The following is a 72089-nucleotide window of genomic DNA, read 5'->3' as shown; positions in this document are numbered from 1 at the left end:
ACGGAATTTTATGAAGTTTTGGTATCCAATACAAACAAGGTAAGTCCTCCGATTTGGTCTTCAATGTAATGTTTATTGAAGCCATGAAGGACTTATGATTTGCTAAAATCTCATCCTTGTCAAATGATATGTCTTTGTATGTGGGATTACCTGAGTGCTCCGTTATACCCAATTCTTTTACAAGACATTCGTAGTAATACGATTTACATACAAAGACAATATTATTTGAAGCTTTGTCCGCAGGAACAACAACATACTTATCATGAAGAGTTGATAGACATTTCATGGCCTTTTTGTCTCTGAAAACGGACTTTGGTCGATCGTTCACACAGTTTTTCAACTTGTGAATGCGACGTTTTATCAGATACCTGATAGTTTTAACATCATGCTATCATAGCCTAACATTACAAAATTCCAACTGTACGTCTTGTAGTTTCGAGTGAGCATATTGTATGGTAAGCCCATCGTGACATTATACTGATAAACCATCGTGATATCTTAGCTTAACATCATGTACTTTCAACGTTGAAGCGTGTTGTTTTAATTCAACACATTGTTGTATAGTGGGCCTCTCGTTTCAATATAGTGGTGAAGCATTGTTTTATCTTAACCTAACATTATGTACTTTCAACTGTACATCATGGTGTTTTAAATCAACAGATTGTATGATAGACCTATCGCAATATCACAATGAGATAACATCGTACTATTTCAGCTAAACATTTATCAATAACAAGTCAGCCCCATACATTGTAGCTGTTCAATTTATTTGTTATAATAGCAATCGAAGTGGATGACTGAGCATTATCCATCTGCAAGCTAACATCATGCAACGTCAACTTCACATCATTTACTTTAAACTCAACGTAACGTGTGTTCGGCATATCATCACAACATCGTGACTTATCATTATACTATCACGACTACAGCACTTGTCCATGCAAGTCAACATTGCGCAGATTCAACTTAGCATATTGTAATTCACAGTTAGCATTTTGATGACTCAATTCAACATCACGCTGTCTTAACTTTACATTTTAAGCTTCAGCATAACGTGTTGTAAATCTGTAATATATGACAGCTGAGGCTTTCCATAGTAAATAACATTACACAATTATGGCCCGTTGAAAAGGTGAATATCCATAATTGTCAACACGAGAAGGTTATTTCAATGAGGGCATAGCCCGAAGTGAAATAACTTTTAAGGGTTGACAATTTTGAATAGTCATCGATTCTAAGGGGCCACAATTGTTTTATTATACCGAACTAACAGTGGAAGGGCCTTTTGAACACTTATCATATTTTTTACATAACAAACAGAAGCTGAAATTTGAAACTAGCTCAAGAAAATACATTTGTCATGTTTGTGTTCAAGAATTTCTCGGATGTTCAACAAGGCTAGAATCTTTTTATAAAATATCTATGGCCCTGAAAATGAATCATCGTCTGCTGGTACTCTATTCATTTCAAAGCCTTATTTCCTCATCTCTCGATGGGCTGTCAGTGTAACGTGAACGCTGCCATCTTGTTTATTTACGTCTGTGACGTCTTTTTCCTTGTTATATGGCATTATGTTGGATACAATCATGTGCAACGTTTTTGAATATGAAGTCGTTCATCGAGTTGTTGTTGTCCTATATACATGTTTGTCTCTCAGATGACTAACACCCTTTGAAAACTTATAAATAGTGAGACATAGCTTATTTTGAATACTGGAATTGACAGCTGTGACACATCAGTCTTTAGTTACAGCGTTGCCTTTAACATCATTCGAAAAATTATCCATTGACAAACAAAAGTTACTGTACTGCAATTCCGCTAAGAGAGGTTACGGAGGACCGTAATGCCGACATTCGTGTGCACATTATGATATATACTATTCAACAAAAGAAACGATATAGAGCAATGTATTTCCATTTCGAAGGAAATTGGATACACTGTACCATGAAAAATAGCCCAATTGGTCTAATATTTACATAGTGTTATTTTTTTTATCAAAACCATTAATTGTCATTGGAAATTTCGTTACTTTTTTTTAACAAAAACTCTAAAATCGATATTAAACTTCATGTTTTTAACTTAAACCTGGTCTGCTTGAAATTTAGTTAACAGACTAGAACATACATATATCATAAATTATTTGTACATAAATCATTGATGTTGTCATTATTGTATGATTGTTGATTATATACCTTAGATCCAGTCAATAGATATTATGCATAGACCATGTATCTGGCCAGTTGATGTTTATTATAGATCATTTATTTGGCTGTGACCATGGTTTTGATCAATAACTGTTATTTATAGACCATGCATTTGGTCAATATCAATGTTTTATAGATCCTGTATATAATTATAGACTATGTATTTATTCGAAACCATGGTTTTGGTCAATAGCTGTTGTTTATAGACCATGTAGTTGGTCCATACACATTGATTATAGATCATGTAAATGGTCAAATGATTTTCATTATAGGCCATGCATTTGGTAATAGTATCTTGTATATTAAGAGGATGCATCCTTAAAGAAAACTCAGTGAGGGACAAACTAAAAGAAAGAAATGGATCAAAACAGTCAAGAGAATGCTATGACGGAAAACGGTATGGAGAACTTAAAAGACAATCGTATTTTGCCGCAAACTCGTGAGACCAGCACTTTCCCTGTTGATGTCAACCATGTACATAATGAAGGATATTCGTCAATGCCTAATAGTTTGACACAATGGCACAAACTTCTAGCTACAATTCGGAACAAAACGTGCCAAGTTTTGGCACTCAAAATACACAATAAATCGTTAACATTCCTACACAAAGCTTGCTTGTGGGTTCTAATCAGGTTAACCATGGTATAGCAATATATAAAACAAAATGTAGACCTTTGTTGACAAAAATAAATTATAAACTTCGAGAAAAAATAAAAAGATAAGGAATAATTTATATGTAAAACATTCTAGTTGACAACCTTTCTGCTAAACTAAATTTAAATTTAGCTGTTAAACAAATAGGATGGGACTGACGTCTAAAAAACAAGGAGGCATGAAAGAAAATTGGGTAGATTTATTTAGCATTTTTCTTTCGTAGTCAGGAAAGTAAACCCCACTCACACTACTTTACCACTTTTTTTCTTCAATTGATGTTGATCAAATTGTTGATACTAGGTCCCTGAACAGATTATACCCAAAGTAAACAATCAAAATCCAATGAAAAGGACCCACGCATACAATAATGCAAAGCACTTTTAAAACAATGTTTCTCGTAGAACATGCCACAAATGTAATGAAGTGCGATTTTGGGAAGGAACTTATGGATACTCCTTTATCTCTTCTGCTGTACATGTTTCAAAGATCATTCTACGTCGCAATGCTATAGGAATAAGACAACAAACAATGGACCATCCCGACAAAAAAAATTGAAACTCCAGCTCATATACCATGTATATGTTACAGTAAATAGGTGAAATTAGGAATTACACGTAATTACTAAACATTTCAGTAAATACCTGTAATTACTAGCCAATTTAGTAATTACATGTATTTACTAGTTGTTTCAGTGATTACTGGTAATTACTGATTTTTTCTGTCATTTTTACAGCTATTTACTAACTTTTTGTTTTCAAATTAAAAACATAATTCAAGATACCAAATAAGAAAGTTTAGGGGTAGGGGTTTTAAGGGAGCTTACTTAAGGATGTAGGAATATAAGGCACATCAAAAGTGCTCACTCTTTAGTGTTTGTGAATTGAAACAGGAAAATGGTTGTTTGATAGGTTTTAAAACTCTGTAAATATATGCATGCAAGACAATGATATCAATCCGAAATTGATTTTCATAATTTTGTTAAACTAAAATCTCAATCATGCACTGTGTTTTAAAACTTTAAAATAACTTTCTCCAAATATCATTGATTTCTTCCAAACTTGGACAGAAGCTAAATGTTTACGATCATAAAATAATATCCGAAAGTAAAGTTTGTAAAAAGAATCCTTTTTATCCTATATTACTTATAAACAGGATAAATGGACTAGTTTTTTTTTCCCCAGTTAACATTACATACACTCTGCAGTTAAAGTTTTTAAAACATTATACTTTATAAACCATCCTGGATTTTTACCCAATTTTGACAGAAGCTTCTTATAGTACTAGTACAAAATAGTATCAAGAGGAAAATTTTATAATATTTTTTCCTCATTTTTGTTGAGCCTGCAATTAACAGAAAAAGTAGGCGAGACGATTTGTTCTGTAAAACCCTTACAATTTTAATAGCTTAATACATCGATAACCGATCTCTAGCTAGGGGTTGAATTGAAGGTCACATGAATACTTATTCAACGAGGTCCAAATATTCACTCGCAAGTGCACAACCTATCAACCTTGTTTCTCAGCTAATTTAACAAAATAGAACCAGATTGGCTGCTAACAGTGAATTATAATTGTACTATATCATATTTATGATTTAGCAAAAAAAAAAAATATATTTATTTATTTTTATATCTCGAAGCTAATACACATAACAGTTCATTCCATTTCCCAACCTACATAACGTTATCTTATCTTTATAATGTAATAAGTCTAAATATTCTTCAAACAGTTTTTTCAAAGTTAAAACATAATGCTTTGGGAGAATTTTCCATTTTTGATGTCTGCTGAAATTGCTAAAAAATATATGTATAATGCTCAACTTTAACCAATTTCGATTAAAACTTAAGTAACTCTGATTTGACCATATATTTAAAAGTCCATATTTATTCAAGATATTTTTAATACAAATCAACCATTCAATATTTTAAGAGTACTAACTGATCTTCTAGTTAGTATTACTATAACTTTTGATCATCTGACCATAATACAACATTGCTTTAGCAGTCAGTAAATAGGTGTAAAAATTCATTTTAAAATTAGTAATTACTGGTAATAACTGGGCCGTTTCAGGAATACTTGTATTAACTAAGTGCATCGGGAAGTACCTGTAATTCCTAAATTTTAGTAATTACATGTAATTCCTAATTTCACCTATTTACTGTAACATATACATCGACCGACAATTGATGCCATCAAACCTTAACAAATATAATTTCCCAACTCCCAACCCAAACATCATTTTATTTTTCAACTGGTTTTAAATATTGTTATCAATTATAATTTAATGGACAAAGATCACAGTTTGATAACTCCTATACCAAATAAGATAATAACAATACAGTAATAGCAGGAGAAAAAAAAAAACAAAGACGTTAATTGTCAAAGAGTAATGGGACCCTATTCAGACAAACTTTTTTAAAAATAATTTGAGGGTTTCATCGTATGGTCTAGTACCTAAATAGGCTAAAACATCTGTCGGTTTATTCATTATTTGTCGTACTCATTTAACAAGTCTATCCAATTATTTAATGCTGGTATTTCTGACGACTCTGCTGCAGTACATTATGCAGGTAAATATGAAGCTATACATTAAATTAAAACAATTGAGTAACCTCAAATATATAGTTTATCTATCCAATCATATATCAGATCGGCATTAGGATCCTTCTAGTTTGTCAGACAGATTATAAATTACTAAGTTTTAAATGGAATGATAAGTTCTACTATGATTGCTGCATCCAAATGGAATGTCGGTTTAGTTAAAAGAAAATACTGCTTTAGAATAAATAGCGTTGACGATTTTTTGGTATTGCTTCAATGGTGCATAGTTTGGATGATTTTCTGATCATTGAGAAAAAATGAAAGAGGATCCAAAGGTAGTCAGCAGGTTTTAAGAACATCAGTTGTTTGACCTGTTAGTCAAATGCGTTTTGTTTAAATATACTTTTTCACTTTTTTGGTCCTTTGGAAAATGTTGTTTGTAATGTATTTAGACCCTTCTACAACGAAATTTGTTTTACATGCATACGTATAAAAAATAGGTTTTTATCCAACGCAATCATAGGTTTGAACGTAGTTTTCAATTTGAGTCGTTTTTTTTCTTCGTTTGGGACTGTATCATATTTTCCCTCCGGTTTATATGATCCGTTCATCCTATATTGACTCTTAAAATTCAAGAGTCGATCTGAAATTGAGGGTAAGTTATATATACTTCCAAATACCGTTTCGATCCCTAACATCATTGAAAAGACATATATTGTCGAAATCTAAAACTGGTGTACAAAATAATTATTGACACCTTGTGTTTGTGGCATGACATCTTGGTCACAAGTTTATCGTGTTCTGTTTAGTATTAAATTTATATTAAGATCATTTGTTACATCTCGTGATCAATTTTATTTGGCAATCTCCAATGGCAGTCAGCAGGGTTTAAGAACATCAGTTGTTCGACCTATTAGTCAAATGCTTTTTGTTTAAATATACTTTTTCACTTTTTTGGTCTTTTGGAACATATTGTTTGTGCTGTATTTAGACTCTTCTACAACGAAATTTGTTTTACATGCACACTTATAAAAATTGCGTTTTTTATCCAACGCAATTATAGGTTTGAACGTAGTTTTCAAATTAGACTCGTATATATCTATATGAATATATATAATTCGTCTAAACATCAGCCCATCAATGTTAGATCTGTTAATTTGCTGGTGATCCGATTGATACAATCTGTTGTAGAGTCGTCACCGGTTCAGATGTTCATTGATAAAAAAAAAATTATAAGTAACCTTGTCCTAACATATCTTCTAAACATAAATACACTATGTATTGACTGGACAGCATTCATATGATGGTTTCGGTTAAACAGTAACATTGATATACTGGAAACCACTCTTGGTGGTTTTTTTTCCTTTTTAAGGCTGCAAGTAACTATCTTGAAGATCTCCAGTGTAAGTGGACAGTTTCTTTTGAACTCTTTATTGGTAAACTTCCATGAAAATCTGGAAATGTTGCTTCCCCTGAAAGTGGATTCTTTGTTTTTACACAATGCCTGCACCTCTCTTGAAATATTATTCTTGACAGTATTAACGAGTTTTTGCATCATTTATCGTTAAAGTGCAGTTGTGTCCTGCTTTTCAACGATGGAAAAGCATGCCAATTTTTTCAAGTCTGTTTTTCTTGAACTTCCCTTTAACTGTAAATACACCTGAAATTGAAACCCAAAAGTTATTTTTGATTCATATAAAAAATGTACAACACATTAATCAGAGACATGCACAATGATATATACATCATCTAATCTGTATGCATATATGTAAAGTAAACACATATTATTTGCTAACAAAAATAATATCATATATCAATTATCACTTCCAATCATGAATGGGACATATGAACAAAATTTACATATACAAAAATGTAATTTTGAAATCAATAATTGTATTATTTACTTATATGCATGTGCAATTGTTGAAGCTAGCCTACGTAGTGAATTCAATATAAAATGTACACTCATGTTTTGTTAGTCTGTGTATTTTGTGCATTCCATGCAATTGCCTCAAAATCATTCTTTCAAAAGGGAATATTACAGGCATACAGTATACTGTTCATTTTCATTTTAAACAACACTTTTTAACACACACATGTGCATGATTTGTACAGAACTAGTATATACAAGTGTGTAACCCTGGAGTAACACTGTTATTTTATTCAGAAATATATTAAAGTGATGGAGTCTTACCTTAACTTAAGGACCAGCATATTCTTCTTTGGAGTCCTTGATCATGATTTTCATTTTGCTTTTGGTGTAAAACCAGAATTCGATAATGTGAACATATTTCGTTGCATTTTCCTTGCTGTTGAGCCTAAACATGCTAAAGCTGAGTTCAGTGTTGATAAGTTGATAAAAAATGTTCTACGGCAATAATTTTGTCCGCACTATGTGCAAAGGGAAGCTGGTTAGCTGAGGTCTACTTGAAAAAAAAATCCAAGGTGTTGTTCGGCTTAGTCTTTTTTTAAAAGTAGATCCAAAGTTGGGGTCTGACACCCTATCCAATCCTTACATATAAGCTCATAAAAGAGTTTCTACGTCAATGATCTTGTCTGCACTAGGTGCAAAGGGAAGCTGGGTAGCCGAGGTCTACTTGAAAAAAATATCCAAGGCGTTAATGTAGCGATCGACAGTTAGTAGGAATATAACGAATAGATAAGTCGGGTTAGGTTTCTATACAATTTTATTTTAAATAAGGGAGGTAATTTGTTACCTGAGATCCAAAAACGTCACTTCAGGTATTATTTGATTATTTATTTGACACTGTTTTCAAATATACATTGTAATGCATACTTTTACATGCAGTAAGTACAAAAAATAGTAACTTACGGTGTACACATAGTCACTTTCGGTTTGCGTTTTCAAGGTCACATTACTTGTTACCTTATGCACAAAAACTTTTGTGTAAACATAGGCAATTAAAGCAAAGGTTTAAAATCTAAAACGTCTTAGTTATCTTTGCCCATGATTTCAATTTCAAATACATAAACTAAGGACTTCAAATTAAAAGACCCGAGGTCTTTAAATTATTTGGTTAATGAGTTATATAAAACTATACGCATTGTTCTAAATATAAGAAGGGCGAAAATCCCATTTAATGTCTACGCACCCTTTCAACTAAAATTCACGAGTTACGACGTGTCGAAAATGACAATTTTATAAAAATATGTTGTCGATATCTTGTACGATTTATGAAAACAAGTGAGAATAAGCCAAAATTCAAATTTAGAATTTGATCTTTCACCTTTGACCTTTGACCTGTTTAGACCCAATAACCTCATATATAAAGACCCTTGTTCTCTACCATTTATGGATTACCAGTTAGAAATGCGTATCACTTATATCAAATGCATAAAGGGAAATAAATCTCATATGAAGTCTCCTGAAGACTTTGGTCAAAACCTAACTCAACATCCTGAAAAAGTTGCGAGCAATTTGGTAAAACAAATATGTCGATTTCTTTTACGGTTCCGAAGGAGTAGTGGCCACAAGAAAAACAGTGTTAGGGGACATAATTATAACTCCTACTGAAAAAAATAATCAGTTAAACAGCGTCAGTTTCAAAAGCGTATAAACTTTTCGATATTATATACCAAATATCAAAGCGACATCTTGTAAATAATATTACTGCACAAGATGCAAAAAATTAGGATTAAGAAAAAAATAATTATAATTAGCACACAAGTAATAGGTCTTTTCACGGAAGAGTTGAAATAACTTATTAATGTATGGCCTCCTCTATAATGTATGACCTCCTCTATAATGCATTTGCAAATATTTGGGGATATTTAGTTTAGGATCTACTATGTCTTTTAACTTTATACAATACTAATTTATCAAAAGGTATGAATTGTAATAACTGGGCGAACAATGCAGAGTTGCTGGTATTTTCCAAGTAAGAAGAGTGCTACATCAAATGTAGGCAAGTCAAGTATCTGTTGTTGAACACTTTGTTCGTTTTCCAAAAAAAATTCAAACATCATATCAGTTTATATATTATGACCTATTGTTTGAATCAGTGTTTTGCAAGGTAAACTTTGTCTTTTACTTATTGTAGCACAATACAAAGATTTTTAACTTCCAATCTCCAACCTTTAAAAGGCTGTGTCTTTCTTAAAACTGCATATACATTAAAAAAAGAGGTATATATAGATAGACAAAAGATTAATCTTTTAAATTAATGCAATATTTTTTTAATGCAATCATAATGTAATAAATTATTATGCAATTAATGGCAATATCTTGGTCAGTTCACTTGAATGAATTTAGCTCTATCATCTCTGTATAAACTATACTATTTTAACGAAATCTTAATCAACACAACAGGAGCTACAACAGGGTGTCTCAAATTATCGCTATCGTATTCCATCATACTCTCATAATTCTGTAATTAATGTAAACATCCTTACCAAATCAAAGTAGATAATGTTCGATAAGGTGTAAAATTTGATTTATACATTCTATCCGAAATCTGAGACATTTTTTTTTGTAGATAATGGCTGTAGGAACAACATATAATAAAATCAAGCCTCTCGGGGTATCCATGAAGAAGCTAATTTCAATTGAAAATGGAAATTTCCTGTAAAATTGTGTAGACACAGTTTACATTATAATTGATTTAAATTATTGTTGTATAATACTTACATTGCATTCATTTGAAAGCGCTATTCATAAAAAACTACTTTAATAAATTTTCAAGCATTATAAAGAACGTTACAGGATTTTATAACTGGGGAATTGGAAGTATAAAATCTTTGTATTGTGCTACCTTAAACAAAATATTTGAATCTACTTTGTTCATTTAATGAAAGCAAAATATCTTTTGTATTTTGACTTCGATAGCATCCCTGTTAGACAAAGTAATACAGAACAATCCATTATCGAACACACCTTAATCTAAAAAAACACCAAGCATATATAGATAATTTTTTATCAATACATTTGATAATAAATGAAAATAACTTGTTATTAAAAATGAAACGGAAGCGACTGTTGTATTCTCAATTTTCATTTCTTATAGAGAGACAGATTCTGACAAAATTTTGTTTAGATATTTTTGAAGTTGTCAGAGAAATACCCTGAATATTTTCACCACAACTATAATGAAAAGTTGATAAACTATAAAGAAATACAGAAAATATGTATAATGGAGCGTTCACCTGCACAGTATATTGAGAATTATTGCAAATCAAAACCATGAAAGATAACACCAATCGTACGTATGATAGGTATTGGGATACTTGTGTTTATACGTTTTCTTATGTCAGTGAAAATATACCAAATCATGAAATAAAAAAAAATGCTAGATTTTTATTAAATTTTGTCATGATAAAAGTAATTTATATGGATGAAAATTCCAGTGTATGATTTCTTGGAATACTTTGGTTGAACTTGAACATCGTATTTAATCCAATTCAATATTGATTGGCAATAACCAGTCCCTTTAGGTCGGTACGTCGAGTTACGTACGCATGTAATTTTATTGGAAGTCTCAAATAAGAATTTTTAAGCACGACAGGAAATTGCGTAAAAATCTGCAAGTGTCATATCAGAATATGAATATAATACGGAAGGAACCAACATTTTGAAATGAAACAATCCGGAAAATATTGGAAACGACCACCTTAGTGCTTTCAAACAGAATTTCGCATTAGGGACTTAATGGGATAGTAGAGGTTTCCAGATTTGCTACGTATCAGGTACGGTTGGTACGTAACACAACCGTTGGTGCTGTTTGGGAGGTTTCATTTAATGCATAATATTATTGTATGTATCATGATAAAAATAGAGAAACAAAATTGCATATCAGTGATAAAAACCGTTATCTTTTATTTTATTACGATTTCACTGCTTCAAGAAAACCTTGCACGTGATATTATACGATAAAATTTATTTTGTGCACAAGAGAATGAATCAAACAGTCCTTACTGGAACTGAGTTGCCTCGACCTTTATATTCTAAATATAGATTTGCGTTTCTGTATGGCTATATTTCTGTTTTTTGTATATTAAGAAAAGGATTAGAATAAAGAATGTTTTCTAATACTTAAATATCAATTGGAATAATTAGAAATTACTTATTAATAATATCTTACTTGTACCTTACTGGTGTCGTTAATGACTACATAGACGGATCCAGGGGAAGGGGGCTTGGGGACCGCCCCCCCTTTTTCGTGGCAAAAATTTGGTTGATTATATAGGGAATCACTGAAGCATGGATGGAGCGCCCCCCCTCTTTATGAAAAGTTCTGGATGCGTCACTGAACTAGTACACGTGCTAATGGCAAAAATGAGCTCAAAATTGTATTGATTTCTCATTAAATAATTTTTTATTAATTAAGCTATCTTTTCGATCATTTGAGCAACATTTTTTTCATAAAACGCAAGACACATTGTAAAACTATCGATCTATCTCTTTCCTTATATTTTGTCACTGAACTTTTAATAAAATTGTTGTTTATATTAATTACTTAAAGAATGAATATAAATTTTATGGCACTAACGAAAACCAATTTTTGAGTAGAAATATTTATCATCACGCTGTTACTTCATCGTGTTAGCTTATTATTGTTATGTCACTAGATATTGTTATTACATTAATATTTGTAAATATTGTCGCGAGTAAAATTGCACATGCCTGCGAGTAGTATAATAAAATCTACGAGGGGTAATATTAAACCAATATCCATCCATTAATCCTTTTGTCGTACAGCATTGCCAGAAAAACTTCATACAACACAGCGTATAACGGCAATAATTTGACGCTATATTTACACTTAGTCTAATGCAATATGAATATGTCTTTCTAACTCTTCGTAATGTTCTACGGAAAATACTGTGTTGCTATATAATGTCTTTTGCACCATTTACAACTGATTTATGGACTCAAAATTAAGGATCATTTTCATCGGTTGGTAAATGTTTCTTTGTAATTTGGTTCAGGTTTATACATGTATGTACTAGTATCATGAAAACGATATTACTTAAAATAGTTTAACTCCAGTTTTTCTGAGTTTTCTCTCTCGGCTTACTGCGAAAAAGATATTAAAAAAGGGCATGTTTCTAAAATTTATAGAGCATATTGATTTTATGAGGGTTTTTTTTATAAAGAAAAACTTTAAGCCCGACGGTAAAGATAATTGTCCAAAAAGGAAGGATGCCAAGTAAATACGATATCAGCCATATCTCTATGCATAATTGTTCAAATTGAAGATGTAAACGACCTTGTATTTTTTATAACTTCATTCCGGATGTCTTATTTTTTTTTTTTATCTTTATTCAATTCTTCAACATATATATACAACAGATATATTAACTATTACACAAAAGTATCACATGGTAATGTTATTAAGTAAAATGACATACATAATTCAGTACAGTAATCAGAAATCACGCGTTTTGACACCTTCGGTTTCTTGTAACAGACTATTAATTTTTAAAAGGTATGTTTGATGATGTCTCCCTGGACTTTTTTTTTTTTTTATCTTATAGACAAGTGTATTAGACCTATCGCGCACTGACTTCAAAAAATTTGGTTTTATATTAATTTTGTCATTTTTCTTTTGTTATGAAGGTCAATTAATTTTGTTCAACTACATTTTATTTGATCATGTTTTCTAAAAACTTACCAAAATAAATACAAAACTTTAACATTTTATTATGATACATAAAGTTATTACAAACAAAATTTATAAAGTTTTAAATTTGTTTTGTAATTTAGCTTCTTTGTATCTATGTAGTTTCACGGGGAAATAACTCTTAACTATAAACCTTTCGTACCGACGGTTACTTGCAACGGTTGATTGAAAGCATAATCGAGTGCACACACTATTGTTTTCTACGAATACAAGAAGAAACCACATGAAATTAGTCCCAAATTACAGCTAAAAATTCTCTAAACAGTTATGCATATGATTCCTAAAACATTTGTTGATATAAAGTGTATACATCAATAATTTTCAAAAGTTAAATGACGGCTCCCACTTCGTACTACGGTTGGTACGGTAGCAAATCTGGAAACCTCTAGTATGTGGCACAAAGGACATGAAGGACATGAAAGTTGACTATGTAAATAAAATTAAATGAAACATTCCAAATTTCATAATCATATTTTAAGTAATTACGAACTTATTCAATGTTTTATCTCACTTTATTGATTATTATCTGTGATCGGTTTTCATTTTGATGATTTTTAAATGTAAAATCTTACAACAAAAGAAAAATCAAAGACAAGGTAAGATATATTTCAACAAAAACTGATAAATTTATTATTTTCACTTTATTTAAACTATGAGTTCAATTGTATATCACCAGAAAGTTGAAAAAGAGGAAAATAGTCATTGCTGTTTCTCATATTGAGAGTAAAGAATACAATGTCAATGTTTAAACATTTTTACTTCTATAACTATTAAGGAATTTACCTTCTCTGCTATGCATAAATCTTGGTTGTAGTTTTATGAATTGGTTTATTTTAGCTATTGGTTTTCCAAACAAAAAATACATAAATTATTTTGTAAAGTTCAATTGGGTTCTCATTGATATGCATATGTACCTCAATTATATATTCATTTCAAAAACATGAAGGTGACACACACTTTGTCAGAGGTCTTAATATAATATAGGAATTCGTATACAGGTCCTGAAAAATAATATATATTTATCGGACCACAGATGAATTATCAAGTTGTGATTGGTTAAACGCCGTCACGTGGTGACCCCCTATGAGACCGTATGGGGTAAGTAAGTTTCATATGGGGTTCGTGACGCGTTAATGGCGACGTCATCTATTAAGGTTGTTATGTTTCATTGTTTATTTTTCAACAAAACGCCGCAGAAAACGTCCAGCGTCCGATAAATTCGTTATACGGTTAACTATTGACCCCCTACGGATCCATAGAGGGTAAATACAATTTACTAACCCTCTATGGATCCGTATGGGGTCAGTAACGAACCATATAACTTATATTGGAATCCTTCCATGACACAATAATGTCTTTAAAACATATAGTTCTTATCATGCTGTCAGCATTTAAAGGATATGGTATTTATATAGTTGAATACAATTGGATTTACAGTATCAAAACAAAAAAATTAAAGTGTACACAAGAACTGCAAAAGCATAGCGTGTTGTATTATTTTAAAACACTTACTTAGTATTGCTTTATATTTTACTGGATAATCAGAGTTTTATGGAAGTTGTATATTGAGTGCAACATTAGTTACGAAACCATATTGATATTTTGTGGAAAACCAGCTTTCTGCGAGAATATAACATACATTCTGTATTTACAACATATTTAATTTTTCTTGGAGAAAAAACAGTTAAAATTATAGAAAATGTTTCCATCGTAAAATATAGGTTCCAATGGGACTAAAATAACTTCGAATTTTCCCTTATGAATTTCAAAATTTAATTCGTATATGCCTATTCTGGGATGGTAAAGTACAGTCTTATAAAATAACGTAACCGTATGTTCATTGTTTTATACACGCATCAATAAAACCTAAACTTTGCAATTCATATTTTGACAATGGTTCGCCAATATCTGATGTGATTCTATTCTGCTTCCCAAATTCATCGTCAGTGATACGCTAAGTTGTGCATTATATTCTCATACAGGTAATAATATCAGATTTAACAATGTATCACTTTCAAATCAAAGCCGACACCTGATAAATTATGAAAACTATTGTATTCCCCTAGTTGGATTTTGTAAAATTTATACTTGTAGCAAGAAAACAAGTTCGGTGACACCATTTTTTTTCTTAAAACATATTCTAAAATCTATCTTCTCACAATTTATTTCAAAATTCGATCTCATAGATATTTTTTTAAGCAAACAAAAATGTAAAATCACAAAAAAACCTGAACTCAGATTAGAATTCAAAACTGAAAGTCCGTAATCAAATGGAAAAATCAAATGATAAAACACATTAAACGAATGGACAACAACTGTCATATTTCTGACTTGGTGCAGGCATCTTTAAATGTAGAAAATGGTGGATTGAACCTGGTTATATAGCGCTAAACCTCTCATTTGTATGACAGTTGCATCAAATTCTATTACTTTGAATATTTGGAAAAAATGAATATACAAAGGTGTTATTTTCATGAACAATCTAACCAAATTAAGGCAATTTGCAACGACTCATAGCTTGGGAAATTGCACGGAGACCAATACTTTTATTATATTTTTGAAAAAGAACATTGTAAAATCTTTATTTTAGCAAAGTTTAAGAAAATTCTATCTCAAGAAATATATAAGTATGATCTAGCTTAAAATTTGCCTTTTGTCTGTTTTTACAGTAAATAAATTACTTAAGGAAGAGAAGATTAAAGATAAGACCGCTTTTTCGGGATTTTGTCACATTGTGTAATGAAACCTAAAATTTTCTAAGGTTAATTGTATTATCTTTGAACTAATACAGGAACATGTTATAGAAAAACTTTACCTAAAGTCGGCTGACTAAAACAGTTATCATTTCCTGCTTAAATTTAGTACTCAACCATGGGTTTCATTTGATAATGTATTCTAATTTCTTTCCTTACTATATTTTGTGATAATGAAAGGATTCAATTAACGTTTAAAGAAATCACGAGTCATGTGTGATACCTCCATAAATGACTCTTTGTAATTCACAACTCAAGGCAATTTTCAGTTTTGTTGACATCTATTTATTACCTATAGCATATAAGTAGGTACATGTATATTCTAATTTCTGATTATTTCAAATACAGCCTCCTTATTTTCATTTTAAATTTGTATGGTCATGAATGTCTTTTCAGTAATTATTTTGTACAACCGTTACGGTCAAGGGTAACAATGTATACCCCTTTCGCATAGTGACACAGGCATACAATAGATTTCACTTTAAACTTTCTTATTATCTTCATTCTTTATATCCATTGTACTATAATTCTTATATGATTTGCAATTCTATATATACTTGAATTGAAATGATCAATTATAATGTTTTCCTGAATTTACACTTCGATAAACCTTTGTTTCCGAAACTACTTTCGTAACCCTCACTGTGATCTATTCATGGGCAATACAAATGTATGTATGGATTCCGGGAATATAAGCAAATTGAGTTTGAAAAAAAATACATAACATTTGTTTCTATTCTTATTCTTACTAGTACACAACACACAAAAAAAGAAGAAACAATGCAGTAAAGCTTCGAAAATATATAAAATTAAATTTAAAATAAAAACCATGAATGATATAGCGAATTTAAGTAATGGCAAATCCCAACGTCATACGAATGAAAACTTTCAAGCGAAAGATTATTTTGTTACTTGTACGCTTCATATTCTAATACTATCTCATTTGAATAAAGTATTTCAAGGTAGGTGCTATTTCATTTTAATTTGTGTTGCATTTAACGAAAATTTCTTGATATAAGAAAGTCAAAATGGCGGCCAACTCCTAAGTTACGACCTGCCAACTGTGCATTTAATGGTAATTATAGTAGTCATTACACAAGAAAATGTTAATCAAATCTTTTTTTGGTTAAAAGGATTATACAATTTTTTTTCTAGAGGTTACTGATGAGTAAACTGGGGCTCTTACTCACAAATTTAACATAACATTCCGAAGAAGTTTTTGAGTTAATCGCCCCTGTTTACACACTTTTACATAGAAAAATGCTTTAATTTATCCATACAACACACTATTTAATCTATCCATCTCGTCTACGACTTTGACACACATACATATTGGTCAAGGTCCGATAGGTAGTTACCTTGTCATGCTTGTCACAAAAAATGTTATCCCATTGAGGTGTTTAGTGGCAGGTCCAGGGTAAGGGTCCTTTGAGTTGGAATCCCCTTTGTTTTACGATCAATGATTTTGAATTTGGGCATATAGCCTTTTAAAAGTGGCTGGATCTACCCATCCTGTCCATGATTTTAATATGCGACCATATCATGGGTATAGATTTAAAAAATCAAATGAAATATAGCCAATTGGTTCATATAGTGAAATAATTTGTTGTACAAGCTAGCCTTAGGTATCATAACTACTGAAATTATGTTGCAAGTCAATACTTTGAAAGAAAAAAAGACATGCTAACTCTATAAATTGATGCTGGCAATTTTTTGTAGTCATTGTATTGCTGACATATGTTATATACAATCAATTCTATCATAAAAATATAATTGATTTACTCTGCGGCTATAAAGATTTTAAAATAAAGCTCAAATTAATTCAGTTTTGTTTGATGTGGTCAAATAAATGTGTTGTACAAGCCAGCCTGAGGTATCAGAACTACTGTAATTGTGTTACGAGTCAATGTTTTGAATACACGTGTATGTAACAGCGTAAAAGATTTTAGCAATAGAAATGCATGTATTACTGACAAAAATATTACACCAGGGTTTTCGATATCACAAACTAGTCAAAATATTAACTTAATTTTATCATCGTTACAAGGACATCATTCGTAGATATAGCTCAACATGCAGACATCTTATACGTTCAGGTATTTCTCATCCAATCTTGTTTGGTAATATTCTTTGCAAAGTACAAAAATGTCAGTATTCATCTCAAAAGCTAACAAAACTTTTAACAAACTTTATTAGAAGGGATATAGTTACGATACTGTTGTCAGGTCATTACATATTGCATATTTTGGCTTTAATATTGATTGACTGATAGGGTCTTTGCATCGGAATTAACCACATTTATTCTAAAAAAAAGTTTTAGCATGACACGGGTTATGTTCTTCTCATTTATTTTATGATGGTATGATGCTAAACACCTAACGGGAGCGATTGTGCTTGATATTCATATGATGAAGACATAATCTTTGAATTAGTTTAATTGAGGTCTGCAGCTGGCATGTCAGTAACTGCTAGTAGTCCTTTGTTAATTTATGTATTATTGGCATTTTGTTTAGTATCTTTTATTACCTTTTCTGACATCGGACTCGGACTTCTCTTAAGGCGAAGTGTACGTAATTGCACGCCTCTAGCGGAAATCGGGATACAAAACGTGCATCGTTTGTTAAGCGAGTTACTTACCCTTCTTCAAGAACGGGAAATAGACACATGAAAGAGAAATCTTAATTTTAATAACTTCGTGCGGTCTATCATGAACCCAAAGAAGTATTCATGTGCTATCTCAAAATTTAAAAGAAATCTTCAGAATGACTCCAATAAGGCATCTTAGTATCCTATTGTGTGTTTACTAGTCTGCATCTATTACAACTGTTTGTGTTTTACTTTTAATATGTAGACACGCAGGAGCGGGTAAATAATACTATTTGTCTTTACTCAAACAGAAATCAAAAATAAACAAATAAACTTGTGACAGTTCTGTCTCGATCTAGTCGTATCATACTCGTTAAAATCAAGCCAGATCTAGAATTGACCCCACAACATTATTTGAAAAATCAAAGTTTTGAGTGAAACAGTGATAGTTTAGCGTAATCTTGAAGGTTACGAATAAGTATCGGTAAATTGCAGGCAAATGTGTGTGTTGACCAGAACCTTTACGTGTCCTTTTTTTATGAAATAGAAAATTTTAGGATTTACATTTGTGTGAAAAGTATAAAAAAACGGAATGTCTGAAACTAAATTACGTCTTCAAACGTTACACAGAAACTAAGAGTTGAACACTATGACAGTTATCACAGAAAAAGTAAATTCTATCGCATCTAAATCTCAGTTCCAAAGGAGCAGAAAATGAACAGGTGTTTCTATTCTGTCCGCATGATTTTGCGACAGTAAAACCTAAATTTAGAACCATTGTTGATACTAAAACTACACATGTATGATAAGATAGAACATAAAATTGAGAATGGAAATGGGGAATGTGTCAAAGAGACAACAACCCGACCAAATGAAAAAAACAACAGCAGAAGGTCACCAACAGGTCTTCAATGCAGCGAGAAATTCCCGCACCCAGAGGCGTCCCTCAGCTGGCCCCTCAACAAATATATACTAGTTCGGTGATAATGAACGCCATACTAATTTCCAAATTGTATACAAGAAACTAAAATTAAAATAATACAAGACTAACAAAGGCCAGAGGCTCCTGACTTGGGACAGGCGCAAAAATGCGGCGGGGTTAAACATGTTTGTGAGATCTCAACCCTCCCTCTATACCTCTAATCAATGTAGAAAAGTAAACGCAAAACAATACGCACATTAAAATTCAGTTCAAGAGAAGTCTGAGTCTGATGTCAGAAGATGTAACCAAAGAAAACAAACAAAATGACAATAATACATAAATAACAACAGACTACTAGCAGTTAACTGACATGCCAGCTCCAGACTTCAATTAAACTGACTGAAAGATTATGATTTCATCATATGAACATCAGGCACAATCCTTCCCGTTAGGTGTTTAATATCGTACCATCATAAAATATGTGAGAAGAACATAACCCGTGTCATACCTACAACTGGTTTTTGAATAAATGTGTTTAGTTTCGATGCAAAGACCTTTTAAGTCAATCAATATTAACGCCAAAATATGCAATCTTTAATGACCTGACAACAGTATCGTAACTATATCCCTTCTAAATAAGTCTATTTAAAGGTTTTGTTAGTTTCTGCGGTGAATACTGACATTTTTGTGCTTTATTACGAATATTTCCATAATAAAATGGATGTGAAATACCTAAACGTATAAGAAGTCTGCATGTTGAGCTATATTTACGAATGATGTCCTTATACCGATGATGAAATTTAGTAAATGTTTTGACTAGTTTGTGATATCGAAAACCCTGGTGTAAGGATTTTTCAGTAATACATACATTTCTCTCGTTGAAACATTGTTACATACACGAGCGAATCGTACAAGTTGAGATACATAAACACCGTGAGATGGTGACATGGGAACGTCGCCATCTACAAATGGATAATTAACGATAGGAAATGAAACATCATGTCTTGTATCATAAATTTTATTATTAAGCTTTCCGTTAGCGATATAGATATCCAGATCGAGGAAAGGGCAGTGGTCATTGTTAGTATTAGCTTTATCTAAAGTAAGTTCAACAGGATAAATTTCTTTAGTATACATACTGAAGTCATCATTATTGAGAGCCAAAATATCATCCAAATATCTAAAAGTATTATTAAATGTGTATATCAGATGTTGTTTCGATGGGTCTTTGCTGGTTTTTGTCATAAATTGTAACTCATAGCAATACAAAAACAATAAGGGGTGCACAGTTAGACTCCATTGGAATTCCGATAACTTGACGATATACGGAATCTCTAAAGCGAACAAAAATTTTTTCTAGTAAAAATTCAAGGGCATATGAAGTATCAAAGCATGTCCAACTGACATAGTGTTTTTGTTGATTGCTATTAAAAAATGACCTAAAAGAGTTTGAACATATATATTAACATTCTGATTTTTTAAATGCCCATTTAATTAGGTAGGTGATTTTTTTCTTAATGAGAATGTGAGGCAATGTGGTATAGGTGTAATACCACCAAATCATGGTACGTCACATCCGGTTGCATACGAAAGTAGGCCTAAAAAAATATTCCCTTGAATTTGACAGTTGTAGAAAATTAACCCTGCATTTCAATGCACTTAAACTTTTCTGAGTCGTAAATATGTATGTTTGATGTCTGAAAGCATCCTTCTTTTTTTTATTTGATGGTCTTATAAAATATTTTGGAACGTTGAGGTTACATAGCTACCAAAGCAGGTAACCAGTAAATAATAGTGTAAAAATTGGGTTGTTTACTTCCGTTGATGATTATTTTCTTATATGCTATGAAATGTTGTGTGAAATTTTCACTGTATCACTGGAAAGGATTAAACTTTACACATGCAAAGTATTTCTTTGGTTGAAATAAAGGTAAATACTGTACATTTTTTTTTAAAAGTACCAATTTAACAAAGACTAATAGGGAAAAATCAATGGTGGTATTACACCTATTTAGGGAAACTACATGTGCACTCGTGACCTTATTGTACTTTCATTTTTAAAAGTTATTAATAAACCAGTTCATACATTGTAAACATGGACTATTCGGAATGGATTGAGACACAGAAAGCACGTGTGAGGTAAAATTGCCTTGAAATGGGGGTTTACGGGTGTTTTCTAAGTCAAATGGGTGGACAGACAAAGCTGTATTTAGTTTACTGTGTTAAATTTTAAATTACCCTAACAGTTTTGTTTATACACCATGTGAATTTTTTATTTCAGTGTTCACATGTTCTGAAGAGTATTCTGTTGAAAAATCTTATATGTGAATTGGTCTGCAGATGACACTTCAGCATTAAAGTAAGTATCAACTATCATTTTGGTTTTTTTTTGGCCGCAAAAGTTTACAATTTGCCATTGTGCCATCTACATTTTGCACAGACAATAAATCATCTAAACACTTATTTGCGCTGAATTTATACACATCAGAATCCAGTCTCACATACTTAAACTTTATAATTCTTACCAATTATTTTTTGTACCAGCATTCCAAGGGACATAACCCTTTTTAAAAACATTTTGAGGTATTTTGTATTACTCTTTCTCCCCATTTTCTAATGTAAAATACAAGAAAGTGGACTCTTTGTGTAAATCTATTAGAAATATACTGTTATGAGTAAATAAAAAGGCTTTGATACCAGTAACAATAAATGATTGACTGAAAGGGAACCGTTATTTGTCACACTAGGCGAACAGACTAAAAACTCGAGTTACACATAAGGGCTTTTAGAAATTTCCGTGTAGACTGTTAACATTTATAGAGACAGTTCTTTCAGCTAAAACACTTTAATTATTGATTTACCATTACATTTATATCTTTTTTGTGGGGAAATAATCACATTTGTTTTATTTTTTAGACAAAAGATATCAAGTTTTGATGAAAAGGGAAGGACGGAGGAAAAATGGACCAAAACAGACCTTCAAATGAACTCTCAAAGGTGCAATAAAATTGTTTATCATCTAAAAGTTGTCTTTTGTATTCTATTTAATTGTTTGAATGCATAGATCATGAGTTTCTGATCAGATATTAGTCAACACTGCATTTTATAATGATACACTGAAATTAGGATTTGTCGAAGAAATTAGACTGAAATTGCCGTAGATTATGGCCTCACATTATAATGATTTTCTCGGAAACTGTAGCTCTGACTGAGACAAAACTTGACAGTTATGCTTGAAATAACTTGCAATTGTTGGGAAACAAATTACATTAAGTTTATTTGACATTTACGTGTTCTATACAGGGTAGAAAAATCAAAACTTTGAACAGATTCAAAATGACCAATATAAGCAGGCAATTCATTAAGTACTTCCCACGAGTTCTTGACACTCTAAAAGAAGTGAACTCCACTATTTTCGAAAGCCTTATTTTAACAATTTATTATCAGGTTTTTATTGTACCAAGTATACTGGTAAGAAGAATTATTAAGAATGTCAAGAATATGTCAAGTCTTATCGAGACAAATTTAAAACAGTCAAAAATTGGTCGAGACTAATCCAGACTCTTATCAGATGATACAGGAAGTGTCGAGAAATTGTAAGACAATGTTATACTGTCAAGACACTTGTCAAGAAAAATCAAGAACCTTATTAGACAAATTCATACTATGTTAAGAGTTTTTTTTAAATATTCAGACAAATAAAGAATGTCGAGTAAAAATTCTTGCAAATCCAGAAAAAAACATTGGTCTTTTCTGACTTTTTTTACTTTTGTAGTGTTATGAGCTTCGGTCCTGGCTTGAAAGTGGTCTCCTTACATTACACTGGCTACATTCTAATGAAATTACACTAGAAACATTTTTGGCAAGAGACTGGATGATTACATTCTTATAACATCGCCCTTGATACATTCTTATAGCATTACATACGTACATTTATATCATGACACCATTTATAGCATATAACTATACACAAAGGTTTAGCATTATACTTAACAATATGGCTGAAGCATTACAATATACACAATGCTAAGTCATAACACAGGCAATTATCCTTGCAACGGGACGTTATATCAGAAATCTGATCTGTTTTATTTTGCTGAAATTCATATTCGGGTTCTTCTTTTGACCTCAAAACAGGCATTCTCAAGATTAAATGCATATGCCAAATTCTTATTTTGTAAATTGTAGAATTAAGTGCACGTGTGTAAACCTGACGCATATAATTTATTATTACGCTATGCACATGATATACCTCGAATAGCTCTGAAAATGGTGCCGGAGGATGAAAAGACGCGATCCCAATATAACAACCAAATTTTTAAATATGTAAAGAATCATTTTGTGCTAATCTCGACAACTCAATATTTGATTCAAAATTATTAGAACAATAGAAACATTTTTTTTAAAAAGATTTGGAACCCTGCCTTGTCAAGAAAAGATATGGAGTTCAAGTGTATACAGTATCTATATTTCACTTGCAGTAAATTAATTATTATAAATTAAGGAATGTATCTCCCTCATGCAAAGCTCTGATTCTTTTCACGAATTTGCCTATACTTTTTGCTCTTGATCTTTTATATAAGCTTTGGACTTCAAATATTTTGACCACGAGCATCACTGAAGAGACATGTTTTGTCGAAATGCGCATCTGGTGCAACAAAATTGGTACCGTTGATTTTATAACTACCACTGGGTCGATGCCTCTGCTGGTGGACTATTAGTCCCCGAGGGTATCACCAGCCCAGTAGCCAGTACTTCGGTACTGGCATGAAAATACGGATTTTTTGTGTTATTTAAATTTGCTGTTACAAAGTATTAAAAATTATTATAAATTAAGGAATGTATCTCCCTCATGCAAAGCTCTGATTCTTTTCACGAATTTGGATATACTTTTTGGACCTTTTGGATTATAGCTCTTGATGTTTTATATAAGCTTTGGTCTTCAAATATTTTGGCCACGAGCATTACTAAAGAGACATGTTTTGTCGAAATACGCATTTGGTGCAACAAAATTGGTACCGTTGATTTTATATATGCATTTGCCAGTTGTGTAATTTTAGCTGAAGAAATATCCTTAAACATTTTTTAGCTTATTTGCTTATCAATCGATTAAGCTTTTATTTATTACACACACTTACGATTTGTATTCCAATACTGTACGGTACAATACAATTTAATGAATTTGTCGTTTATTTTTAAATCGTATTTCGATTTTTTTTAAATTTCTGTGCACCAACGAATTAGAAAATCATCTTAAAGTAAAAATATCTGCAGTTTTTTTTAATGATTTTCCCTATATACATGATATATCCTTTGTATTTATGGCGTATAATGCTGATAGTTTAAATAGCTAGGATCTGAAAACAAAAAACAAGGTTACCCTCTTTTTTATTTTATATTCTGATGTATTTTTACAAGCATAATCCACGTGTAAAATTTAAAAAAAATCTGTTGAGTAGTTAATTACGTACACTTCGTCTTCAACTTTTTACTGTGCATATTGTTGCGTTTTTTTCTAAATTGGCTAGAGGTATAGGGTGAGGGTTGAGATATCAAAAACATGTTTCACCTCGCTGCATTTCTGCGCCTGTCCCAAGTCAGGAGCCGCTGGCCTTTGTCAGTCTTGTAAGATTTTTACTTTTAGTTCCTTGTGTAAAATTAGGAGTTTAGTATGACGTCCATTATCACCAAATTAGTATACATATGTGTTTACGGGCCAGCTGAAGGACGACTCCGGGGGCGGGAGCTTCTATCTGCATTGAAGACCCAATGGGGGCCTTCGGCTGTTGTCTGCTCTATAGTCGTTTTTTTGTCATTTCGACACATTCCCCATTTCCATTCTCAATTTTTTTCTATATTCACATACATAATACAGCGCAAATATGGTCAGTTTTGATTGAAGAGGTCAAATGATTTTCTTAAACGAGTCAACCTGAGGTTTTAAAACTACTGACATTTTGTTGTGCGTTGATATTTTTAATAAAAAGAGGACATGATTTCACTCTAAATTGATTATGACAAAATTTTGAAGTCAATGCATTCCAAAATTGCTGTCACTTGTATTATAATATAAAATCCATATTGACATTAAACTATTACTGTTATTGTCCGTTTGGTTGATGCGGTCAAATAATTCTGTTATATTTGAGACTGTCTTGAGATGTCAGAATATCCAATTTTTAGTGTTTATTTATTTCATTGAATAAAAAAAGGACATGCAATCACTGTTAATTGGTACAGACAAGGAAATATTAGCAAGCCGACCATAAACATGATAAATATCGGTTACTCTTCAGCTATATTACTTTCATTCACCATGATTATATTGTACAATCTCAGTGCAATTCGTTATTGGTATTGTTTATCGATTTTATCTGAAAACCAAATTTTAATAATGATTAATGATACATTTTAAGACCGATCAGAATTTGTTTGTACATAAACATGTATATATCACTTAAAGAATTTGAAATTTGTTTAAATATACATGCAATGCCCGTAACACATGTGTTATATATTGTAGTAGTATCAGTAACCAATATCGTTTTCAATGTATACAATTGCAGATTACGAAGAAATTTGTATAGCTAGCACAATTTTATTAGTACTTTATTTACAAATATATATGTATTTAACTGTATTGTTTACAGGGAGAAACAAAGAAATTTGAAAATATTTAAAAAAATCGATGTAGAGCGGTCGAGGTTACACGTTAAAGTAGTGTTGAGCAGACCACTCAAACGTTAACTTGAGATCAAGTTTGGTTAGAACGGAGTTGTTCAAATCAAAGTTCACTTATGGCAGGACAGGTTTCATTTAAGGTGATATGGGTGTCTCCCTCCATCTTGGATTGTAAAAAACAGAGAACCAAAGGTCCAGATTTTCCATCAAGTTAGCAAAATTTGATGTAAGAATGCAGATATTTAATGTGAATTTTTATTTTTAAGAACCAATGTATACAATGTAAGAATATAACTTATAAATATTAATATTTTTGCAAATATTAATTATTTTTGGTTGTTTTTAATTCTTTTAATAAATTGGCATTTGAAGGCGAGGTAACTCTAAAACAGTGCATTTTCTGAAGGATTCTACATGGAATTGTCCTATTTTGTACTTTAGTCGGGAAAAAATGTTCGGAGACCCTATCTTTTCTTTTGATATTCTTAAGGCAGTGTCTGAAAGCTATCTTTTCCTGAAGTATTTAACAATTATATCATTTTGTTTAGTTTCTAATCACAAAATGGTGTTTTTTTCCTATATAATCCATACAAAATGTGTCATTTTGTCCCATCCTGTAGCTTGAGAAAATACGCGAAGACCTATCATTTGTATTATATTTTTCAACATGTATCAATAGATACTACGTTTTGGCAAAGTATGAACAAATTATATCATTTATATTTTAGACTCCTATACCACCTTAACTTATAATAGTAGCGCATCTTTTTTCAAGTTAACTTTTTCGGCAATTATATAAACAGTCATTTAACCTAGTCCGCTGTTCAATTTAACTTGACTGTGGTTCTATGACTAGTCAGAGCAGTTCTAAATCCTGTCATATGTTAATTTTTACCAATCAAAATTACTGGGTAGCAAGTTAGCTTGCTGTAGTGGTTATAATTGTAATCAGCTGTAATCATTAAAATTGAAGACTGATATGTCCGTCTATATATCTCCACAATCTCAATAGAGCATAAAAGTATAAACCTCACGTTGATTTTGAATTTTTATAATGCTTTTGTATTTTTGTATAGTCACTGACAAACAAATTCATTCGATATACATATGGACACATAGAGACTTATTCGAAGGTAAAATATCAAAACTAAGGTCAGATACAACAAAAGAATTAGAATAACTGGTTACTTTTTTTTCAAAGATTTGGTGTTTTACAATTAAAGATTAACAGATAGAAAAAAATAACACTATTATGTCTGTTTGTTTGTGCACATATTGTTGTCAATATAATTGATTTTTATGCAAATGACATACTAATCAGAGGTTTAGCTAGCTATAAAACCAAGTTAAAGCCGACGTTTTCTGCATACACACATGCCTGTATACAATCGGGAATATGATTAAAACAGTTGAAATCCATTCATTTGATATGTTTGAGCATTTGATTTTGGCATTGGCAAAGGGACTTTCCGTTTTGTATTTTCATCAGAGTTTAGTACTTTGTTATTTTACCTTTTGTATTATAAAGTGTTGAAGCTTTGAACGAACTTTTACATGTCGAATGTGTGCCACATAATATATTTGTATATGTTAATATGACACTGCGTTCTGTCAAATGGATGATAAAGTGAGTCTAATCAGTAATGTACTGGTATAGGCTGATGCACTGTTATTTACAGGGGCATATGAAAATAGATTAATCAGTAATGTACTGGTATCGGCTTATGAACTGTTATTTACAGGGGGATATGAAAACAGACTGATTCCAGACCCGTGTAGTAAAACTAGACTTATACATGCGGTATGTCCCCCGCGTCATTTTCTGAGGCTGTATTAAACACTGATATTTTGTACATATTTGGCTAAACCAAGCATTGTTTTTTTTGTAAAACAATAACGTATGCTAAATTAAGCAAGGGCATTGAACTTACATGTGAAATTGTAACTGATGAACAAGTAATTGACACTATCGTTATCAAATGCATGTGTTAGAAGCAGGCTGTAAAAATGTATGAACATTAATCCGCTCAACTAGTTCTAGAAGCCTTCTCACTAACGCAAAACAACTAATATACATGTTTTCATTATGCTAAATATATAACTGTGAATGTGTGATGAAAACAACTGATCAGGACTCCTTTTCTTGTGGTTGTGTATCATGATTCATCGCACCAATGTAATACACAATATGTCTTTAAATCTTACACTGTTAGTCCTCAAGACTTACATTGAAATAAATTGTTCTACTAAATATGACTATGACGAACGAACGTTTTAGGTGCGGCAATTTCATATTTACAAACGTAAATTCAACTTAAAAGATGTAAACAATGTTTAACGTGTTCAAAAATCTTAATACATAGAAACAAAACAAATATTAATATACAGATTTTATACCAAAAATATTTAATATTTTATAAAATTTGTATTGTTTTATTGTATGTGTACTCTGTTTTAATTGGTTTTCAAAAGTTTCTGACACACACATTTATCAGTTTATTATAAAATAGAAAAAAAAGCAATAATTTTTTGTACCAATGACCACAAAAAAAAATTGTTTATGATCATGTTTTCACATACTCTCAACCTCAAACGAAAGCGAATTTTTGTGTGTAAACAAAACAAATGGTCAATCACAGTCTTTGTTTAGGAAGTTAAATAGACAAAATTCTTCCCGCGTCTACTCTTTGTTTTTTTACATGTATTTCTATCAATACTTATTTTATGTGTTAAGCCTTTTTTTGACTGATTATATAGTTTGTTCTTATAGTGTACTGTTACACAACCGTCCAAGGTTAGTGGCGGGTTGAGCGCTCACACCCAAGTTTAACCCCGGCACATTCGTTATCAGCCTGTAAGAAGCCAGTAGTTTTATCGTTGTTGTTGGTTCATGTTAGTTTTCGTAAAGTGGTTTGTTAAATTTTATCGTTGATTTTGTCAATGCATTTGTTTTAAATTGTTCATGTCTGGACCGTAAATACCCGACCACATGATATGGAATTTTCTCATTGTTAAAGGAAGTACGGTTAAATATAATTGCTGACATCTACTTAATTTTTGATTTGGTGACTGTTGTTTTATTGGAAATCATATCACATTCCCTGATTGGTACTTTGGTTAATTGATAAAGCATATGATGACATTACATGACATGAACTTAAAGCCTTACAACTATTGTGAAGAAATAAATGTACATTTCAAAATGATTGGTGAACTATCCTTATCCTAAAACAACCGGATTTTGAATAGAGTATAGATTTATGATCAGGTTACAATAAGTATTGAAAAAATGTAAGGTTTTTGGCAATTATCTTCCAATTGGCACGGATCAAGCGTGAAAGATTCAACGGCCGACAGACATGCCAGGTTAGTGCAGGGTTCATACACTGCCGATTATTGCTCCCGTTTGAGATGAGACAGCGCTAAGACACGGACACTTAACAAATTGGATTACTGACCTAAATGATCTGGAATGTCTTGATATTACCTGAACGCTGTAGTATACTTTTGTAGCAGATTCCTACGGGTCGGAGAGGTCGGCAAAGCACCCCAACTGTTAGGTGTCTCCCGTAACATTCGGGAAAACTCATCCGACTTTGTCTTGTCGCATTCCAATCGTGATTATATCGTGAAAGATTGCACGGAACAGTACCGTTATTGAGACGAAATTCGGCAATAATACCCTCGTCTGAGACAGAACAGAACACGTTACGACTGAGTCTACACAAAGCTGTTTGCAATGCAGTACAGCAGACTATGATATGATTGCGTTCCGACAGTACCTGATCATTTCAATAATGGCGACAATGTCTAACGGATATCTTCCTTCAGAGTCGGTTCACTGTCTGGTCACTGTCTGATGTCTGTCGGGATAGATTCGATCGTTTTCAACCATGGGGAGGATGCAAATCAGGTTAGAATCGGATTGAAAACCGGATAATCGGGACTATTTTGGATGGAAATGGCTGAATTTGGACGCTTCCTCAACAAAATCTGATTGTTGTCGTGATTAGATAAATGTTTTTACAAAAAAAAAACAGTTTGAATGTCAGGCCACGATGAACAAGATCTTGATCAGACTTTTAACAATTTTTGATCGAGAATGCTCCTTAAAATGACGGCTGTACAAATCGTGAATGTGTGACCCAGCGTAAGGTATAAGCATTAAACAACCTCCTAATTTCATAGTGAACAACTTGTGTTTCATTTGTATGACATATTTAACTGTGATCAACAGATATTTTTACAGATTCTATCTTTAATATTTTTTAGTTTCTGAACGATGAAACTTACCATAGTCATTAAATCAATTTCATGTAAGTTTGTAAGTCTATAAACTTAAGTATATATTTTCAGTGATACGATAGGATTAAATATTAAAAGGCCGTCATGAAACGTAAACAGTTAGTCAACTGAACATTATATTCTGCAGCATTAAAACTTAAATCACCTGCCATGGTCAGTAAGAGTGTTGACAATTTCAATGTATCCTTGCTCTATTCAATTGAAATTCAGCATATCATTATTGACTTGGATCATTGAATTTATATTAACCTTCTTGGACTGATGAATGCAGATTACAAAGCACATTCTTAATGTACAATCGATTGTGTGAGACTAATATCCATTATCTGTGATATCTGCAATAAAAAAAAAACAACATAATACATGTATATAATATAAATTGTATGAGGTTAAACATATATATCAACGAGTAATCAGGTGGGAAAAAATTCCATCTTAAAGATATCACATGTTAAGACACATAAAATGAAATAATAATAATATAAGATGGCGTGCCAATTTTTACACCGGACAAAATATAGCTAATATGAAAGTTATTCTAAATCTTGCCTATTAGACACTTTACAATATGTTTATTGTTACAACCTTAGCATTACAAGACTAACAGAAGCTATACTTTTATAGAACTTAGTAGATCAAGTAGTCAATGGGTCTTTCCCAAAAGATAAAAACAGTGAAAAGTATATTTTAACAAAACTTGTTTGTGATATAGAGTGAGGCTATAAAAGGATAAATGCCTTTATACAATCTGATCTGCCCGAATGTTTTGAATCATTTCTAAGCTTTTACTTCTGCATATCTTAAAATTATTCTTATAAATTTGGGCTCTTCTTCAAAATGATCATACAAAAGAAAAGGAAACGTCTAAATATCAAATTAAATACAGATAAGAAAAATTACATTGTTCTAGTCATCTACAATAGTTCAGCATTCAAAAATGAAAGATAATTTAAACAAGAAAACTAATGGCTTGATTTTAAATTATACCATAAGACAATAAAAAAGAAATATATATATAAACGAATTTAGAAGTACGTCCGAACCAGTGACAACTCTACAACAGATGTATTCATCGGATCGCCAGCAGTGATGGTGATACATTGATGTGTACATTCTGTTATGATATATATATCAGAAATGAACCAACGATAACTTCATGAAAGGTTCCTGACTTGGGTCGGCACATAACCAATTAGCTTCTGGCATGGGCTGAAGGACTAGCAATTTAGTATGAAAACTGTATAATGAATTTATTATCTTTCATGGTTACATATATATACCAAACTAATGGTATATAATGAAATTTTGAAAAACTTGTGTATGCTGAGTTTTGAGCATGATATGTAACTATGTAATATTATGAAACTTGTTACTTTTTTTTCAGTTAGAAATTCTTATTTTACAGAAAATTTTATTAAACAGATATTTAAAGAAGATGCTTGAATAGAATAAATTACAAATATATAACGCTTTTTAGTTGTTGAGAATTTTTGTTCTCTTACAAACCTCGTGCATTTTTCATTGTTATTCAACGCAAATTAGTTATCTAAGTCACCTGGGACGATCTCATTTTACAAAGGATTTCTATTGTCTACTTATTTTACCTCGGACTTATTTACCCGGTGTAGGTCTTTTAGTTAAGGTTCAATTTACTTAAAGGTAATCGGGTATGACTAATTAGATGCGTCCTCTTAAAATCAGGGGGTCCGAAAAACACCCAGCAAAATACCTTAATTTACCATTTAAGAATTTGTTTGATTCTAAGTGGTTTTAGTTGCCTAAATATCTCCGATCATTATCAGGTGGTATTTTTACCCGAACCTGTAGATGTTGTCTGTAATAGGAATATAAAATAAAAAAAAAGTCCATATCTCATTTACTTATAGTGGCTGATATTGATTGTAAATTCATGACGTTTTGTTTATGGCATTCGTCTATCGTGAAGACAAAGGAAGGCAAATAGCTTGACTTACGAGTTCGGTCATTATGGTTCAAATCTATTCTATTACAGCATATGTTTTACCTCTAGCGAACGCTCTGCCTTATTGTAAAAAATGCCACTCTAAATTTGTAAGCATTTGCTTAAGATTGATTCACTTTGCATCTAGTTGTGAATATGCATGACATATTTGCCACTGGCCATAAAGGAGCAATACATTAATAAACTTCATTTAGTGATGTACAACCATTTGTCCTCAGTTGATTATAGTCTCAAACAGTTTTCCATTTTTTATATATTTCATCATTATTTACATTTTTATTTTTCTCTTTGCATTTATTCTTTTTTTTTCTTTCAAAAAACGTTTTCATAGTACACATCAGGGATTACCTTGTATATGTTCCGGCAAAACAAATAGGGGAGGGGACTAGAAATACAAAATCTTCATAAAGTGGGAAAATGACGGCTGTCTCGTCTAGGTGACAACATTTGCTGTTTCAAGTTGATTTATATATCAGACTGGTAGAATATTTGTCATAAAGGCAAAAAGATGATAAAAAGGTTGACAACACTTTATAAAAAGATTCAGCTTATTTTGGGCGTTTCATTTGTTTTATATTGTCTTTCTAATCGGTTTTGTTATATATTTTGTTTTTTTAATTACTATTGTTCTAGCAAAAGTCACAAAAGATGTTGTTAAGAGATTTAGCTGACCTTTCTTGTTGTTTACACATTTCAATCATTCAACTCGTTTGTAGATAGTCTTTCTCTTAATGTTTTGATGTATAGATAGCGTGAAATTCTTACTGCATCAGGCAACGGATAGACATCCCTATTATATTTTGATCGGACAAAGCTGCGTATTTATATATCCAATACTTTAAACGAACGCACCCATGTAGCAAGAATATACTGTGGGACGGGAGAGGTTCAGAGATGTCAATATTTCTACACCTAAGCGAATAATTTGGGTTTTGAATAAAAGGAGAAACAGGTATATATTAATGCGACAGAAACCCAAAGACACAGATAAATAAAAATATTTACAGTCAACATTCAGGTTTTTTTTTATATAAAAAGATTCGTATAAGGAATAATAAGCTTAAAGCCGACCCATGACTTAATGATAGTTACACGGAATTAATGCAATAATATTTTCCGTCAAATATTATATATACAAAAAGGCACATTTGATTTAATATTATTTACCGTCAAAGATACTCACAAGTGTTTGGTTGAAAAATTTCACCTGCTATATTTAAATTTTGATCGGTAAAAATTTAAGAAGTAGTAATATAACCGAGTAAAAGAAAAACACTTCACTGTTTAGTATAACGGTAAAATAAATAATGATAAGACCAGCGGCAAAACAAATAATATTCAGGACGATAACATGTAAATATAATAAGAGTATAAACCCCATTTTTTACTAGACTGACAGGCTGAGTCGGTTTTTATCGTGTAAGTTCACAAGATATTAGTTCTCAGGAAGAAAAGTCACCCGACCCGGACACATTTCCGACTCTGAGCCTGCTAGTCTGTGATCATGCCACGTTTTTAGCGTTGAGGTATAATACCCATTTGATTAACGTCTTGTTTTGACCCGTTTGTGATTCGAACAAATGATCTCACGATCTCAAGGCGAACACCCCTACACGAGACCAACCAGGAAAGCGGTAGTGATCGGTAGTACAGAATATCATACCAACAACTAAAGTACAATACACAATACAGTTTTACAGAATCCTCACAGTTACTAAAGCGAGATAAAAGTATCTAACCTAAATTGGATGCGTGAAATGATATTGTAAACTGCACGTAAACATTGATGATCGACATCAGGGTAGATTTCAAGGATCAACGCTCTCCGCAAATTAAAAACTCTTGCAGCTCTTCGAGTGGTCCGAATATTGCCAGCTGTTTTAAATCTAAATGTCAATCCTTATTCAATATACCCTCATTTTCCAGTGGTATTTTAAAGTTTCACGTCCAACCTCACTGTCGATCTCCTATTAGGGGTTTCTCAACATCTTACGAACGAACGAAAATTGACCTAACTTGACGTAACTTGCCGTAACGGGAAAAGAGGGAGCATTCATGTATTCCTTAATTTTGGACTATCAGCTGTGATCTCCTTCCATTTGAAATCACTTTTACTTGAAAAATATTTTCATTTTGGAATTTGTTAGACCATCGTACAAAAAATCAACATCAATCGATTGGTTTAGTACATATAAGAAAAAGGGTAAATATAGCACTTGGAATTAAAGCTAAGCGGCTAGGAATCTGTTTGAATCTTATCAAGGATCAGATCAATGGAAAAGTCTTTTTTCGCAAACATGAGGTAAAACTAGTCTCAGCGTGAACGCCTCTAGTTTTAAATTAAAAAGAAAGAACATCCTCGGATCCGGGGAAACTTCGTTGCCCCAACTCAAAAATCCAGATGATCACTTCTTGACCTTAAATGATTATAACTGATTTATATATTCTACATGTAGCGAAACTGATAAAGTCAGGAAGATAACTATAGGAAACATTGAAATGAATATTTGAAAAAATAAACCCTAAAAAAACACTTTAATAAAATCAACGGTACCAATTGTGTTGGACCAGATGCGCATTTCGACAAAACATGTCTCTTCAGTGATGCTCGTGGCCAAAATATTTGAAATCCAAATCTTATATAAAAGATGAAGAGCTATAATCCAAAAGGTCCAAAAAGTAAAGTCAAATTCGTAAGAGGAATCAGAGCTTTGCATGAGGGAGATAGATTCCTTAATTTATAATAATTTCTAATATTTTTAGAGGATAATTATTTTCAAGAGATGAATTACTATCGTGTACTTCAGAAAAAAGATAAAGGTAAGACCACGCTCCCTGCGGCCACCATAGTGGGGACATACAAAATAAAGATGACAATTTGTTTAGATTAGCTTATATCTATACACTGACACAACTTCGGTTGAGGTCGATTTCGGCAATTCTGCTTAAAAAATCACAAGCAGGTTAAATTTATTGATGTTTTCACATATATTTGATATGTCTCAACTATTTTTAGAGGATAATTATTTTCAAGAGATGAATTACTATCGTGTACTTCAGAAAAAAATAAAGGTAAGACCACGCTCACCGCGGCCGCCATAGTGGGGACATACAAAATAAAAATGACAATTTGTTAAGATTAGCATATGAAAGTTTAAAAAAGATTGAGGCGGAGATTTTTTAGAAACACCTCTTAATTTTAGCATATCAATAGACGTAATAAAAAAATAGCCTATTTTCAATTTCGAAAAAAAACTATAATTTTACAATTCAGTGACAAATATTGTTATATTTTAAGGGGTTTCACCTTTTCAAGATATTTGAATGAATATTCACTTTAAAAACAGAAACTTCTCCAATTTTCAAATCTACTGACTATGCAAGGAAAAACCTATAAAAGATTGAGACCCCTTAGTTAAAATGGGAACAAATTTTTGCCCTGGCTTGGCAACCTCTGTTCTTTACGAATTTCGATGCTTAAACTCGCGAGAAGGGGTTGTTAATTTTTTTAGAAAATGGAAGGATAGGTATTTTTTGTTCCCGTTTTTTATATAGCCATTTAATCCTAAAGTGCAGATAATCTAAATCCGAAATTCTATGTTCAGATGTAAAAAAATAAGATATCCTTAAATTTCAATGATCAAAAATGAAAATAATATGCAAACTCATATATTTTTCTCATGTAGATATGCTTAAAACCGACAGTATTTATCGTCTGCACGTTGCCGCTAACGACCAATATAAAAGCGCGCCATTTTTTAGTGGACGTCGGCCGACGCAAAATAGTCCATTTTTTGGCGTTGGACTACTGAGCGCCGCTGAATCACTTTTTGGCCGAAAAAGCACATCCGGTTGTCCTACTTGAACCAGTTAATTTAACTCAAACACCTCGTGTATTATAAAAGTTGTGTTCAACTTTCTGAAATGTCTGAACTTTCAGACTTTTTAAATAAAGCCGAAATAGGTAACTCAAATAAGATTGAATATAAAAGGTATACCTGACTTTCCTAACGTAATAAGATTGTTAATAATTTAAGCTCTTTTTCGAAATACCGTTGCAGAGATTATTTTACAAAAAAATTCTTTCTTTTATGCAGTTAAAACGGTTTGAATTGTGTTCTGAATTCCGCCAAAGTAAAGTCACTATATAGGTTTAAGTAATAAGCAAATCGACAAACTCACACATTTTAAAGAAAAATATGTATCGTAGCGCATTACACGACTAGAAATGTTTTGAGCTTGTATGCCTGCCGGAATTATAAATAACAAAATATAACAGTTTAACCTTTCGTCCTGAAAATGCCTAAATGACCTGGTTCTCCAAAATCCTATTTAATGTATTAAAACATAAGGCAAACGGTAGTATTTCATCTACACAAGTTATGTGTCATTCCTAAATAATAACAGAGCACTCGAAAGTAGTAAGATACACACGAATCTTCAAGGTACATATTGGTCTAATTTATATTTTTAAATACCATTTTACAGTACCTCACTGATTGGTGTGTAGATAAAGCATACAGTAGAAACCTAGTACACATGACAAAATATCCGCTTGTTTTTAATCAATACGGTGGTTGAGTCCTGGTAATCCAATTACATGGGGCCTCTGTCGGTAGTCCCAACCCCTGTCTTGTCTGTTTGAGAAGGCTAGTTAAGGTCCTGATTTATATTATGCAATTCAATCTGAAAGTAAAAAACAACACTGATTTATTATGCGGCCATATAAATTTACACACTATGTGCAGTTTGGTCAGTTTAATTTGATGTGGTGAAACAATGTTTTTAAAACAACTTAGGTATCAAAACAACTAAATTATTGGAACTTGTCATTATGTTGAGGACATACTGGCTCTCCTAAGTGATGTGTAGTCCTTGTGTCCCAATATTGCAGTCATTTGCATCCTAATACAAAAGAGAAATACTGATTTAATATGCAGCCATTTAAACTCACATAATATAATGCAATTAGGTCATTTGGTTGATTTGGTCAAAAAATTGTATTATACAAGTCAGCCTGAGATATTTAACCTACCGGGATTTTTTTTGGTGGCGATTTAATATCTTGAATAAAAATTAAACTTGCTGGTACTCTTGTTTGATTCGGACAAAATTTTGTAATAATTGTGTTTCAATATTGCTGTCATTTGTATTATACCATTTGTCCAGACTTATACAAACATTACTGATTTAATTATGTGGCCATATATATTACATAATAAGGTGCAAACATGGTCAGTTCTGGTTGATGCCGTCAAATGTTTTTTGTCAAAGGAGCTAGTCTGATGTATAAAAAAACTGACTTTTTGGTACGCATCATTATTTTTTCATAAAAAGATCAAATGCTTGCACTCTAAATTGATTACGGATAAAACTTTGTAATCATTGTGCCACTTTTGCTGTCATTTGTATTATACCAATTGTTCTGACATATACAAACATTACTGATTTTATTATGTGCGCATTCACATTTACATAATAAGGTGCAAACATGGTCAGTTCTGGTTGATGTCCGCAATTTTTTTGTCATAGGAGCCAGCCTGGTGTATCAAAAGAACTGGGCTTTTGGTACTCAACATGATTTTTAATAAAAATGATTAAATGCTTGCACTCTGAAATTGATGCGGGGGAAAATTCGGAATCATTTTGTTCCAATATTGATGTCATTTGTATAATACCATTTGTCCAGACATATTCAAGCATTTCTGATTTTATTATGTTGCCATTTAAACTTACGTAATAAGGTGCAAACATGGTGAGTTCTGATTGATGCCGGCAACTGTTTTTGTTATTGAAGCAAGCCTGATTCATCAACACCACTGCCTTTGTGGTATAAAATTCTGAATAAAATGACGGCATGATGTCACTCTGAATTGATGCCTGGAGTCTATTTGTTCCAATATTGCTGTCATTGGTATTATACAATCAATCAATTTTAATATTAAAATAACATTGATGTGTATGCAGCCATATAAAATGACACAATAAAGCGCAATATGGTCAGTTCTGGTTGATGCTGTTCAATAATTTTGTTCAACTAGCCAGCCTTAATGTACGTGAAGTGAGCAACTGGTTCGTTATTCGATATTTAATATCCAACCGGCTGCCTCATCTATGTTCCATATTTGTTTTTGTGTATTATAGATTCTTATAAATAAGACAACATAACAGATATAATATTATATATAACATGTCTTTAAACAAAATCTGATCACTCTAGAAACATATAAAAAATATAAATAGTAATATTTATGGGAAGCCCCCCTCCAAAAAAAAATGTATAGTTAACACCTTCCAGAGACCGCTTAAATGACGGGGAAACCCATCTGGTATTAAAGGTACCAGGTTATAAGTTGATACGGCAGACCAAGGGGGAAGAAACATTCACCAGCAATGGCTTTTAGGCAATGTACATACACAGATGGTATCAAAGGCATTTCCCAGAATAATATCATCTTCGAAATTCCTTTTAGTCACGTTTGAATCTACTTATTAACTGTCTGCATAATATTAGGAATATTGAGATAATTTAATGGAAATGAAAGACCAGGGGCCTAACCGTCTTTTAAGCCATCTCCAGTAGGTTTTTACTATATATTTTATATATCAAACTGACACTACGAGGCCTCCGTAAACACAGAAGACAGGAAGTTTCCCCAAATTCCTTATAGTCACGTTTGTATCTACATATGAACTACTGTTTGCATAAATAAGGAAGCTTGAGAGATCAGGGACTCATAGTCCACTAGCAGAGGCATCGACCCAGTAGTAGTAATAATATTTCCCTCAGAACTAGAAATTAAAGAAACAACAGACTCTGCTTCCTCCGCCTCATTTTTAGACTTATATCTCGAATTTGACATACATAGTCATCTCAGTACCAGAATCTATGACAAACGAGACGATTTTAATTTTTAAATTATAACTTCCCCCCACCCTAGTAGCAATATACAAACTCCACCTGCATATGACATATAATTTCCCAACTTATTCGATATTCAAGAGCTGGTAGCTCCTACTCATATTTTGTAAAACGTCATCAATGTCTGAGCAGAAAGTATTTTGTATTATACAATCCATCCTAACACCAAACAAAAATACTGATACTATTTAATTAGTGGTTGCGTCATTATTTTGAATAAAAAAAGGACATGTTGGGACTCGAAATTGAGAAGACAAAATTGTGTAGTCGCTGTGTTCTAATATTGGTGTTATTTGTATTATACGAACCATCTTAACAAAATGTGCACTGGCTACGATTCCATTGAACTGTAACAATAATAATAAAGAATGTGTTCTTAGTACACAAATGCCCCACTCGCACCATTATTGCCTATGTTCAGTGGATCGTGGAATTGGGGACAACACTTTACATTGACATAAATTGTAGAAAGATCTTAGTCATAGGGAACATGTGTACTAAGTTTTAATTTCATTGGACTTAGAATTCAGCAAAGCCTACCTTGATTAAAAACTTTAACCTGAACTTTGACCAAAAATTTAACCTTAAGCCGGACAGACGGACTCTGAAAATAAAAACACTATCGGCAAATCTCAAAATATATTGCCCTCACAAAAGTTTTATTGTTTTTTTTTTTTTTCATTTTTCAAGTTGGACATTTAAATTGGACGTAAAAATAGCATCAGTTGATAACACTAAAATATTAAAAGACAACATGAAACAACCTCACGTGTTTTCAACAAGGATATTGGAGAAAAGAATAAAACAATAATATTTCACCTTAAGTTCTTGTTGTTTATTCGTTAGTTTTCTATGTTGCGTCATGTGTAGTATTGTTTTTCTGTTTTTCTTTTTCATTTTTAGCAATGGCGTTGTCAGTTTGTTTTAGATTTATGAGTTTGACTGTCCCCTTGGTATCTTTCGTCCCTCTTTTAAGCATGGCAGACATTGAAAGTTTCTATAACTTCCAAAAAAATGTATTGCAGAGTTGAATGATGAAGTCGTTTGTGGTGGCTGTCAAAAGATGTGTCATTAAAATATGCGAGGGAATAAAACATACTCCAAAAACAACACACTGGATGAGCAGAAGCTGCCATTGTAATTTTAAAAAATCACAGTTTCTTTTAATGCATATTTCTAGTCCCAGCATACATTGAGGTACATCAACGTACCAATATCACCTCGTAACGTAGATACAAATATTATTGATGCATTTGTAACTTATCGGTTCCTTATACAAACCTGTATTCCGACAATAAGTCTCCAATGTTACAATAAATTTTTAAGTATTGGTACTTTTAGATATATTCGTAGCCATTTCCAATAAAAGTTCACAACCTTTAAATGGATTGCAAACAATGGAAAAAGAAAATCACCAAAATACTTAACTCCGAGCAAAGTCCCTAATCAAATGGCAAAATCAAAACCGTCTGACTATTTGAAAAGATGAACATTCGGCTTATTGCTAGGCGGTGAGCATGTTGAAACTTCGTAATCCTTAATAAGACCTTGCAAACGATCTAAAGTGAATAAATATAAGTACGTTTAAATAAAATTGAAAATGGAAATGGGGAATATTGGAAAACATACTCTTTACTATACACTCTGTACGTTGGTGTCAAACAAGGATTTCTCAAATACATTAAATAAAACAAGACGTGTGAACGAAATCTGGTCAGCATCACGAAGGTGATTTAAATGATACCAGTTGAACTGTAAATCAATGTTGTTCACAGTACCCGCATAATAAGAAAGAAATCAATTAACAAAAAGTATAATTTGTCAACATCAGCGTCGAATACATATTTTATAGTAACCTTAAATAGAAAATTTATCGTAGTAACCGCTTACAAAATTCAACAGCAATCAAGTACTATGTCTAACAAAGTTTTCTGAAAAGAAGATTTTCAAATACTGCAGAATGATACTTCATTTATAATAAAAGACGCAGACAAAAAGCTGTAATATATTTATTGACCATCGCTTTTTGTCCGTCTATAAAGCTACCAAAAACTAATGAAGCGAAACATGTGTCTTATTTCTCAACTTTTTTAAACTTTATATACCGTTCTTGTAAATTCACATACACACCAATGCATGCTTACTTTTGTTAACGTAAAACACTCAAAACCAGCTAAGGTTTGAACAACAAATTAAATGAGTCTAAAGAAAGGATGGCATTCCGTCGTAAGTAAGTGTTTTTCTTCCAAGAATTGAGGAATAACAGTACAGTAGTTGAAGAGTTGCCTCCGTTAATTGACGATTTGATGGTCGCAAATGAAGTTTTACTAGCGACTCGTAGCGTCCCCAAACACGGAAATTTTTCCAAAGGCAATTTTAAAGAGTCGGTTGTCTTTGAAATACTCATAACTTGGTGATATAGATTCTAAAGCTTTATTTCACATAATTAAATAGTGAATAGATATTGTATTTTCATAGTATTTTAATTGATATCATATGAATGTCATACTATAGTATTACTAACCGGCTGTTTCTATATTGACCCTTTTATAGATTCGTGGATAGCTGTAATGCACTCGGCTATTTTAGTAAATGATTGTAATTCTTCAATTAAACTAAGAAACTTATACCGTGAAAATACAGAAATTCATATCTGAACTTGTCTTTTCGCACTCACGATGGAAATATTTTGTCAACGTTAGCAGATGTTATTTCTGATTACTCGTCTGTGTATTTAATATAATGCTATCAAAAATCCGTTCATCATGCATAGCTTTCCTAAAATACACCGATTGAATGAATCTGAATTAGTTAAAATATAGGTTTAACATTGATAACATAATGCCGCTATGTCGGATAATCATATTTCAGATTGGTACTGTCACAGAACTTATTGGACGCTATATCGATTATATTTTAGTATATAAACTACTATAGTATAGAAACAACAAACTAATATAAAGGATACGTCTGATCTAATATACAAGTTGGGAATGATTCAGCCTGATTGCTTGTTGTTTCGCTTTGATGTAGTATCAATGCACACCAATTGCCCTATTAATGAATTGTTATCGACAGTTAGAATTTCGTATGATTAGTTTGATAAATCAGATTACAAAATCAAATGCCCACCTACGGATGATTTAATCTATCCTCTCATATCAATTTTAGAGAACAACATTTTTGATTAAATGGACAGCTTAATAAGCCAAAAAATAGGCTATATATATATATATAGAATCAGTGCCATGATCAATAAAGATATGATACAATTTAAATAGAATAAACAATTACTATATGGCATTACAGTACACATATCATGGTAATGTTAAAAATACATATATTTTTAATTCTAATACTGTGTTTGATTTTTTAATTGAATAAGAAGAGCATTCCATACTGTTGGTCCACTGTTCGAGAAACTAGACTTATACAACTCTGTATTTGGTTTTGGAATATATATTTATAACCAAAACATAAGGATTTTCCTGTATCTTTTTCAGCTGACTTGTATTTATTTATAGACTTCATTGTTTGCTTAATATCCACATCGTAATGTCCCCTACAACTTTATTACATGCTCAATATAGAGCTTTGAAACTTGTAAATCATATACTTCAAGACCAGGTATTTAAAAGCATTCACTAACGATACTGTCAGCTGTTCCCTCCTGTAGAATACAACATACCTTCAAAATATTTGTTGTTGAATTTAATCATTATACTACAATCTGAGCTCATTCGTTTACATAAATATTGACAACAATGTTACCGAGAATCATCTATTCAAAGTTATTAACAGACAAACAGAAGATTCTTGCATACACAGTTATTGGACAAAAGTGAGTTCCTACTGAAAGACTTATTGTATTTATTTTATAAAAATCGCGCATAAAGTTACTGGGTTACATTGTTTTTGAAAAATATCGACATTTGTTGAAAGTTTTTCAGTGAAAACTCACGTTTTTCCTACAGCACCTTGGCGTTATAGGTCAAACGTTGACCTCATTTGATTTATGACATCACCCCATATGTATGCAATACGGGGGTTTAGCTATGCGATATGGGGTATGCAATACAGGGTAGGTGATACAGACTGGAAATGAGATATACAAAATTGATGTATTCTGTGTTAAATATATAATAAATGCAGATACCCGTAATGCTATTGTTAATCATGCTTGCGTTGTAGTTTTTTTCTACATATGTCTGATAATGAAAAATGTAATGGTATTTTATATTGCCAAAATCAGCAATGAAATTTTACTAAAGCAGAAATTTATTTCTACTCATGATAGTTGACTTGTAATATTATTGTACATGATATTTGAAAAAAAATGTTCGATAGTCTCTCTTAGCTTTTTATAGAGTGGATTGTGTTGGTTGTTTTACTATGCAGTTTATGTTATCTGTAACTAATTGATATTTTATATTTTTCTTGTCTTGTCTTGCATTAAAAACTCAACTACAGTAATATTTGTTTTGGACATTGTGTTCCTTATTTATTGTCACCAATTCGTGTTACTTTTTGGTAAATAATACATCTTTAACGTGTTTATTAGGTCAAGATGGGATATAAGAATATCTTTTACAATACTTCATCATTTAATCTGCTAATTCTTTTTGAAATGTATACCCATTTGAGTCAGATTTAGTCAGGTTCAGTGTAGCGTTATGGAAGCAAAGAACAGTTAGGAAAAAAACTCTTAAAATCTCATAATTTTTACCATCCCCTGTTCATTGCTTTCTTGCAAAAAAAGCTTACTGTTTGTGTCATAAATGTGCATATGTATGTAATCAAAATTTTTCATAAATTTTATATCCAGAAGTTTAAATGGTAAATTATCATTTCTTATAGATGTATCCATGGCAACAATAAACATTTATTTGTTATAAAATATAGCAACAAGGAGTGAACGATGTCACATATTTTCCCAAAAGTTGGCCAGAAGTAGAATTTCAGTCACTTGAAGTAATACCTTTTCTGAAACTGTATGCATACATCTATCAAGAAGTCCAATAAAAATCTTATGTCTTTCATTTCATTTTTTATGTAAAATTGTGTCAAAAAATTCGTGTAGAAAAAAAAGTGTTTGTAAACATTACATTAATGTCTGGACCTATGGCCGGTCTAGCTCTGAAAATACGGAGAGTAATACAGAAATTAGCCCACAAAACATATAAAAAATAATCTTGATGTTCTTTTAAACCATCTTTAAAGGCTACATTAGTACTCAGATGTTCAAAAACGATTTTATTGCACAATAACTTTCATATCAAAAAAATCCTAACTGTGTGTTGCTACCTGTATAATGTTCACAACATACCAAACTCAAACGAAAATTCAAAACGGAAAGTCCCTTATCAAATGGCAAAACCAAAGGCTTAAATACATCAATCAAATGGGGAAAAAAACTATTTGGTGAAAAATCTGGTTTTATAGTTAGCTAAACCTCTCACTTCTATGACAGTCGCAATCATTTATTGACAACATTGCTCGCAAAATTGGAAAATAAGTGGTGCAGTAGTCAACATTGTGTTATGACAGTTGTTGTCCATTCATTTGATGTGTTTTATCATTGACTTTGCCATTTGATTAGGGACTTTCCGTTTTGAATTTTCCCCGGAGTTCAGTTTTGTTTGTGATTCTACTTTTTATGATCTTAATCACTATGAAACAAAGACTTCCTTATCCAGGTATTCCGTATAAGTTTTATCACTCGAAAAGATAGCCTTAACTGTTGCGGTTATTGTCATGGGCTATTCCTCGGATACTAAAATTAAGCATTTTCATCATGCTGATAGGATTCTTAATGTGACAAACGCTTCAAAGATATTTCTTTCTATTTTTCAGCAAAGAATGTGTACAAAGCTGTTCTTGCCTTTTTATTTGTAGTATGGATGATATGGACATTAGAACAAATAAAAGATTTTGAAAGAACAGATTTAAATAATATCAAGACACAACCTCAAGTTTTAAGGCCTCGTGGTTCTGAAAAAAAAATCACTATATTATTTTATGCAAAACCTATTTGGTTAAATCCAAAATCAATCATCTTTGATAGATGTACCTACAAAAACTGTGAATTAACAGTAGACAAAACGCTTTTTTCGAAAAGTGAAGCTGTCATCTTTCATCATAATTCTTTCTGAACATTGCCTGAAAAGCCAAGTGGTCAAGTATGGATCTTTGCTACTCTCGAGAGTCCATATCATACTAGTAAAAATTTTAAAACTGACAAATTGAAGATGAAATTTAATTGGACACAATCGTATCGAAAAGATTCAGATGGATTTTCCCCGTTTGCAATTCTGAGGAAACAGCTTAAAAATCCAGTAACGAATTACACTGATATATTCACCAAGAAAACAAAAAATATTGCTTGGGTCGTTAGCCATTGTCGAACTCCATCAAAGCGAGAAGCTTATGTGAAAGAACTGGTGAAATATATTGATGTTGATATTTATGGAAGTTGTGGTAAACCATGCTCATTCAAAAACAAAGAAGATTGTAAATCCTATTTGAGTAAAACTTACAAATTTTATCTTTCTTTTGAAAATTCATTATGCAAGGACTATTTGACTGAAAAAATACTTACGCTGTACAGGAATGGTATGAACTTTATTCCAATTGTTCGAGGTGCACCTAATGCAGGAGATTATTTGCCACAAAACACATATATCTCAACGTCTGAATTCCAGTCACCTCAGCTTGCGGCATTTCTAAAAAAAATTGGCAGCGATGAAACACGTTATATTTCATATTTGAAACAAAAAGACAAATATTTTGCTGATGGATCTGGAGGGTTAAAATTGGGATTTTGTGACATATGTTATCATTTAAATGTTAGAAATCAAAATCCTAAAATTATTGATATCAACAAGTGGTTATGGGAAAACCAGTGTCATATGCCGAATGACCTGCACACTTAAAAAGAAGATTTCTATTAGAGATTTACAATAAATGTCTGACTCCGACCCGATTCCGACTACGCATTCCCTTTAAATGAACAGTTCCAACAAAAAAAATCAAAAAAAAATATGGCTATATACTATCAAATAAAGTATTTCACCCCTGAAGCCTCCATATCCCATCAATGGTCATCTCATACACTACTTTGTCCCGTCGTTTTGATTCTTTTTTCTTTTTCTATATATCCGTTTGATCTACTTACATGGTGAAGTTAGTCATCATTTTGCGTCAGTCACCGTTTGTATCGTTTGTTGTCAATTTTATGTTTTCTTTTTAAAATTGATTGAAAAAAAGCTAACATAGAACACTCTTTCAATTGCTTTGTCAAAAAAAAATTAAGACAAAATCCCGACCCGAAAGGCTGAAAGGTTAAAGATCTTGTAGATTTGTCTTTTTGGAAAAAGAAGCGTCGCATGGTTCTGTGTTGGCCGGCTTGTTTTTGTACACTTTTAAATTCAGACAAAAAATTGCAAGCTAACATGACAGGGAGGATGATTGGAATGACTTAGAAGGTTACTGCTGATTGAATATAATCATTCAAGTAAATGGCGCCATTTTCTATTTATCGCGAAAACAGAAAAAGCAAGATCGACAGTTATATTTAGATACATGTACTATTTATCATAATGCTTTTGTATGGAAGTATTCTTGTTATAATTCATATTGCAGATTGTGATTACAGGATTGTGGCCATATCTATGATGAGTTTATTTATTTTACTTTATTATAAATATATTATTATAATACCTGACATGTTTAATAAAACTGCTTTGATGCATATCTCTCAATGCAGTCTTCAGTTGTCTTATTTTGAAGTAATCAGAACAGTTTTATGTTCGGATGATCAAAACGAAGGAACAAAATCAGCACTGTCTTGCATACTTGAAGTGGAAGGAACTGGTATATGAGAACCAAATATAATTTCTGTAGACCAGTTGTGCTGATATCTATGTGATTAAGTGCGACTTGTACGAATATATTGATAGCTGCTGGTGGAAGACCACGTTTCTGAGCGACCACCTACTTGTGAAGGTTGAACATTTTTTAATGATTAGAACACTCATTGCAGCTTGACTTTTCCCTCCAGCCAGCTTCTCTTTGCTGCTCTGCACTTAAATCCCATGATATGAACCCAGTGCACGTAGGGTATGTTTGTCTTTGTTCTATGGAAACCTCATTCCACATGTGTTCCACTTCAGTGATGCGAAGAATTCTATTATCCCTGACCTACAGTTGAAAATGTTGCTAAAATTGAAATGAATTTGTTGTCCTTGGTCAAAAAAGATTGTTTTGAAAATGTGTAAATAGTTATATTTTGAATTACCTCCCTTACAATGGTGTTTTCTTTAAATAAGCTTTTTGACAAAAAGTAAACATTTTTTTCTTTGTCTGTGTTTTTATATATTTAATATATAAAAACCATGCATAATTTAGCTCGTAAAAATATATATAGGACTAGTCATTTAAAAATAAGTATCATCCTAGCCTCTATTTTCTTCAGATGTCACATTTTAAAAATTGGCATATAAGACAAAGTTCTTCATAGTTGTTAATAAGTGGCTTCTTGAGCACGTTTTATTTTTATTTTTATAAGCTCAATAACAAAAAAAGTATTCTTATCCTGTTTTTGTTTCATTTTAGCACATTTTTCAACTGCTGTTTTTGTCGGAAGTTTCGGCCTTAGAAAGCCAGCTGACTTTATAGAGGCAGGAATTACTTGAACATTCTTTTTTGAACAGATTGGGTCATACACGGTGAAGCACCTGAAGTTGAATCCCTCGTTAACATGAATGATTATTATCATGATATTCTCACCAGTCTATGTCTAAATACAGAGGACAATAATACAGATAATGACACCTCCACATGTACAGTCGCTACTGCTATCAATGCCCTGAATGCTGTTATCTCAGTTGGGTCAATATCCCTAATGTGCCTCAAAAAGAGGAAGTTGTGTGTAAACAGAAAATCTCTGTGAAGTGATATTGGACATGTTTTGTTTAACGGGTGAATGAGCTTGACCGTTTGTGTTGATCAGGAAAGTAGAAGAGCATAGAATAAATGTGTAAAAACTATGGAGATATTAAATGTGTTCAAAGTATTAATTTTCCAAACAACTTATCGTGTTAAAAAGGGATTTTTCCTACCGCGAAGAGCCGCATCACGAAATGATTTTCGGGGTATGTTAATTTACGGGAAAAGTAATCTCACTTTGTACCACGAAAAGTTAACGACATGTGTGAAAATGTCACAGCTTCGAAACGAGCTATCATACATATCCAAGATTACGTATGGACTGAGCTTCATGAAAAAACGTAACCATTACCGACTATGGAAAATTAATTTAAGATTTTGATCCAGTTGTTACCTGGAACATGGTCCGCAAGGCAAAAACATCAGACCCTACATTTGTAAATCCCATTAGACAGCCGGAGGCATGGTTCCTAGAAGACTGCAAAAACCTACCGACAGACCTGCGTTCTAGCCATCGCATAACATCAAGTTTATGTTGTAGTTTTCATGGGTCAACGAATTTTTATACCATTAGCTCTTCGCAAACCAGTACTTAATGCTTTCCACACATCCCATAAGGGAATCAGCGATATGCGTGCAAAGACATACACTGTGTGTATTGGCCTGAGATCATAGTAAATATTGCCCAGGTGAGAGACTAGTGTGTTCAATGCCATCCGATGGCAAAGTCAACCCATATGCATTGTATTGTAATTTGTATGTGAGGGCCTCAGGGAAGATTAGTTTATTGTAACTAACTGAGTTTACCCTCTTTAAATAAAGAATGTATTATTATTATTATTATTAGGTCTTTCCACTTTTCCGTGGAAAGACCTATTGGTTTTCTTCTGATTATTATTATTATTATTATTATTATTTTTTTTCTTCCGCCAACTTTTTGATCCTTCGCAATTTTTTTGTTTCGCAAGATGTCGCTTAGATATATGGTATATGATATCGAGCAATTAATACGCTTGTGAAACTGACACCGCGTAACCAAAATCTTTTCAATGTAAGAGTTATCTCCCCGAACACTGTTTTTCTTGTGATCGCTTAATATTCGCAACCGTATAAGAAACCGACAAATTTATTTTACCAAATTGCTTGTTATATCCTCAGGATGATTTGATTTGTTTTGACCGAAGCTATCCGGAGACTCCATATGAGAGTTATTTCCCCTTTTATATTTGATATAAGTGATATGCAATTTTAACTGGAAAACCATAAGTGTTAGAGGCCTAGGGTCTTTTGTTTTGAGGTCCTTGGTCCAAAAAATTGAAAATGAGTTCAAGGTCAAAGGTCAAGGTCATGATCAAAATTTTGATTTTGGCTTGTTATCTCTTATTTTCAGAAATCATATAAGATATTGACAAAATATTTTCATAAAATTGTTAGTTACGACATGTAGTAACACATAAAGTTTAGTCGAAAGGGTACGTAGACATTTGACGTGAGTTTTCCCCCTTTTTATATCTTATATCATATGTATGGTAATATAACTCATAAACAATATAAAGTAGAGGACTAAAGTCTTTTGATTTGAGGTCCTTGGTTGATGACCTTGAAATTGAGCTCAAGGTCATTGGCAAAATTAACGTTCTAGATTTTGACCTTTGCTTTTACCTCATATGTATACATGATAAAGACATGGGACTTATTGCAATAGGTTGCAAGCAATGTGACCTTGTAAAAGCCAACCGGAAGTGACCTTTTGTTTACCGGAAGTAGCTATTTTTTGTTCTAAATAAACGTAAAAGTATAAAGAACCATATATTTTTGGAATCAGTGTCAATTAAACTATCAAACTATACCGGAAATTACGTCATTTGAACCGGAAGTTAACAATTATCTCCCTTATCTATATCTTTTTCCATAGAAACCATACATTTTTGGAATCAACGTTCAATAAGCTGTCATTTGACGGTTCAATTGACATTTAAAACCAAATTTTTAATATTTTCATATAAAAAAAGATCCTTACTGGTGGAAAGACCATCAATGGTTCTCTGAACAATTGGTTTTTAATTATTATTATTATTATTATGCAGCCACCATCTGATATAACACCGCGAGACTATTTATTCCAGATGCTTTGCAGCGACTACTTCACATATAACAATAATGAATATGTAGTCATTGTTGACAGATATTCAAACTGGCAAATGGTATACAAGTCTCAAACAGGTATAGATGCACTTTTAAAGAGACTACGTGAGTAATTTGTGACATTTGGCATCAAAGAAGAGTTGAGGTCCAATGGAGGGTATTAGTTCACAGCAGGGAAGACTCAAGAGTTTTCAAAGGCCTGAGGGTTCGTCATAGACTTTCATTCATTGTAAGTTCACACGCTAACTGCAGGGCTGATATGACTATGAAACAGGGAAACGTACGCTGGTGGTCCGCATCACTGCTATTTGATCGCTGGATGATGATAAATTCTAGAGAGTTTTACTGATAAACAGAAATTCTATTGACCCGGAGACAAAAGCTTCTCCAGCATTGTTTCTTTTTTGACAGCCCATTCGTGATGCCATTCTCATACTGATGGGTAGATATTCTCCTCACGAAACATAGACCGAGTTACTAATCGAGAGATTGGACTTACCAAACGGCATTCGAGGGAACACGAACGGTGGAATGAACACACTCACCATCTGCCGCCACTACAGGTTGGATATCATGTGTATACTATGTATATACAAAACCTGATAGGCAACCATCCTAGGAGATGGGAAAAAATTGAAATAGTTGGTATAACATGTTCCATTAAAATAATGTCGAACGTAGATACAAGTATCTTGTTTTAGGGAGGATAAATCCTACTTTGTAAAGAATCACTCTGATTCAAACAAAAAATTCTCTGAAATCTGAAAACTTCAATCTGAAATCACTATTCAATACTGAATCATATCCAAAAACTGAGATATGATAGTGCTTGAGTGTTCCCTCTGTGTATGATTATGGGGGCTCGTGGGTCTAAATCAATTTTTTTTAATATAAGATTTCGCTATTTTTTCTATAAATGAACTTTATCTTATACCTAAAAGAAAAAGAAAATAAAAACGAGGGGTCACTGATCATTTATGCGCACAATCTGCCTTCGAAAGAAACTTACATTTTTGTAAAGGTACTTTTTATGTTGAACTAATGGGAGAAAAAGAGGTAAAATCGAAATAAAAAACGAACCTAATTACAGAAATCGCTTAAATCTTAAAATTATATCGTTTATGTAAAGCTTATTTGAAACCAATGATAAAAAAATATAGATCACCGATGAGTAGAAAAAGATATTTCAATTTTAATGCCAAAAAATAGCATTTTTGCACCAAAGGGAGATAATTTCGAGCTTTTTCAATGACATCTTCATTTTAAAAGTCAGCTGAGGCCAACACGAATTGATATTTTGGAATGATTTTAGTGCCATATGATAAAGTAACAACTACGTAAGGCAATTTATAAAACTTGTTATGAAAATTAAATGTTTGATTTTTTTCTGAAAATTTTATACCCGCGAAAAAGATAAAAAAAATATATTAGACGCGCCTTCAGATAGATATATTTTTATTAAAATGTTTTTCTTTCTTTTGTTATTCTGGTCATATTTAAATGCCGTTAATTATACGTTAAACGTCTAGCAATTCTAATCAAAGTACAACAGTACTGAACATCGGATGACCACAAGTTCTTGTGGATGATCACAACCACTTTTTCGCTGATCTATACTTGAGAGGGGGGTTAGTGTACAGAATTATATCTTTATTGAACAGGTTCGTTTGTGAATGATGAATAAATGACTGAGAATTCAACATCACTGTAATAACTTTTATAATATTTGTAGTGATACTCATCAGTATACTCTGTTTTGTTGTTATATAATGATAATACCTTAAATGCCCGATTTATAACAAGACTAAATATTTGTCCTATGTATTGATTGATTGTTGGTTGCTGAACATCCAGTGGCAAATATGTCTTGTATGTCCAGGACGAATGTCCTAGTCCTACATATAATTTTCGTTTAAACTAAAACAATAAGTTCAGATGGAAAGTGTTTAGGGAATGATCATTGAATTTCAAAAGGCAGAAAGGTTATGGTATTTTTCTAATCCAAATAATTCTGACGTCTTTAAATGCTAGTTTGTTTTTGACGCGTCGCAGGAAGGCGTCAAAGCAAAATTTAGAATAGCTGTCCTATACGTCATCATTATTTGGACTTATATTTTTCTTTCTAATGCAATTTGGATGTAACAATTTTTTTCATTGGCTAAAAGTTGCCGTCAAATCTACAGTTGACCAGGCGTAACTAAGGAGAGACCCGCGATTTTGAATTGATGAATCAACAAATGTTCGATAACTACTTTATAATCGAAAATAAAACAACACCTACCTCGAATTTGCCGTTTTAATGTAATTTTATCCGAATTTGAAGCGTACAGGTAACGTCATAACCTCCAGTTTGTAAGTTTTCATTTGTATGACGTCACGTTTAGCCATGACGTCTTTGTGCCAAAATCATTCATAAAGTTTCGCGGATTTTTTTTTATTTGACAAATTTAGACATATTTTCAAGTTTTATCGTATTTTTTCTGTTTGAAATGCATTAGAATCGGAATAACAGTACTGTAGTTGAAGAGTTGCCACCGTCAATTTTGATTTGACGGTCGCAAATCTCCGTTTTACTGTCTCCGCTACGCGTCGCCAGTAAAACTGCATTTGCGACCGTCAAATCTACAATTGACGGTGGCAACTCTTCAACTACAGTACTGTTATTCCTTAATTGTATGTTGATTCCCAAATTTATGAAAAAAGACATTCTGTTCAAACAGAGGACAAAAAAAATATATTCAGAATCCAGATTTTTCCCATACCTTTCCACGGAGCTCCGCTAAAGACACACAAAGAAACAAAATATAGTATGTGCAAAAAATAACATATTGTGCGCAAAATTTAAATATATCTTGCACACTACATATTATATATTTTGCGCACAATACAATATATATTAAGCATATTGTGCGCACAACATAGTATGTTGTGCACACAACATAATTTACTAGTACTGTGCACACCAAAATAATATATTGTGCCCCAAAAATAACTAAAACAGTTTTCGCTTCAACTTGACCTTGTTTTATGAATCATTGAACAAGATTAAGTTTTCGTGGTTAAATCGACATCTCAGATACCATATGTAATAATGCAGATTCACAATTATTCATTGGATACAAATGTTAATGGATTTCGTTTGTACATGTACAGGGAAACCACGAATTTAAATGTTCAACGAAATTTAAAATTTGCTGTATGATTAAATGCAGAATTTGGAAAAAAGCCCGAAATCAAATATCTGCGGAAATTCTAGTTTTCCATAATCCACGAAAATTGGTATACACAGTAGTTCTTCTATATTTGGTTGTGTGGAACGATGTTAATGTCTACATGTTCAACTGACAGGTGTCATCTGACCTTAAACTCATTTTCATGGTTCAGTGGTTCGGCAAAGTTACCTTTTTGTGTGTTGGTCTATTTGCTGGATACAAGTAATGCAAACCAGTAAAAGTCTGAAATGGCCTATATCTGTCTCGACTGTACTGATTTTTACTCGATCAGTCGAAATTGATCTGAAATGTACTTGATAATACTCGACTGTACATGTAGTCTGAACCATACTTAATAGTCTGCACTTGTACTTAACCATTTTTAAAAAACGCGTCTAAACCATGCTTGACCTAGTCTGAACCATGCTTGACCAACATGTAGTCCGAACCATACTCGACCGCTCGAAGTAGAAAGAAAAAAGCTGACAAATAAATCGTTATAAAAAAAGGCATACCGATGTTTAAATATATCGCGGAAGACACCTTTGAATAGCCTGTGATATAAAGGTCATTAAAATTCATGGCAAAGTGTTTTTTTTCAAAGATAATGCATAAAAAAACATCTTCAAACATCAATCATTTCAATTTTTATGCTTTTATCGCAGTTTCGGACACATTTGTATCACAACTTATATTATCTGTACTTTTCGCCATATGTTAGCGCATTGTAATTTCAAGTTCTCTTTTTTGAAAACCAAAAGGAATCGACCATAGTGGTCATTATGTCCTTCTTCTACTAGTTTTTACCGACTTTTAAGTATTTCAGTTAAATCCTCGATTTTAAAACGCTCAATTTTTCCAAATGAGTTACTCCCCCGAGAACGCTAATTTGTGTTTGAGCTCCGTATGATATATTTTCAGTTTAATATAAATTTTTCACCTTAATTTTTAATTGTTTGTGTTTTTCAGCACAATTTGATAAACGTATTTCTATTTTCATGTGGTTGAAACAATGGAAAGGATCCGGCGTTATTATTTTTCATCAGCAAATTTTAAAATCTTTGTTTTCATATCTAGCATTGAAATAAGGCAATGCTAGTTTTTGAAAGTTATTGTATGCAGTTAAAGTCAGATTAGTTCATTTATACGCCAATATAACATATTTAAGACTAATTTAAGACTGAGATGTGGTCAGATATCCATTGTGGCATTGACAGCTATCCAGATAGGATATTGTTGGATATTTGCAATGATTATAGGTCACTGTACAGTACTCATCAATGAAGTGTATTTTTTTAAAGATACATTAGAGTCTAGAAATGCTTCAGGGGGTCATGCATTACATTCAGTCTATATACTTCAATGTTTATGTAATCTTTTCTGTTATTTTTATATTTGCAAGCCTGATATTCACTATAACAGATACTAATCAGCCTATTATTCTCTTTTTCCCTGCAGTATTTACCATAATCATATTCTCTTGTATTCTGTAGATCCCTCTCTGTTTTTGATTTGATTTGATTTGTGGTGTTTTAATGCCACTTTTAAGCCCCCCTTTTTGGTATATTAGATTATGTGCACACTAGTTATTGACACATTTAATAAACTTTGTTTAAGCTACCTCTATGAAAAACAACAAACAGTGAACACACAAGAAGCTAAAGAAAATATGTTTTATTATACTGAGAGTTAATGGAAATACAAATCTGCTTTATCATCGAAACTACGAATATTTGTGACCTTCAAAGAAAATTACTAAATTGATAAGTATATTACATGAAATATATCTTAATACGAACGATCGACTCTTTCCAAATTGAGATGTAGGATTTTTCTTAAACGCATTGAGACTGGAAGGTTTCGTAACGAAACGCTAAAAAAAACATTGCACTGTTTGAAAAACAAGGGGTTGAAGATAAACAACATTTGATGTTAAACTGTCTATGCTATGACACAAATATTTTACCAGGCCTCATTGGACAATTTTTGTGACAATACAGGAAAATTTACTCGTTTACTGAACCACTACCAAATTCCAACTGCAACATTTGCAAATTCAGCATTCCATTATAGAGGGAAAAACAACTTTACTTCTGATATTGTATTTTTATTTTGTAAACTTTTACGTTTTTCGAATATGATATAATATTGCTAAAGTGACATATACATGATATAGGTCCAATCGGCCGGGTCTAAATATCAAATTGCTATGTATATACTTGTTTAAATGTATATTATGATACACATGTCACTATAATAAATAATAAATTACTTTCCCCCTTTATACCTCAGTTTTAATATTCAGTTAGAGATGTTTTTGCATATTTATTGTAATTGTATCCCGTGCTCAAATAAGAACCATTTTGATATACATGTAAGTTCATACTCAGCATTATAATAGTCTTCTCAGAATTGGTCTCTTTGCCTAAAGAATTGGAAATACTGTCTGTTAATATATTAAAGAACATTTCATTTTAATTGCTAAAAGTAAAGAACATTACACTCATTTTGAATGAAATTCATTTGTAGTTTTAATAATATCATTTGACCTGAAATATAATAAACATTGAAATTAACAACTCATAATGCATGTAACTGTAAACAACCACCATAGTGTAACACAGAACTTCACACATACATGTAGATATATAAAATAAATTAAAATATACCAACTTCATTTATCCTCATGAATTGAATAAGGAATTATTATATAAACATATATGATCATTATAACTGTTCCAAAGATTATATTCACCATTATCATAAATGATGTTTCCAAACACACTATCAGTTAATCACCCTGACAACACGACTTGTGAAACCAGGACCCAAGAAATACATGTATTATGAAACTGTTACTTTGTAAACTTTAATGATGTGCAGCTTTATATAATCTTACAAACCTGCTCGTGCATTTTTCTTTGTTAGTCAACGCAACTTAATTATCTAAGACACCTGGGACGATCTCATTTAACAACGGATTTCTTTTGTCTAATTGTTTTACCCGGTGCAGGTCTTAAAGTTAAGGTTCAATTTACGTTATAGATAATGCATATATTAAGGTTTTTCTTGTCGTAGAACACACCGAGGGGTGTCAGGATTGATCAAATGAAAGACCGACCGTAGGGAGGTCTTTCTTTGATCAATTCTGACAACCCGAGGTGTGTTCTACGACAAGAAAAACCTTAAAATATGCATTATCTGACTTATATACCGTCAAAAAAATATTATTTTTAATAAAGATTTGCCAAATTTAGTATCCTATTTTACCGACAATACTAAAGTGGGATATTCCTTTGTAATGCGTTCAGTTTTTAATACGCCCTACGGCTCATTTAGAATATGAAATAAGACTCACTAATTAATCTAGATAAAAACCATTTAAAAAATATTATCCCTACACAAGAAAAATATTATTGTAACTGCATGAAGTAAGACACAAATGTATTGTTACCATCCGATAATGGTGTATGACAAATACAAGACACATTGTAAGTAATTTATTGTACCACTTAGTTTATGGAAAAGGGGGAGGGGTATGGTGTTTTTTTTTTGTCTATTTGTAATGTCATTTCTATCGCGGAAAAGTGGTTATTTTTTTCACAATTTTAATTGAATCGAATGAAAAATTCAGAAAGATTGTCTTTTGAATAGCATTTACATTTTATTAACAGATAAGCAGATATAATTATATACCCTCCGCACCCGACCCGTTTCTGAGTTACGTTAATGCTATTCAATAGAATACACATGTATAAGATTATCTTATTAGTTGATCATTTGATAGAGTAAAAGTATACATAAATTTAAAACAGTTAATAACTGACACAAAGACGAATATAAATACATGTAGGTCACATTATGATTTCCTGTTCAGCATTTATCGTCCTGAACACACGCATGAAATATTTGCCACTGGACGTTAAGCAACCAACCAACAAATAACCAACCTATTCAGTGTGACTCAATAAGATTTTCAAAATCTAACACACGAATATGTTAAATCTGGCTTCTTATTTATGAAATTCTATATTAAAATTCATCTCACATATATGATAATGTAGCGATAAATTAACAAAACTTCACGTTATTTGTTTCTAAAATTAAAATGCGTACAATTAAGGTTTCTTTTACATCTGTCTTCGATTGAACTTTAAAATATAAATTTCCAAATCGGCAACAAAAAACTATCAGACGAATAACATTTTGAAGTAAATTATAGTTTGCCTTTTTATCAAGGAAAATAATGACCTCACACAGGTCATTATTTTATGCCTTTGAGCATATTTCATTGAAACATGGTATCGTCCGGGTTGATTCTGAAAAAGAATGACCTGTCATTCTGAAAGAAAATAACTCCATATAGGTATATAATTAAAGTTAATCGGGCATGACTAATTAGATACGCCCTCTTAAAATCAGGGGTTTCGAAAAAGGATCGAGAAAACACCCAGCAAAATACCTTAATTTACAATTTAAGAAATTCAATTTGTTTGATTGAAAGTGCTTTTGGTTGCTTGTATATCTCAGATCAATATAAGGCGGTATTTTTACCCGAACCTGTAGATGTTGGCTACAATAGCAATATATTTATAAAAAAGTCCATTTAACCTAAATTGGATGCGTTAAATGATATTGTAAACTGCACATAAACATGGATAATCGACATCAGGATAGATTTCAAGGATAAACGCTCTCGGCAAATTAAAAACTATTGCAGCTCTTCGATTGGTCCGAATATTGCCAGCTGTTTTAAATCAAAATGTCAGTCCTTATTCAATATACCCTCATTTTCCAGTATTATTTTAAAGTTTCACGTCCAACCTCACTGTCGACCTCCTATTGTACGACCTACCTATTGTATTTGAAATATATGTGTTAAAGTCATGAACAAGCATGAAATATTTGTTACTGGACGTAAAGCAAACAACAATCAATCATATTCATTAATTTATCTGTACAAGTACTTATCACAAAAAGACAAGATCTTGTAAAATGCTATAATTTGCTATTTCCATTTAAGTTTTTATTTGTTGTTTTTTGTTGTTTTTTTGGGAGGGGAGGGGTCTTTTCAGTTTATCATAAAACTGACTGTTTATTAAAAAGTTTTTAATATTTTTTTACTATGTTTCTTATCTACTGTTTTAATACGATTTATAACATATGCATTTTTTTGTCAGAGAAGGATAAAACTAAGAAAGATGAAAAAAAAATCAGGTGTTTTTGCTTCATTTAGACAGAAAAAGAGAATAACGGACGACTAAGTTAAAGAGTTTGTTTTCGTATAGTGTATTTAACTTGCGAATATATATCACCCAACACGTTTTGATCGGGCCAGTGAAACCTAGTTTAATACGGTTTTATTCATTAAAGTCTGCATGCATAGTTTTTAATTAAAAAAACACAAATAAAGCATGATTTATTTCTTAATTGTACTGAATATACAAAACTAATTATTTGGCATTCGCATGTAACGTAATGTAGGAAAATTACTAAATCAGAAATAAAAGGAACATTTACCGGAAAAATATTGTTAAGGACCTTATGCAACTAGTTTTGTCCGATTAGAAGTTCTGAAATAAGCGGTTTAAAAAGCTAATTGTTGGAAGAGTTTACTTACTGCTTTCTACGGTCTGATCTTTACGAATCTATTTCATGATTACTGACAGATCAAAAACATCAAGAATATATATCATGAAGTTGTTGGGCATAATATCCATTGGTCAGTTATAAATGAGGTATGTATGGGGTTTTGATTGCCTGAGTTATTAAATAAGAAATCTTTATCTTGAAAAGTCGGCTAACAATATAAATGTACCCCCAAATTTTGTAAAACTATCATTTGGTGTTATTAAGATGCTTTTTTTTATCATAAATAAATAGTTATATGATGAAATGACATCAAATAGGTCCGTTTTCATTTCAATTTTGTAAATGTTAATTGTATATATCAGTCTGAGTACTGTTTAACCATCATTTAAGTTGAACATATTAAGACTCGTCCAGTTTGGGGGAATTAGGTTTCTGAAAGTTCTTTTTATGTACTTTTCTTATATTTCTAACGATTTGTAAGTCAGTAAAATTCAATGATTAAGTTAATATTGACATTAAAAGACTTCCTTACAAAAACAGCTTTTCAAATCCCCTCGCTCTGCGGGCTCGGGGATATGAAAACCCTTTATCTTCGGAAGTCTTTAAATATCAATATTGACTTATCATTGAACTTTTACTATTACAAAAATCGTAATTTTTTTGAATATTTTACAAAAATTACCTGATTATATTTTAAAAGTGTAATTATCATCATATGTTATATATTATGACGGTAATGAGTATGCGCTTCAGTTTATTTTCATAATTAAATAGGTGCATTTTGTTCAATTTTTAAATCTATAAATACAAAATCGTGTATCAAATTTAAATTATAATCATTAATGCAAATAGTTTAAATTAAAGAATGAAATTAATTTTTCTTTTAAATTTGAAAAAACAAAAAAAATGGAGTTTATGCCGCTAGTAAACTACTGATTAATTGATAAAACCATTACATTTTGTGCTATCATCGTTTATTCATTGGCAATCACACCACATCTTCTGTTTGTATACTGAAATTGACATGTCTTGTCAATCCTGATTGCAAATAAATTTGATATTACACCATATAGTTTGGTCACATTCTGTCAGAAAACGAAGAATACCAATATAATTGAAAGTTTTTTTTTATGTCTAAATCATGTGGGAAAATATATTCTAACAATCTTGAACAAGCAAAAACATATCTCTAAATGTTTAATAAAAATGTTGTTTTTTTACAGTATAGTGCTTACTACTGATATATGAAGAAGGATTAACAAATCCTTTCTCCTAAAACTATAAATACTTACCTTGCTAGCTACATTTACATAATTTGTACACACTTACAATTATATAGCTGTAACTGGATTATAGAGAAATACATGACAATATGTTTGAACTTACAATTATATTCAGAGATATATATGTTTACATCAATAAATTGTTCGTTCATAACTTTTACTTTTTATATAAGTTTCCATGACAAAAAATACAAATTCAGGTTTCTGTCATATACCAGTCTGATAAGACAAATCAGTCAATTTATGTTTTGTGTACTTATTTAATCGATTTTTCTGAAATCAAATGGCAATGTGCTGTAAGCATCTAGAATTAAAGAACTCTAGACATAGTTTTATATGCCCGATGCCAGTTTCATTATTTCGACTTGAAAAAAACAAACACTTAGTGATCATAAAATAAACAGAGTCAAGATCACACCACCACCGCCCCCAACCCCCAACCTGTGTTTCTGTTGAAAAAGAAAACATAACACCTAACAGTTCGCTATTTTTAAACGTGGTATGAAAAAAACCACATAAGTTGAGTGATACTGAATAAAAATAAAATTAACGGTACCAATTTTCTTGCACCAAATGTGCATTTCGACAATACATGTCTCTTCAGTGATGCTCGTGGCCAAAATATTTGAAATCCAAAGCTTATATAAAAGATGAAGAGCTATAATCTAAAAGGTCCAAACAGTATAGCCAAATCCGTGAAAGGAATCAGAGCTTTGCACGAGGGAGATACATTCCTTAATTTATAATACTGTGAAAGCACTTTTATTAGTGGGGTACCAATTTTCGTGTTTTTCGTGGATGACTTTATCCACAAATTTAAATGTCCAACGAAATAAAACAACAATTGTCTTAATCAAGACATGGAAAGATCCGAATATGTAGGTTTGACTACTGATATGAGCATGATGATCTAGAGAATAAATTATATAACGCCAAATCTGAGAATACTTTAATAGCAGTCATCGACCTACAACTGCATCCAGGATTATACCCATTTAATCTTTAATGACCTAAACTGAACAACTTTTGAACTTTTAATTCTCATAAAAAATATTTTTGATCGATTAAAGTCAGATTTCCGGTATTGATATGCTGGTATGATAAAGTGTTCATTTTATATCCTCATAGTTCTCGTACATAAGGGAAATTTCATACTGGGCTTGATTTTGATAAGAATTATTTGACAATTCAAGATACGTTTATAACATTTGATTATGTTAATGTTTTCTTTAGGTGACATGTGTATGGCCTAATTAACACCTTTGATGGACTTTTATCTGTTGATCACTTTATCATGGGTTAATTAGTGTTATCACTACGGTTTACACTGGTCATTGTTTACTTTGCAATTTCATTCAATCCAGACTACTAGTATTTGTAACCTTTGTTTCTAAAGGCTTTAATTTTAAATTATTTATTTTTAGAAAACAAATATCCACAAATTTTAAAACCCACGAACATGTCAGTATTGCTCAAATCACGAAAATTGATACCCACGAATTAAAATACTTTCACAGTAATGTCTAATATTTTGTAACAGCAAATTTCAATAACACGAAACATCCGTATTTTCATGCCAGTACCGAAGTACTGGCTACTGGGCTGGTGATACCCTCGGGGACTTATAGTCCACCAACAGAGGCACCGACCCAGTGGTAGTAAAAAATATAAACTGACATCTGATTACTCATGATTGTGTATGAGTCTTGTTTTCTCTTAGGCACATCATAAATAAAGGCAACAGTAGTATACCGCTGTTTAAAACTCATAAATCCATGGACAAAAAACAAAATCGGGGTAACAAACTAAAACCGAGGGAAACGCATTAAATATAAGAGGAGAACAACGACATAACACCGAAACGTAATACACACAGAAACGGACCAAGCATCAGACAAAACACCACGAGAATAACAAATATAACATGAAAACCAAATACATGAATTTGGGATAGACAAGTACCGTGCCACGTCTTATCTCAATATCTCAAAAATAAGAGAAAACACAAACGACCCAACGTTAAAATGCAACACACACATAAACGAACAATAATATAACAATGGCCATCTTCCTGACTTGGTACAGGACACTTTTAAAGGGGGAATAAAAGTGGTGGGTTGAACCTGGTTTTGTGGCATGCCAAACCTCGCATTTTAATGGCTAAGTTAAATATAACATTGAGATGACAACATAATATTACAGGACTACAATACAAATAAATATGACAACATAGTAGACAAAGAATGATTAATAGATAACAAAAAGCATCAGGTTTAAAATTCAATACGCCAAAAACGCGCCTTGTCCACACAAAAATCAACAGTGACGCCCAGATATAAAAGATCGAAAGTGAAAAAGTACAAAGTTGTACAGCACTGAAGATCAAAAGTTGAAAAGGTTTCGCCAAATACGGCAGTGTTTTTATGCCCGGGATAAGAACATTCTTATTATATAGAACAATTCATGCTATTGCAAACAGTAAATTTTATCAAATGTATATGAAAGAGTTAACATAAAGAAACTGAAGTATTAACTAATTACAGAAAACTAAACCCGAATACATAACGCCAAGATATAAAAGATCGAAAGTGAAAAAGGTACAAAGTTGTTCAGCACTGAAGATCAAAAGTTGAAAAGGTTTTGCCAAATACGGCATTGTTGTTATGCCCGGGATAGGAACAACCTTATTATATAGAACAAGTCATGCTATTACAAACAGTACATTTTAACAAATGAATACGAAAGAGATATACATAATGAAACTGAAGTATTAACTAATTACAGAAAACTGAACCCGAATACATAATGCTATTAAAGTTTAACACAGAATAGACACACCCGAATCAGTCCAGGCGTCAACGTAATTAAAAAAATGTGACGTCACATACGATGACGAAACGGCACAAACGTTATGCCACATTTGAATTTATGAAATTTAGAAACAGCATGACGTCACATATGAAAAACTATCAAAGTGAGATAGAATTAGGATTGATTTAAGATTATAAACAAAATGCATATTGCTATACTTATTAATAGCAAATAACTGTAATATATATATGTCTAGTTTGTTATGAATCCAACTTCAAACGTAAATAATCGTTCAAAATTTAATATAATTAATAAAGGCGGTGATTAATTTTTCTATCCGTAACACCTAAATATAATAAAAAGACGACAACACATTTGACAAAACTCGTATCAAAACCTCGTTAACGGCTGACTCGGACTTGTTTGTTTTGATGTCTTTTCAAGTTTTGAAATGACGTTGAGTATAAGGGAAAATGTGAGGAAAACCAATTGAAAAAACAAAAATGACATCACATCACAATGAGATTACGATAGAATCGTTGACAATTTATGGAGAACTGCCTGTAATACCATTTTTGAGTACGCCATTTTTCAGCAAAATCCATTAGAATGGATGAATTGTTTTCAATGATGTATTCAAAAAAGTAAAAAAAAATCATAGATGTTTAAAATCCCGTATCAAAACTCTTCACTGATTCTAGGTATCAATATATTGAACAAAAGGAGGACAAGCTGGCACATTAAATTATATAACAATTCATGGGGACAACAGTGTGTAGTCATTGTGTTTCAATAATTGTCATAAGTCATATTAGTATTATGCCTTCAATCCTGACATAAAAAAATATTACTGCATTACCATGATCTATACTTACATATTAGAGTGCTTTATGTGCAAATATGGTCCGTTTTGGTTGATGGAGTCAAATAATTATGTTATAGGAGTCAGCCTGAAGTAACCAAACTACTGAAATTGTGAGACAATATTTTGAATAGAAAGAGGACATGCTGGCAATCTAATAGTGCTGTCATTTGTATAATACAACGCTACCGAACTTAAAATCATTACTGAATTATTATTTGGCTATATAGATTTACATCATAAAGTGCAAATATGGTCATTTTTGGTTGATTCTGTCAAATAATGCTGTTGTACGAGTCAGCCTGAGGTATCAAAACTACAGATATTTCGTTACGTATCAATATATTGAAAAAAGGGACACGATGGCACTTTGAATGTATGCACACAAAATATTGTAAGTCATTGAATTATAATATTGATGTGATTTGTATGATACATTCATCCTGACTTCAACATATTGCTAATTTACTATGCGGCCATATATAGATTTGTAAATATGGTCAATTTTGTCTGATAGGTTAAAATGTTGTTTTTTGTACAAGTCAGCCTGAGGTATTAAAACTACTGAACTATTTGTTGTGAGACAATATTATTAACAAAAAGAGGACATGATGGCGCTCTAATTTGATGCAGACAAATTTTTTTAGTCATTGTTTTCCAATACTGCTGTTATTTGTATTATACAGTACATCCTGACATGGAAATGTTGCTGAATTATTATGTGGCTATGAAGATTCACTTAATAAAGTGCAAAAAATATCAGTTATGGTTCATGCGGTCAAATGATTTTGTTGTATGAGTCAGCCTGAGGTATAAAACTTACTAAAATGGTATCAATATTTTGAATAAAAAAGGACATGCCTGGCACTCTGATGTGATGCGGACTATATTTTGTAGTCATTGTGTTCCAATATTGCTGTCATTACTATTATACAACTTTTCCTGACAAAAAAAATATTTTTGATTTTTTTCTGCTGCTATATAAATGAGCATAATAAAGTGCAAATATGGTCGGATTTAGTAGATACGTTAAGATAATTGTGTTGTTCGAGACAATTATTTATAAAAAGAGGACATGCTAGCAATCTAAATTGATGAGGACAACAGTTTTTTGTCATTGTCATGATTGTGTTCCAATATTGCCGTCATTTGTATAATACAATTCTCCTGAAATATAAATATATCTAATTTCTGTATGCGGCTATATAAATAAGGTCAGTTTTCGGTTGATGGGATCAGATAATTTTGTTTTACTAGTCAGCTAGGGTATCAAAACAACTGAAATGTTGTTGCAAGAGAATATTTTTTAACAAAAATAGGACATGTTGACACTCTTGATGTATGTGGACAAAATATTGAAGTCTTTGTGTTCCAATAGTGCAGTAATTTGCATTATGCAATCCATTCGATCATCAACATATAACTGATTTACTAAGTGGTTACAGATATACAGATTTAAATAATAAAGTACAAATATGGTCAATTTAGTGGAAGCAGTCAAACAATATTTTTTGAGAGTCTTCCAGTGGTATCAAAACTACTGACATTTTACTGCGAAACAATATTGTTAACAAAATGAGGATACGCTGGCACTCATTATTGGTGCGGTCAAAATTTTGAAGTCATTGTGTTCCAATATTACTGTCATTTGTATTAAACAATCCACCCTGATATCAAAATATTGCTGATTTACTATGCGGCTATATAGATTTTCGTAATAAAGTGGTAATATGGTCAGTTTTAGTTGATGCGTTAAACTGATTTTTTATACGAGTCAGTCTGAGGCATCACAATTACAGAAATTGCGTGCGAGACAATATTTTGAATAAAAAGAGAACATGATGGTAATCTTAGTTGATTAGGACAACATTTGTTAGTCATTGTGTTTCAATATTGCTGTCATTTGTGTTATACAATTTATCTTGACATAAAACTATTTCCGAATTTTTGAGGCAGCTATATAAATGAACATATTGATTCAGTTCCCATTTAAAGTGCAAATATTGTGAAAAGCAAATGTCATATTCATGACTTACTAAATCTGTTTCTTTATGTAGAAAACACTTTATTTAAACTGTTATTATGACTAGCTAAACCTCGCACAACAGTATTGAAAGAGATATACATCAAATTATAACATCAGCAGGGATCAAACGATGATATTTAAACAATACTAGAACACACCCGCGAAATCACGGGCATTCAGAGCGTAGTTTAAAGTATGTAAAGTGTTGTTGGAAGAATTTTGTAAGATATTGAATGACTGGAGAATTTCATCAAAAGTATCATAAGTCATAGGTTATTGGCGACAGGAAAATGCTTCTTTTTAATCCCTCCTCCTTTATTTCCAATATTCCCTTTTTTTTGGTTTTCTATCAATTTCAATATGAACATACATTTAGTGTGTTATGAACTTTCAAGTAAGGAGCCTGAAATTCAGTGGTTGTTGTTTGTTTATGTGTTACATATTTGTTTTTCGTTCATTTTTTTGTACATATAGAAGGCCGCTAGTTTTCTGGTCTGGAAAATTTTACATAGTCAGTTCGGGGCCATTTAAGACTGAGTATGCGGTATGGGCTTTGCTCGTTGTTGAAGGTCGTACGGTAACCTATAATTGTTAATATATGTGTCATATTGGTCCCTTGTGGAGAGTTGTCTCAACATTGCAATCATACCACATCTTCTTTTTTTTGTAATCTAGGAATTTTGTAAAAGATTTAATGACTCGAGAATTTCAGAAAAGGTATCAAAAGTTCACATGAATATTTTTAGCGCTTATCTGTATATTATAAACATTCATTACTATATAAATATAGTGTATTTGCTTTCAGTTCTAAGTTTACTAATCGATCCATAGTGGTCATTGATATAGTTTACAGACCCTTTTTATTTAATAAACTCTGTGACTGCCGTGGATAGTAAACTTGAAAATGATAGCAGATAGAATTCTGAAAATACACTTTATTCTTTGTGTATGTATGAGAGGGGGAAGGAAGGGTTCTGATTCCGAAATCCCGGACTTAAAAACACCAGATCCCGAAATCCCGGGCTTAAAAACACGAAATCCCGAGGTCCCGAAATTCGAAAAAAGAAATTCCAGATCCCGAAAGGGTCAATCCCAAAATTCCGAGCTTAAAAACAACCGATCCCGGAGTCCCGATAAAGGTCCTATCCCCCTCATGTATGTTCAAAGTATACAGAAAAACGCAAACCGGAAGTCTAATCTGACTTAAAATTTCGTCCAATGACGGGACAATATCCAAATGCCTTTTTTCTTGTTTTTCTCCAAAAATAACTCAATCTGAACAATCAAATGAATGGATGACAAATGGCTCTATGCACTGTACCTATAGGACACAGAGGCGTGTTGATCAATTATTTGTGGAAAGAAGAGATTCGACACCCACAATGAGGTCTTCTCGTTTAATAGTATAGATTTTTCTCCAAAAATAACTCAATCTGAATAATCATATGAATGGATGACAAATGGCTCTATGCACTGTACATATAGGACACAGAGGCGTGTTGATCAATTAATTGTGGAAAGAAGAGAAGCGACATCCAAAATGAGGTCTTCTCGTTTAATAGTATAGATACGATTATCACATACTAGTAATCCGTATGTGTATGGTAAATAGACTTATTCTTGTGATGCACAGTTCGTTATTCTAGTATGCTGTTTTCGTTTACTGTCCTTCTTTTATTGTAGGTATTCGTTGTTATTCTGATGTTAACATGTCGAAATGTACTATTATATTATTTATTTATTTATTAATCTGTCCGTAGTGTTCTTGCATTTTTTTGTACTGTTTTCATGTAATGTAATGTTGTCATTTTTAAATTAGCGGTATATGTAACATTACTATAAAGCACGAGTTTTGGTAGGTTCACAAAACCAGGTCAACAATTTAACTCAACAATTATTGTATACCGTATGGGATAATGAACCAATTCATTATACAATCACTTAACATAAATATATCATACAAACAAGTCGTAACAAGTGACAACCATACAATATATATGCCCACTGGATCTCAATGTGTTAGAGATACATGGTAAATACAAATATTTATATAAGTTTGAAAATTACACCTAACAGTTTTAGAATTATATTTTTCTGCTGACAAACATATGTTTGTCCGTCCTTCAGCGGGATTGAAACTCACACCATTGATACACTACAGCACCAATCGATTAGCCTCATTTCCAGCGCTCTAGACCACTAGACCAAATCTGCTATATAAAAAATATAACTTCAATAGTCGTAGTGTTACCTTGTCATGGAAGGCGAATCTAGAGATAGACATAAGACATGTGTTTTAAGCGTGTGAAGATTTTTTTTTATTTTATACCCCATGATTTTTGTCAACAATCTAACTCAACAATTATTATATACCGTATGGGATAATGAACCAATTCATTATACAGTCACTAGAAATAAGTATATATAAAAAAGTATAAACAAGAGGCAACCATACAATATATATGCCCACTGGATCTCAATGTGTTAGTGATACATGATTAATACAAATGTTTATATAAGTCTGAAAATTACATCTAACAGTGTTAGAATTAGTTTTTTCTGCTGACAAATTTTTGTCCGTCCCTCAGCGGGATTCGAATTCACACCTTTGATACACTACAGCATCAATCGCTTAGCGCCATTTCCAGCGCTCTCGACCACATCCGCTATATAAAAAAATATAACTTCAATAATCGTAGTCATACCTTGTCATGGAAGGCGAATCTAGAGATAGACATAAGACATGAGTTTTTAGCGTTTGAAGATGAGATATATATAAATATATATATATATTATTATGTATATTATGGATAATGACGAACGCAAAATGTGCAAACGTTTTTGTAAAAGTATTTACTTCCCATAACAAAATTGCATCTTTGTAGATTTTAAACTTGTCATAAAGTGTTATACAAACCAACACCAAAAGAAGAACATTTTCGGCCCTCCCTTGAAACCATTTGCGAGTATGGTCTTGAGAAAAGGATGATAGTCCATCGGAAGAGGAGATAAATGGCTGACCCGTGTAAAGAGAAAGCCATATCTCTTACAAGTAAAAGACACCCTTGTATATTTTGAAGAAAATAAAAAGAGAAGGCTAACCCCGCTTCAAGTTAGCACTCACTCCTGCAAAGTGGAAAGGGATTGATATAAGTTGTATTAACTTGTTTCCCAGTCCACTTTGAATAAATATGTTCAACTAAAAGAGGCATCACACCTTAGCAAAGGCCATGTCAATTCATGGTGGCCATTGCACTTCCGCGTCCCCATCACACTTCCGACTACACATATATAAATAAAAATTAGTGTTTTCATGGAACGAATGATTAACTCTAAAACAAATAAATAGGAAAACGAGCTATTTTTCCAATTGCGCTTTTAACCTTCTGTAAGGACTTGTCAGGAGTCTATGAACGTTGCTGAGGTAAAAGTCGCCATTAATTTAAAAGGTATTATTACATGACTTGTGTGTAAACAGCAAGGCTATGGATTTAGGCGAAACTTATAAAATTAAATGAAAAGGTTAGAACTCACAAGGATTCAATAAAGCATCCGCAATAGTCAACTTCGTTTGAAGGGATATCTCGATACTGTATTAACGGTAAATTATATTTCCAATGTTCGAGGGCAACGATAGGTGCAAAGCATACTGACATTAGCCGGAACCTTCTTTCTTGGAAAAAAAAAACTAAGGCTAAATTATAAATGCAAGAGCTTAAGAACTAAATTAATATCAAAGTTACGTCATAGTCTCCGTTAGGACAACGTCTATCTTAACAACCTTGGCAGAACCTTGTCAGAGTTTTGAACCTGTAATTTGATTTTTGGCTACAAGAGAATGTAAAATAGATATAAAACTTGATAAAATATTTGTATTATTTGTGTACCTGACTTATACATTGACATGAACATTGAATTTGGCCGACGGGAAATATTAAAACTTTATTTTCTGATTTCTGTAGTTACAACTGGTCGTCTTGCAAATCCAGATATTGACCTTGGCAACCTCTGGCCAACTTACATATATATTGACTTTGGTTACCTTTGGCAACCTTACACATGTAGATATTTTCTTTGGCTACTTCTGGTCAACTTACTGCTAAGTACATAGTTTTCTATGTTGTGTCTTGTGTACTATTATTTGTCTGTTTGTCTTTTTCTTTTTAAGCCATGGTGTTGTCAGTTTATTTTCGATCTATGAGTTTGACTGCCCCTTTGGTATCGTTCGCCTTTCCTTTACACAGATACACATTTTTTTACTGCTTTGTTCCACTATCTTTCGTCACTGGTTTAAAGAGTGTTTTGTACAAAGGCAAACGCTGAAAAAGGTTATATGGTGTTTTTCAAAATGCCATAAATGCCAATTAATCTCTAGTATTTAGAGTTGTTGCTGAGTATGTTTGTTCTGTATATATGATCAATCGAAACAAGCCAAAATGTTCTAAAAGTACTAAGATCTCAAAAAAAATTACGGCAATCAATATCACGGAATCGGAATACTTGAATAATCCATCTTTTATCACTAGGCTCGATCAACTTTGAAAAACTCAATAACGAGGAGAAAAAACACCAGTGATGTAACAAGTCACATGGATGCAATCAAGTATAACAAAGCATTCTGAAATCGTTAAAACAAGCCTTACAAATACTACAGATTTATACATGCATTTTAATGACAGTTACACACAAAAGGTTGCCATAATTTTGTTTGACAAACAATTATATAAAGACCAACCTCTAGAGACATAACGAAATGTTATAACAAAAATACTGAACTCTGAGGCAAATTCTAAAAAGGGTAGTCCCTGAAGGATAGCAAGTTTATTGTGGGAAGGCATCCAATACGTACAAAACAACCTTGCTAGTTATAAGAAAGCCTTTTTTTGTTAAATGTGATGAATGTAAACGTACATGTAGGATAAAAGCATGGTTAACAATTATATATATATATATATTTATATAAAGACAACGCTAAAATAATCCGTCTATAAAAGTACCACAGCTCAATTAAGCAGAGAATGTATCCCTGTGAATGTAACTTTCAATACATTTGCATATTGTTTTTGTTCAGTCACCCTAATACCAATCCATGTTGACAAATACTTATTTGAACTTAAAAAAAAACCATCTTTACCAGGTAAGCACTAACTAGCAAAAAAATTCAAAAGTAAATGGCTATACTTTCGTGATAAAGATATTGTTTCTTTTTGGCAATTATGTCGTAACTAATTGAAACACACGCGAAACTTAATTCATATCGTAAGACTTTGTACAAATTGTTACTTACTCTATTGCTTGAGCTTTGCATGCATTTAAACCAGGTTTTTTTTATTGTTTGCATGATATACAACACAGAAATCCAGAAAATGCCATCGAGTTAAACTAAATCATAAATGAGGTGTGATCCGATTTATATGATAAAAAACAAAGAAATTTTGTCAGGGTTTTGAAAAGTATTTTCATTCGGAGTTTCCCGCACTGGGCAATTTGAGTTTGCAATCTTTTTTTTCACAAATTAGTAAATAAATGTTGTTTCATAATAGCATTTCTATTATATAAATTTGATACAGATACACATTAAGATCAATTTTTAGAGGATGAGCAGTTTTATACCTTCATTTTCCTTACTAATTTCATGTACTAATAGGCAGACAGATGCTCAGTTTTTGCACATTGTTTTTCCAGCTTTGTTTGAATCAACGAAATCAATGGCAATTCTCAAAACAAAAATGTTCTTTTATTAACATATATATGTACAGCACATATAAATAAACAATAAAAGTGTTATGCATGGCATATTTACATGGACCTTTTCATTACAAATTAATCTACCATACAAGTAGAATCAATTATATATGTAACTCAGTTTCATTTATAATTAAACATATGTTTTATTTGATTTTGCTTTTTAATATGCATCACAGATACATTAAAACGAGGTTTTATTATATAAGATCTATGTATTAAAATAGTAGGTTAAGATGTAAGGGTAAAGTAAAATCTAAAAAAGGTATATTTTCGCA

The 72089-nt window shown here is 31.9% G+C and overlaps 1 protein-coding gene and 1 long non-coding RNA gene across 6 annotated transcripts; both read left to right on the top strand.

Moving 5' to 3' along the window:
- Positions 1-21122: 21122 nt before the first annotated feature.
- LOC134707378 (uncharacterized) lies at positions 21123-22301 on the top strand. Its single transcript, XR_010105703.1, has 3 exons — positions 21123-21230; positions 21582-21659; positions 22217-22301. It is a non-coding gene; the product is annotated as an uncharacterized LOC134707378 (long non-coding RNA).
- A 4697-nt stretch (positions 22302-26998) lies between these two features.
- On the top strand, positions 26999-46904 carry LOC134720936 (alpha-(1,3)-fucosyltransferase C-like). Of its 5 annotated transcripts, XM_063583541.1 has the most exons (3): positions 26999-27114; positions 30254-30297; positions 45043-46904. In XM_063583541.1, the coding sequence occupies exon 3, from the start codon at positions 45438-45440 to the stop codon at positions 46119-46121; it is 684 nt and encodes a 227-aa protein (XP_063439611.1). In that variant the 5' UTR covers positions 26999-27114; positions 30254-30297; positions 45043-45437; the 3' UTR covers positions 46122-46904. The 5 variants fall into 5 exon arrangements, with proteins under 5 accessions (XP_063439611.1, XP_063439628.1, XP_063439637.1 ...); XM_063583558.1 differs by lacking the exon at positions 30254-30297 and having other exon boundaries at positions 27059-27114; XM_063583567.1 differs by lacking the exons at positions 26999-27114; positions 30254-30297 and adding an exon at positions 35025-35087.
- Positions 46905-72089: the final 25185 nt, after the last annotated feature.

Source organism: Mytilus trossulus, chromosome 1 (genome assembly GCF_036588685.1).
Source record: "Mytilus trossulus isolate FHL-02 chromosome 1, PNRI_Mtr1.1.1.hap1, whole genome shotgun sequence".
In the NCBI taxonomy this organism is placed as follows: Eukaryota; Metazoa; Mollusca; class Bivalvia; order Mytilida; family Mytilidae; genus Mytilus; species Mytilus trossulus.
The sequence above is the reverse complement of the archived record's forward strand: the minus strand, read 5'-3'. Positions and strand labels throughout refer to the sequence as shown.

What these genes read in the sequence shown, in the direction of transcription:
- LOC134720936 (XM_063583541.1), top strand. Translation starts at nt 45,438, where the DNA reads ATGAAATTTAATTGGACACAATCGTATCGAAAAGATTCAGATGGATTT.